Genomic DNA, 70,776 nt, shown 5'->3' with positions numbered 1-70,776 from the left:
GAGAGGGTCGGCAACCTCCAAAAGCGGTAGAAGCAGTGGCAGGACAAAAAGCCCCATTACAACACCTAACAGTTCAGATGTGGTTACCCTTTCTGGAGAAGAGGAAGGGAAATCTGAAACACAGACATGGATACTTTGCAGTTGCTACTCTCTGTGCCTCCAAACGTACCTCCCAATGCTCGGCCTCACCATTTGGATCTCTCTTTCCCCCCCCGCCTTCTCCCCCACTTCCCTGGAGGCTGTTTCTGGCCAAACCACCAACTGTTGAGACCCTGCTTTGGTGTTACCTAGAAAAACATCACCCCGGGCCTTGCACTCGTGGAAAACCAAACCCTGAAAAGCTCTCTCTCTCCCTCTTTCTCTCCCCCTCTCTCCTTTTTTTAACATCTAAAGATGAGCCACCAAACAGTTGAGCATTGTCCATATGATTTATTGCCCATAGCCTCCTTTTTAGGTTCAAGCAGAGTTCACAAGCAGTTGGTATTTCAGAAAAGAAATAAGGCTTTTAACAGCTTAACAGTAATATTCTTTCTTAAGATTCTGTGTATTCTTTTGGGAACTATACTTTACAAGGCACATAAAAGCCTACGCTTAAGGCAGTGCTGTGCTAACAAAAGTTTTCAGTCCAGATCATTCCCGAAAAGGTGGATGTTAGGAAGTGGTAAACGAGTGACAGAAATATTTTGCACAAAAATACTGTCAATGACTCGACAAGATGGTCACAGAATATTAAAACTCATATGAATAGCCATAGTCCATTTCTGTAGACATTTCTTAACTAAAAATTTATGGAAGACGAAAATAGCTGTTTTCTCACTTCAATCAGCTTCGATGATCATCCCAAGCTTTTGTTCAGGGAAGAAAAGAACCCAGGCGGTTTGAGATAGGGAATAAATCTCGAAGAGTGGTCGAGGATGGCAGCTCGCTAAGGTTATTTTGAGTTACACAGATATGTTTCCTGGTGAATTTTAGAAAACAGATCAGCGGCACCTGACAGTACCAACTGTTGAGAGAGAAAGAGCAGTTTTCTGGTAGTATTGCTTCAGTATAGGCTGGAGAAAGCTAATTATCGGACACTGTTCCAAAATGTCTAGCTACTCTTCCCTGGTATGTTAATGGGCTTAAACCTTGAATACATACAACGAACTATTGAGATACGTTGAGTTACAGACTGACGTTGCCAAGCGAAGTATGTACTAATTTACAAAATTACTAAAAATGCCGAAGAGAACTTGTAATCGACAAGAAAAATAAGAACATGGAATATTTAAAAAATCAACAAAATTACAGAGCAGTTTATATTATGCCACAAACGCAGACAAGTTCCAGGAGCAGCAAGGGGAACGGTAACAGCACCCTGCCCCAAAACATCTGCCCTAAGGGAATTGTACGTTTTCATTGTGAGCCGCCTGACCGGGGAATCGGGGAAGGCAGAGAGGGGAGCACCATAAGTCTCCAGGCTGGGAAAATAAGATAACCCCCTAAAAATGATCTCCAGTGGTTCAGGTTCTTTCTACTGGGGACAAATAACAGGGACGAGAAACGTTGAGCGAGAGAATTTAATTCATCACAGAATTAAAATAGGGGAGCTGACCTGAGACTTCCTTTATAGTGCAAAGTGAAGGGAGTGAATGGCGCCAGTTATACTTTAACTCTGGAGGAATCCAGGGCAAGGAGGAGGCCAGGTTTACAAAGGGAACGGGGGTTTTCTGCCTCTGCCCGGCCACAGCCCGGGCTCCATCCATCATGTCAGCCGTGCGTAGCCCTGCGCACGCGTGCCGGGCGGGGAACGAGGGGGCGCGGGGGGCTCCCAGCTGGAACGGGCCGATGGGTCCCTGGGGACAGCAGCCAGCGCTGCCTCACGTTGCTGAAAGCCCTGGCCTGCAACTGGGAGGGCCGATCCAGCGAAACGCGTGAGGGAATGGTCCAAAGACAGAACAAAGACGAAAACGTCTCACAAAACGCGTTAAAAAGTGCCCCCTGGAAAGTCCCGCCAATACGTCCCCATTTTCCCGAGCACTATCTCTCTCGAGTGGCACCCTTCCTTATTGCCCCCCGGTCATACCCTGCTGTGCCCTGCTCTCTCTCTAGTGCGCTTCAGTTTGCCCTAGATCCTGCCTGGTGACCCTGTTATTTTCGGGTGCCCCTTGCTCTCTTCCTGACAACTCTGGTCCTTCTTTGCTGTCACCTACTCCTTCTCTGGTATCTCCTACTCTTTTATTGATATTCCTAGCTCCTTCCTTCTCTGATGTCCCTTCATTATTTTCTTCTGAATGTTCCCTGCTCCTTCTCTGTTATCTCCTGCTCCTTGATGTCTCCCGGTTTTTCCCTGGTGTTTCCGAGTCTCTCCCTGGTGCCACTGTTCCTTCCCCACTGTTCCCTGCACCCGCCCTGCTGCCCCTGGGTCCATCGGCCCAGCCGAAACTTGCGGGTGCCGGGGTGTGGGGCATGCCGGGCCCGGTCCGGCCGCTCAGCCGAAGCTCCAGTACCGAAGGTCTTTTTAGTGTCCTCTCTGTCCCTCTCCTCAGGTGGCTACGAGTGGCCCGGGCCGACGACGTGAGGCGCGGGGCGGCAGTCAATGTTATTTGAGCGGGGGCCGCTGGCCTCGGCGATCGCAGAGAGAAGGATGCAGAAAGCCGCCTACTACGACAACGCGGGGCTCTTCGGGGGCTACTCCTACAGCAAGGCCGACGCCTACCCCTATGGCGCGGCTCACCAGCCCTACGGCCAGGCCGGCCTGGACGGCGAGTACCCTGGCTCCGCCTGCTCCGTCCCGGGCTCGGCGCCCGGTCGCGCCCCAGCCCACAAGGGCAGCGAGCTGAGCGGCAGCTGCATGCGGACGGCCGGGGGCGGCCCCGGGGGCAGCCAGCCCCCAGGCATCGGCGAGCAGCAGCCCCCGGCGCTGCCGCCCTCCTCTCCGCCCAACCCCCCTCCCAGCGCGCCCCCTCCGAAAAAAAACAAAGGGGGCCCCAACTCCGCGGGCTCGGCCACCGCCACACTCAGCAAGCAGATATTCCCCTGGATGAAGGAGTCCCGGCAGAACTCCAAGCAGAAAAGCACCTGCGCCCCCTCAGGTAGCCCAACACCGCCGCACCGGGCCCTTGCCCGCCCGGGCAGCCGGGCTGAACCTCTTGGGCTGAACTCCGCAGCCCTGCGCCTTGTTCCCTGCTCCTCCAGCTGTCATCGCCCCCATCCCACGCTCGGAGGTCTCAGCCCTGCCGGGCGCTGCAGGTGGGGCTGGCCAGGGCCTTCTGCCCTCATTCTCTGACAGACAGCCCAGCGGCGTCGGGCTTTGCTCCGACGGGTCCCGGCAGAGCCTGGACGGGCGGCCGCTGGGGATCCCTGAGGGAAGGCAGCTGCGGGGAGTGTGTACGCCGGGCAGGGATGGATGGATGGGAGGCCACCCCGGGCTTCCTGCGCCCCCTCCCCGCACGCCAACACAGCGAGAGGGGGTGGCGAGACTTCGGACGACCCTGGGGGGAAGGGGGTTTTCGGGGGGAACCAACGACTTTTTGTGCCTCTTCCCTGCAGGAGAGAGCTGCGAGGACAAGAGCCCTCCCGGGCCGGCCTCCAAGCGGGTGCGCACAGCCTACACTAGCGCGCAGCTGGTGGAGCTAGAGAAGGAGTTTCACTTCAACCGCTACCTGTGCCGGCCACGCCGGGTGGAGATGGCCAACCTGCTCAACCTAACTGAGCGGCAGATCAAGATCTGGTTCCAGAACAGGCGGATGAAGTACAAGAAGGACCAGAAAGCCAAAGGCATCATGCACTCCCCCGTCGGACAGTCCCCGGATCGAAGTCCCCCGCTGAGCGGCCCAAACCACGTCGGCTACTCCAGCCAGCTCCCCAGCGTCAACAGCCTCGGCTACGACGCGCCCTCGCCCACTTCTTTCGCCAAGTCCCAGCAGAGCATGTACGGGCTGGCCGCCTACACGGCGCCGCTAAGCAGCTGCCTGCCGCAGCAGAAGCGCTACACGGGCGCGGAGTATGACCCCCACCCCATGCAGAGCGGCGGCGGGGGTTTCGCTAACCCCAGCCTGCAGGGCAGCCCCGTCTACGTCGGGGGCAACTTCGTGGACTCGATGCCGGCCTCGGGCCCCATGTTCAACCTGGGGCACCTGCAACACCCCTCCTCCGCCAGCGTGGACTACAGCTGTGCTGCGCAGATCCCCGGCGGCCACCACCACGGACCTTGCGACCCCCACCCCACCTACACGGACCTCTCCTCTCACCACTCCTCTCAGGGACGGATGCAAGAGGCACCCAAGCTTACGCATCTGTAGCGGGGCGGCGGCCGGCGGGGCCCGGTCTCCTCTCCATTACCTCACTTTTCTGAATGGACAGTGTGACTGTGCTCTCGAGTGCCAACAGTATTAGTGGATTTGTCTCCCCTAGCAGCTCCTTTCCTTCTTCCGCAGCCCCGAGTAGGTCCGTTAGCAGGAGCCTTTCTCTTAGAGCTGTTCTAAGCATGACAGTGCAATATACTGCAAACCGAGGGACTGATAAGATGGTAATAATGTACTTGAAGGTAAGTCTTAGAGATGCCGTAGTGTTAGCAGCGCGTCATGCTGAGGTGTTTTAGACCAGTCGTGAGCAGTGGGAACTCGCCCGCACGTAAGCTTATTTCAGAGAAGTTAATTTATGAATTCCTCCGTAGCGTAAGGATCGCATCGGACTAAATGATATGTATTTATTATTTTAAGCGAGACATTTTTGTATCACTGATTATTTATCCTCGTCTTAATGTATTTATGTGGGTATTTGTAGAGTTTCTTCACCAATACTTCGGGAGAGCGATTCAGGTCCGTGGTGACTTACATTTCACCTATTTAGTATATTCGGTCTGAGCTAGTTGAGAGAGTAGTCTTGAACAGTTGTAACAGTGGCTGGTGTTTGTAGTTTATGTAAGGATTAACTAAGACAGCAAGTCGTAAGTAATTAATAGAGTAAAACAAACCGTGGCATCACACAAAGAGCCGTTAAACTTCAGAAAAAAAAAAAAAAGAAAACAAAAGCAAGAAAGTATTTTTAAAATATTTATTTCTAACTGGGCTGGCCCTGCTGGCGTGCTTGGGTGCCTTGGCTGGCAGTGGGCTTGGCTGACTGAAGCCACCTTGAGCTGGAAGTGCAGCTGCTTTGAGGAGGTGATCTACAAAGCAGGGCACTTAGCCATCTTGTTTCAGATCAAATCCTGAATACAGAAACCTCGATGAGGTTAACATGTATTTATTGACTGGGTATCTATGGCATATATTACTATTTCGGTGAGCTATTTATTTTCTTTATTTTTTTTTTTCTATCCGAAATAGGAATTTAGAAGCTTAGAACAAAAATCAAAACAAACAAAACCAAAACCAAACCCACAACAACAACAAAACCCCAAAAAACAACAACATAACACAAAAAAAATACCCTCTCTGATAGTGCTAATTTCATTAGGGTCTCCATAGCAATCCATGCAGCAGCTGCCGCCTCCTTTGTTATTTATACTGTTGCCTTTATTCTAACCATAAATCAATTTTTTAGACATCTTTGGAAGCCCGAGCTTTTCCTCTTGTTTTTCATAAAAATAAACTTTGAAAGAAAATTGACAATCAGATGCACATAGCTGAAGGGAGCCGCCGGGACGGGTGCAGGCACTGGCCGGGCGGTGCTGCCTCGCTCTCGCAGCCAGGACGGTAAAAAAAAAAAAGAAAAAGAAAAAGAAAAAAAAAAAAGAAAAAAGGAAAAAAAAAAAAAAAGGAACGATGCTCTGAACCCTCGTCTTTCATCTTCTCTAGTTACACAGCTGTGTGAATCCCTCGCTGGAATTACAGAGACACTTCTTTTGTAAATGTTGTTATTAAAGTCTCTTTTTGAGGGTACATGTTGCTCTGAGAAGACTGTTCTTACCTCTTTTTAAAAGTAGCCAGTTAAAGATTAATCTGAACTTCTGTATCCCACACCAAATCGTCTTGACGAGCCACTTCCCAGACTGACAAACACTGCAGCTCCTACTCCATCCTCGAATGACAAGACCTGGCATACCTATTGTGCAAAATACTTTAAATCCTCCAATTCTGGTCAACACAGACAAGAGAAAACTTCAGTCCCCACATTTTCTTTCTTTCTTTCTTCCTTTCTTCCCCTCCCCCCAACCTTCTTACCCTTCTTATTTTCTTTGTCCTCCCTGCTTTCTTCCTTGCCTTCTGGTGTTTATGTTTGGATGGACAGCAACAATTCAAAATATTACTTAGGATTTTATTTCCCCTCTGTGAGATTTTAACAATGTCGTGCTATATTAAGAAGTGTATCTTTTGTTAAATTTCACTTTTACCCAAGCAAATTTGGATATATGTGTTGTAGATCTGTAAACAAAACCAGAACAGAATAAACTACTTTGTTCGGAGACATATTTTAACCATTTGGAGACCTAAAGTTATTTTCTATGGAAGTTTTCACACAAATTACTTCTTAGAATCTCCATCCAGGAGTAAACAAAACATACAAACAATACAAAAAAATAAGGCTAAGCACTACACATGAATTACACTTTCACAATATTCCATAAATATATGTATCTCCAAAACTTTCTGTAATCAATGTACCCACAACTGACATTGTCTATGTAGGATTTTTTTTGTGTGTGAAACATGATGTATTTCACATCACTGCTTGCATCTGCAAAAGGCACCACTATTTCTGCAAGGTAAAATCCAGTGTGTTTTTCCCCAGGTGTTATCTACCTTCATGCTCTGTGAGCTGCTCCTTAAAAAGTACCTGCTCTGCCTCACACTACGATAGTCTCCATCATGAAATCTGTTAAGAAAAAGAAGACTGTTTATAGATAGCGCTTCTCCAGAGGGCTTCAGAGGAACCCTGACCACAAACATGGTGTTACTGAGGCATATTGCTTTGCATTATTTCGTATTAGAGAAAGACAGTGTTTGGAGACTTGCTTTCCAATGGAGGAGGAGGAGGAGGAACATGTGAAAGGGGAAATCTTCCTGTAAATAAATTCACTTCCTCCTCTGTGGCTGTGGCAGAGATGTCTTGTTTGTAACAAGATCGAAGTCCATGATGATAACCTTATTATTAGAAGTAATGTTACTTTAGTGAGATTGCTGGCATTTTTACAACGTTTGTACAAGCATCAGCAATCTTGAGGAGAGACACTTTGGCACAAGCCAGACTTTTTCTTGGCCCATCATTTAAAACCCATAAATTATAAACAACCCCCTTTCACACTCAACAGGAACTCAGCTCCTTTGCAACAGCATCTGATGTGCTGAACTCTGGTCACCCATTTAAAACACAGCTCATCAGCCAAGGCCAGGCCTGGGGCTGATCTCAGAGCTGCCTTTCTTTACAAATAGGAGCTGTAGTACCCCTTCCTCTCCTTCCCTTCTCCCTCCATCTGCTTCAGACTGATAAAAGGGTCACTGAACCAGTGCTTCTAAATACTGGCAGCACTGTGGCAGTGTTAGGGATAGTGACCTGCCAACAGCAGTTCTCAGGGGTAGACTGAGCCTCATCAAGGCCATGGGGCCACAGCAGTTCCCTGCTGCAAAAAAAGAGATGATGCTTTGTATTAACTTTGTAAGGACAGTGCAGGGCTGAGGTGCCCTTTTGCAGGAGTGCTATCCATGCCCCTCTCTCTAGGGCCTGGTGAGCAGCCTTGGGGCAGGGGGATGTAGGCAGGCACAGACAGGGTCTCCTAGGGATGCTACTGTCCTGCAGGTGCCACTTGTGTGGGGGTAGGAAAACAAAGTCAAATGTTTCCTGCTTTATTAACACTGGGCATTAGCACTCCTGGGTTGAACACTACAGGCTCCAAACCTTGGTCCATTGGTCTCCAGGACACCCCACATGGCTGTCACCTCAGGAACAGGCAGGTTGAAGCTGTCTAAGAAAGATGGAGCCCACCTGCACCAACTAGAAGCACCCTGATGTTCCTGGGGTCATTTGAGCTCCATGGCAAGACACCTGAAGGCAGGATCCACTTAACCTGGAGGGTTCTGCAGCCCTTCAGTCCCATGGGAAGCCCTACAAAACAGCCTGCAGGGAGGTCCAGGGACAGAAGGGACCACTAGGGAAAAAAAGGGTAAAGGGGATAGGGCTGCCAGGCTACTCAATGCTTCATTGACAGCTGTTGGCTGGAAAGGGAAGGGAGAAACTACAGGTTGTGACACCATCGTTCTACATGCCAGCCTGCTGTGTGTACCCATCAGCCACACACAATGGCAGCCCAGTGAAGAGCAGCATGCTGCACATCTGATAGACCCAGGCATCCAGCACTGCTGCTGAGGACCTGCCTGGGAACAAAAGCTGGAGCCAGATGGGCAGCACAAAGGGTCTGGTGCTGCTGGGGCAATTAGAGCAGTGGTGGCTGTCTGGGCACCACGTGGTGTTAAATATTGATGAACTGGCTACCTCTGCTTTTAAAAGTTGGACTGAACTAGAGCTCTGTTGGCTGCAGCCACTTTCTAGGGACATAGCAGCAGGTTGCTCTGTGGATGGGCAATGACTCTCCATTCCCATGTGAGCAGTGGCAGTGAGGATGTTATAGTCCTCACTGGGATTGGGACTGGTAGGGGAGGGAGAAGATTGTCTGTATTAAGCGTTATTAGTCATGTGATGAGCACTTTTCACTTGGCTGTGGTTCTTCCTAGTTCTGCTGAGTCAGCTGGGACTTGACCAGAAACCCTGGCCAGCAGAGGCAGTGTCCAGTTCCAGAGCGCAAGACAGGACAGGACAAGATGGAGCCCCTTCAGTCACAAAGGCTGAGATGCAAAGGGGTCACAGTGAGAACTCCATGCCTGCACATGCGCAGGTCTCTGTAGATACTGTTCAGGAGCACAGATGGGCCTTTGCCTCCACATTTAGAACCCAGGGTCCTGGAATTCTCTTAACTGCTCTGGGATGAACCCCAGAAAGTCTCAGTTGAAATAACCATAAACACCAAGCAGAACATAAGTAGCATGAGATCTATACTCAACAGGATGGAAGTATTCCAAGTAAAAACACTCCTGAATATAAAATTTGAACGCCTGGTTTCATTTCTTCTTTATTTGCTGATGCACCATTTTTCTTGCAAAAGAAATTTTGAGAGGGAGTAAACAACTCCATGCTGAGTGAGGTGTGCAGCCTTGATCTTTCCTCTAAGGAATCTGGGCCACCTTTCAGAATATTTGGGAGAAAGAAGGGTTGGGAGAGGAAGGAATCTTGGATGAAACCCCTTTGATATCCCTGTTCTGCACATGACATTATGGCTTACCGTGATACCTCGGGGTTATCGGTATGTGTAGTTTTTCCTTCCTGTCAAATTCACAGCCACGGGACAGGAATTGGAGATTTACATGGCACAGGTGCCCATGAGGAGTCACTCTTCAGGAGAAATCTATACAGAATGAGAGAAAGACTTTTCTGTGTTCATGCAGAGGATCTCTGTAGTTAATCTCACATACTTGGAGAGCAGAGGCCTGATGAAACTGTTCCAAGGGTCATTTGGGAAAGGGGAGATTGTGCCAGGCAAATATCAGTGGTAGAGGGAAATGCACCTTCCTCAGGAAGAACATGAATGGCCCTGTATGCCTGGAAGGGCTGTGCTTGTGCTGGAGCTGAGCCTGGCTCACTCAGTGTGGCAGGATATTTCCCTTTGCCCTGGCGTCTCTGTATATCCCTGGATTTATTCATGTTGTACAAAATAAATACTCCAGAGCCACTGCTTAAATCATCAGTGTTAGCTTACCTTTCTTCATGATGCACACCCATACCCTGTCTTTCTCCACACCATGGGTGTATATCCCCAAGTACTCTTGCAAACCAGCTCTCCCTGACTGGAAGTGTCCTGGCAGCAGAGGGGCAAGGACAAGGTCATGCTCAAACCAGACCTTTCATATAATTATTTTGAGGACCTGGAAGACATCTATTTATCTCTTGTGTGTTAATACCTGAGAAACACAGAGGGTGGAGGCTTGCTTCAGAGAGGGAAGGGAACGTGCCTCACCTCAAAATGGTCCCTGTGGCTCAGGGTTGTCATTGTCTTCAATGGATGTGCTGCTCCAGCAGCCTCCCCAAGGCACTGCTGGTTAAAGGTTTGCACCCAACATGGCTTAGGGTCTTTTGGCTGGGCTTGTTCCTACATTGTCTTAATTTCACAGTGGCTGTCTCAGGCTTTGCAGTGGTCCACGTTTCCAGAACTGTGGTGGTACAGCAGTTGGTTTGGTCCATTGTTCTCACTGAGGTTTCTGCTGCAGCATTTCCCAACCTCATGCCATTACTGCAGTGCTTGCCCACATGTTCCTAAACCTCCCAGTCATTCTCAAATTGGCTTTGACAGCATCATGTTCCTCCCACTCTTTTAAACAAATTTTTCTTCATCCTTTGACTTCCAGGGGCTCTTTCCTTATTAGACTTCTTGATAAAAACAAACCATGGTGGCTCAGCTTCTTAGCACTAGAACATAGCTATTTAAATCTCAACACTGAAATTCAGGAGCATAGAGAATTGCATCTCCCTCAAAGGCCACAACAGCAAGAGATGTTTTGCCTGTGTTTAGCTATTGATTTCTGCTTTTCTCATCCTTGAACAGTCCTGCAAAAGCAAATAGGTAAAGAACAAGAAACTCAGTAACAGAATCCAGCTGGGTGAATGGAAAGGTGGTATGTTGGTGTGAACGTGCTCTTCTAGAGTGACAGCTCTTCTAGTGTTTAAAACACAGCTTTAGGTGTAATTAAACCAGTTGTGTTCTGCAAACAGAAGAACCAAGTAAGCAGCAGCCCTCCTCTAGAGCCACGGCTGTTTGCTTCACTGTGGGCAAGAGTTTTCACAGCAGGGGATACTGAACAGCACAGATGCTTTCCTGCATGGACAGTGTTCCTCTGCTAAAGAGAAAGCCCGCTGGTTTCTGTTTTGTCCAAAGACGACATTTTCCAAACTGATATGATTGCCATGGGTGTGCTGAGCAAGTTTAACCCCTCCCTCAAAATGTAGGTTTTCTGACAAACTGTATTTGATTTAAACTGTTCTTATATATGCATACTTTGCAAATGGAAATGTGATACTCATACATCAGCACCTACCGCTGCACCCCCTATTAATGAAATATGGTAGTGTAGCCCAGAACAGTGAGCAAGTCTGTGTCTGGAGAACACCTAACTTTGGGTCTCTGGGCTTACAGTAAGTGATCTGTCTGTAGACTGAGTCCCAAGTACATTAAAGCAGACTATAGCCAGACTTTGCTCTGCAAGAGTTGCGTTATGGTCTGGAGCTGGGGAGAAATGGGGGCTGAGAGGCCACATTGCTGGTCAGAATCCATATGCAGAAAAGTGCTCCTGTGTCCTTACAGGCATGTCTGCCTGTCCCAGGCATGAGTCCTCCTCATGGCCCCTGCAGGAATGAAAATCAGTCCTGTGCTAAATTGTTGGCTGGGTGTAACAGTGGGGCAGCTGGGGCTGAGCTGCAGAGCACAAGTCTCCATGGGAAAGACTTGAGGCTGAGTCAGTTAAATGGTCTGACTGTATCTCCCCACAATGCTCCTTCTCTGCCACCACCTCAGCCTTCAGAAATCTGCAAAAGACACAGTGGAATTTTTCCTTCTCTGGGTACCCTGCTTACCCTCGAGTGGTTAGCACCATGTCTGGGCCTCACAAAATTTGAGGCCTCCTCCTAATCACAGCAAGCAGCATTCTGAATAAGAGCTTGTAGAGCTCTTTGGGCTGTTGAGTGGAAGGCACTGTACAATGGATGAAGGCATTTAAATTTCACACTTTTATTTAGAAATAAAGTATTTTTCGATAGGGCACCACCTTCGCATTTCCCAGCTAAGTCCACATCTACCTTTTAAGACTTGGAAGGTTACATTGAATTCAAAACAGCATAATGTAGCCTTTCTTCATGTTCCTTATCTGTGCAGTCCCAAGATGCCAAAGCCCAATGAAGTTTTGCTGTTCTGAAATGCACTGACACATCGTTATCAATTGAGGAACTGGATGAAACTAATCATCACCCAAATCAAGCACAAGTGTAACTCACACTGGATGGCAAAGTATCTCCTGAAGCCGTCGAGGAAAGAGGTTAACTTTTGCATTCCAGGCTTCACATTCTCCTTGTTTCTGGTCCCTGCCATGCCGGGAGGGTGAAAAGTAAGAGACAGTTGGGGGGGGGTGGGTGGGGGTTGGCTGGGCAGTGCAACTCACAGCACTTTCTGCCAGCTGCAAATGCGCAGCAAACAGTGCCGAATCGTCAAGGGAAAAATGAAAGCACATTAGCAGGATGAGCCAGGGGATTCGCGTTTGAGAGGCTGCAGAGCACTTATCTGATGGATCGAGACCATCAAGAGCCGCAAGGTGCAGCAACCCACCCCCTCGCCCCAAGTGCGGACAGCCCGGGGGTGTCTGCCCAGCCCGCCGCGCACCCAGCTGCTCCGCTGGTCTGCGGGGGCTCCTGTGGGAACCTCCGGGGGCCTGGCTGGCAGCAGGGCAAGAGGAGGGGGCTGAGCTACTCTCGGACGGGAGCCCTGGCAGCGGGAAAACGCCGGCCCACCCGCCCTCCAAACTCTTGGCAAGCGACTCCGGCGAGCTCAGAACGAGTGATCTGTCCTGGGGAGTTCCGGCAGCGCCTGCCCACCCGCAAGCCCGCACCGGCCCTGGGCAGCCAGGCGTGGGCAGGGGAACCGGCGGCACCCGGGATCCCGGGTGCGGGCTGCCCACTCCGGGCTCCCACTGGCTGCGGGGCGGGACCTGCCGCCCAACTCTCGGCCCTACATTAAGGGAATACTGCCCCGTCGGGAAGGGCGGCAGGTGTGGGGCGCGGTGCTGCTCCGCGGGCTATGGACCTGGGGTACTTTTCCCTCGCCCTTCCGCAGGGGCTATGTCGTGGGGCCCGGCTGCCTCCCTACCGGCGGGGGGACAGCGCCTTCCCGGCGCTGGGTACCGCGGCCAGCGCCGCGCCTTTCCCGCCGCCTGCCTGCGCGGAGGCGGTGGGGTACACTGCCGCTCCCGCCGCGGCGTCGGGCTCCGGCTACTGGCCGTCTCGAGGAGCCGGATCACGGGGCTACGCCACGTCCATTTTCCCTCTGCCGCCGCCGGAGTCCGGCAGTCCCTGCCCCTGCTCTGGCGCGAGGGGCACGGAACTAGGACGATTCTGTTCCTGCCCCGGGCCCGCCCCAGCTCCCGGCCCCTCGGCCCCCTCAGCGGCCCCGGCGGCTCCCCGCACCTTCGAGTGGATGCGAGCGAAGCGGAGCCTGCCCGGAAGAAGTGAGTTGGGGAGGTGAGGTATGGGCGGGGGCTGCTCTCATCCTGGGTACCGCTCTCATCCCGATTCCCCTCATCCCAGCTCCCCTCTGCGTCAGTCCTGTCCTGGCCCTGGCCCCGGCCCCGACCCCCGCCCCGCTCCCTTCCCTTGCCCCCGCTGAAGCGCGGTGTTTTTCTGCGTTGCAGGCGGCGCTGCACCGTGCAAGGGAGACCCTCCTGCCTGTCCCGCGCGCACCAGCTTCAGCACCCGGCAGCTGACGGAGCTGGAGAAAGAGTTTCACTTCAGCCGGTACCTGTCGCGGGCCCGCCGCCTGGAGGTGGCCCGCTCGTTGCGGCTCCGCGACGCCCAGGTGAAGGTCTGGTTCCAGAACCGCCGCATGAAGCAGAAGAAGCGGGAGCGGGAGGCGCAGGCCACCCCCGCCACGGAACCCACAAGTGTTCCGGGATGCCCCGTATAAGGCCCGGGCGCCCCCCACGGAGGGATCTGCCGGGGACGTCGGGGCCAGGCTGGAAGCTACAGACAGCAGGGCCCGGGGTGTCCTTTCACGAGGGACCGCGGCGACACAGCTCCGCTGTTTCTCCTGTCGCAATTTATCTCCGGTTTTATTGATGAGGATTTAGAGAAAGGCGCCAGCCCCAAACGCTGCTGTTCGCTTTCGGGGCGTCTGAGGCTGTGGGAGCTGACAGGTGCTGTCGCCAGCGCAGGGCAGAGCAGAAAGCAGCTTTACCAGCTCTCCTGGATCCACGGGGCAGTGGGTGTGCGAGGGGGGATTACCTCAAGCTCCCGATCCCTTCTTCGTTTAGCATTTAAAAAGACAGATCCGCAGCCTCAGCGGAGTTGATGCCTGGATAAAAGAGGGAGAAATGCCGACAAGGTAGAGAAGAGGCAAGCTAGGAAAACTTCCTGTCATGGGAAGGGGCAGGCATGGTCCCCCCTAATAGTGAGTCCAAGATTCCCTTTTGAAAAAAGTACCCTTGTCCTCTGCCTTACTCTTTGTAAAATTAGAAGAAAAAAAAAAAAAAGGCTGGTTATGCTTGCATTTATTGCTCATTTATTCTCATCCATTTTCCTGCTGTGAGGAAAGGTTTTTAAAGAAAAAGTCTTAAGAGAAGCATATCTTCCCATTCCAACTGCAGAGGTGCTGAATTTTTCCTTGCAGAAGCTCTGGGCTATGTGGGACAGGTCAGAGTAGCTGCTGAGTAGTGTCTGAGCAAGGACAAAACAATATAAAGTCTTCCAGTGTCCAGGGCCAGACTCTCAGATCATGCAGCTCTCTCAGGCTTGATTGTATCTTACGGTTAAAGAAATGCGCCACATTAAATCACTTTGCAACAAATCCTACCACCTACAGAACCTCAGGACCTGTTAAGCACAGAAAGATGCTTGGGTTTGATGACAGATCTCTGCTAGCAAAAGATCAAGAAGATTCCTGTTTTTTTTTTACCTGAGGTACCTTTTAAAAAAAGATGACAATAACTGATTGCCTCATACTGGATTTACAGGATGGTGGTTTTATTTGTGGAACAAAATGATTTTGAATAACTCTCTCTGCTCCAAATTTCTGTGGGCTGTTGGACTCTGAGGTGAAGAACAATTTGTAGAATCAGGGAATGTGGTTCTCAGGGGACTTGTAAGCATGAGGTCCTGCCTGGGAGCCTAGACACCAACAAATGGTCTTTTTTGAATTCTTGCTGAGCTAAAGAAGCATAGAGAGAAGATGAAGATGGAGCTCTCAAGTCAGAAAATCCGCAATGCAGAGAATACTTACTCTCCATACTACTTTCCATTTCCCAAAGAGCTTACAGGCCTTCTTGTGAAGACTTCTGTTCTGCTGAGGGACTGGGAAGCCCCTGCCTATGGCAGCTTCAGCAGAGATTGGTGGAAGCCCTGGGAAACAGTGTGCTCCCAAAAGCTGGGTAGAAATGTTGGGATGATGCCACAGCAGCAGGTCCATGGATGAGAAGGAATGGGAGGCCTCCTAAGCAAGCAGATGGACCCCTGCAGTGAGCGCCTAAGGGAGGGGACTTCCCAAGAGAGAAGCATTTGGTTACACATCATATCCTGAGTGTACCTGGAAAGTACAGTAAAGCTGGAGGTTTGCAGTTGTGCATGTACACAGGAACATTTTTGTTCTGATTGTGGTGTTACGGTTCATATCTCACTGGCTTGTTCACTTTGTGGCTTATCACTGGACACTTCTCAGGACCAAAGTACTTACGTGAAACCAGTTGCAACAAAAAAATGTGGTTTGCAGTTTTTTAGTAAATTAATGACACCAACTGTGCATTTATACTTCAGGCTGATCATTCATTAAAAAAGAGCAAACAGTATTCCTGCCACCTGTTTTTGAGAAGATAATATTTAAAGCAAAGGAAAACAAAATCTGGTAAAATTAATGAAAATTTAAGTAAATCAAATCTATTTTGCAAATGGAATATTGAAGGTAAGTCAGAGTCTAACCAACCCTTTTCAGATATTTTTAAGGTACTCTTTAAACAAGTCTCCTGCTAGTATTCCTTCTTCTTTTTTTTTTTAATCAAGCAATAAGCACAGACATGTAGCCAGAATAACTCATCTCTCCAAAAGCATATGGCTCACCCACTAACTTTAGAAAACAGCTGTGTTTATAGTTGCCTCCAAATTTGTCACATGTCTGTGGGGTTGCCAGTTTGCCAGCCTTTTATTTTCCTAATGATTTTGACATTTGTACTAGGCACGTCAAGCCAGAGGAATGTTCTCCACACTGTTGACATGCTCTTGCGCCACCAACATGGAAAGAAAGATTCCCATTGATTTCAGTTGGGCTGGATCAGGCCATTAGAGTACACAGAGTGTTTTACAAGGAATGTTTTCATGCTGTATTTTTTCCTGAATAAATAAATGCATGTGCCGGCCTTGTAGCAGTGCACAGTTTTGTATCCATCAAAATGACACATCCTGAATATACAGAAATTTTCTTGCAAATTAAGATAAAACCTTGCAACTCTTTTATGTCAGTCTGAATCGATCTGCTGGTATGAACACAACTATATTCTAAGAACTGGTATTAAGTATTAAGTGTAATTTCTGCTCACATGACATGGCCATTTTAATAAGAGCTTTTTTTCCCCACAGTTTTAGCTGTATGAGGATTAGATATCTCTCCTTTGCACCATTCATTCAGCAAGGTACCCAAAGGAAGGAGCTAATGCAAGTTGTGTGCCAGTTTCCTGAATAATTAAATAAAAATGCCTGTGATATACATGGATTCACACATGAGTCAAATAAATGATAGATAAGGTCTAAGGTTCACTCATAGAACATTAATCCCAAGACTTGTGTCTCGCATGTTCAAACTGATGCCTCGCAGTTGGAAACAGATTCTAGGTTACCCACATAGAGGAAAGAGCACAAGCTACACTTCTTATTGCAGTCCAAACAAATATTCCAGAGTTGCCTCAGTAGATAGCCACCACCATACCATTTATCACAAATTATTATGAAAATACTATTTCCTGGTTTTATTTTCCCTCAAGCATCATTAGCAAACACAAAAAACCCATTCTATTTCAGTCATATATTAATCTTTGCCTTCTGACTGTTGCTCAAAAAGCCATGGGCTACAAAAGGACATGAACAATTTTTTTTTAATGTATTCCCATCAGAAAACAGAAGCATTGAATCAGAACAAAAGTATTGGTTTGTAAGGATTCCAGTGAGAAAAATGTTGTAAAATTACTGTTTCTAGGCAGTATGAATGTGAGTATAGAGGTTTCATATCCTTTGCATAGGTAAGTGATAACAGTAAGTTACAACTCTGAAAGCCAAGCTTAGGCAAGAACCCAGGCTTGCTTCTGCGTGGGTGTTTGGCTTCCCGTGCAGAACTGAGTGTGTTTTCCCTTGCAAGTACAGCACAGGGATTGCTTTAATGAGAGTCAAACCAATGACTCCAGTTTATGATATAAGCTGCATATACAGGTTTATTTTGAGCATGAAAGAACACAGAAGTTAGCCAGAAAACAAAAATACGCAACTCAATGACCACATTACAATCTCCTTCTAAAAGTGTGCTGTTTCCTCTATTTATTGGTAAAACCTGGAATGGTGGCTTATGCATAAAACAGTAAACCTGATTAGTAGAGAAGAACAGACTGCTACCAGAGGAGAACAGACTACTACTTCTTAAGAAAAACTTTTGCAAGCAAAATTACAAAATGGAAAGACCTCCTTGCAGTTTCAAGCACTTGTCTCTAACAGCTAATAAATCACACTCATGATTTGTCCTGCACCACTATGTTAGCCTAAATTCCAAGGAAATGCTGAGAACATTTGCAAATCCTTGATGACCAAGGAGAAAGAGGTATGGAGAGAAACTCCAAACAAATCATAGTTGTTACAAGTTTAAGAGGTGACTGAAGTTTTGGGGAAATGCATTCTTTGGTTTGGAGATAAATAGCTATATAGAGCTAGATGTCTATGTGACTCATTTGATCTCAACCATCATTGAGAAAAGTCATACGACTTTTCCTAATGTCAGTGATCCTTAGGAGCCTTTGGGCAGGAAAAGATACCCTGTTGAAAGAAAGAAAAATAGGTGAACCAAATGACAAATAATTCTGCTATCAGAACTATGACTGTTATTCACCCCCCTCCCCCACTGTATCTCTAAAATGCCCCCAAAATAATTGTTGGCAATATATAGGAAAAGATAATTCCCAGAGCCAGTGTCGTATTTATTTTAGTTTTCTCCAGAAATCATTTGCTGTCCTTGAGCGCCAGCCAAGTGAACAAAGTAATCCTCAGCTGTGCGACATGGCTTAAGCTTAAGCCTGCATAGAGTGCTAAAATCTCAGACAGAGATAATGTCTTGAGAACTATTTGTAAGCAAGACAAGGCTTCCTTTATACTGAGAAAATTTAGACCACTGGTCCACAAAAGAGCTTTTCAAAAACAATTTTGTTTATCTTGTGGTTTTGTTTCCTCAAAAGTCAATAGGCCTTGGTGATTAGCAGATTGAAAACCACGAGTTTAAGTAAACAAAACAGTATAGGAATAAATACAGTCAGTTCCTTCTCTACCAGCCTATCAGACTTCCCACTACCTAGAAAACAGATCTTTTGTTACAACACTTCATCAGAAAGCATAGTGTTACAAATAATAAGCCACAAGAAATTTAACTTTGTTCTGGAAACCAAGGATTTTTTTTACCAGGAGTCATATCATGCTTTATGAAAATGTTTAACAGATCTGACTCAAGCAGTCTGGCCCATGGCCCTGGCCTTAGACCAAGACCCCTACGCTCACCATCATGGGGAACATACCTAAACTGGCTGCTTGTGCCCTTAAACAGAGAACAAAGACCTTTGCAATGCATCAATCCCTGCTGATGTGAGTGTGCATAAAATTACACCCATGTGTGAATTCAGTGGCTAAGGAGACTTGCTTTTGCTTGGCAGGAAGAATGGTTCCTTTTGCCCATACAGCCTGTGAAAAAACCCTGCTTCACAGTAACATGTTTTTGATGACATTAGTACAACCTGTGCATTAAGGCTTCCCAACCATTACTTTTCATCTTAACGGTTGTGATACACTAAATTTACATTCCCAATGCCCCTTTTATGTTCTTTTAACAAGTAAGCTAGATTAAACACGATGGAGTTTAGAGTGGTATTTGAAAATGGATAAAAATCCCACTAAATTTTTTAATGACTATTCAAATCAGATTTTGTCCAGTTACTGTTCAGATAATGGAAACAGCTCCTAGTCCCATTAATCTCTAGTATCAGATCTGTATGTTAAGCATGGGTATTGGAATGATTATTTTTAAACTCTGCAAATGTATAGGTTTATACATTTTATCCTTTGTGCGGGGTGACATTTTCTTCAACATCTGATTGTATCAAATCCAAGGATAATTACCAAACATTGTTAAAAGCCTATCAATAAAACTGATCCTTCCCTTTAGAGATTCTGTCAAGTAAAATTGGGGTAGGTACATGACACTGATGGGTTATCAAACATGTTTTTGCATGCTCGAGAGACTAGACCCCAAAGCACAGTGCATGCAACAAGGTGGTGTCTTATAATAGGTCGAATTGTGATGAACACTGTGACTTTCATTTTAATGTAACCAAGCAGATAGTTAAATAAAAAAAGGGGGGACTGGACCATTGAACATTCTTAATGTCACGTCTCACCTTAAAAATGGACCAACTGGTGCTTCTGGTTGCTTTTCAAACGTAGTACCAAATCAAATAGACTGGATAATCTAATTTGGGATTTCACAGGTGTGAACTGTTACATCATGAGCCATGCAAGAAAAGGACTGTTACAACATCACAACTCAGGGGCTAATAATAAATAATAAATAAATAAATACCCCCCCACACCATCCTGCCTGCATGTTGTCACTGTCATCTGTGATGCTGTTATATCTGTCACCTGTGATCTAAGGCCTGCAACAGAGCTCTCTCACTCCAGAGACAGATGGTGGTGCTTAGGATAACTGGAAGAGCATGGCTTTGGCTTGTTCTTCTGAAGATTCCTCCTAAATTTAAAATCCATTTTACTTAATAAGAAGGAGATGGCATGCATGGATGTTGTCAGCAGTGGTCACAATCAGACAGGGATACTGAGACCTGCAGTCACTGCCACCCTGCAATGTTTGTTTCCTTAATCCTTCATAGTTTCAGCTTATCCTGAGCCTCACTGGTGGCTACAAGAAGTACAAACAGTGCCGCCAACTGCTCATATTTGTTTTTCAGTCTCAGGGCTTGTTCCATACTGGTCCTGTTTGCATTCTATTGTGCTGACACTTCAGACTGACCAGACATCTGATTCATCAGTGTAAGTCCTCTGTACCAGAGCTAAGATATATTGGCAAGCCCAGGCTTCGTTTTACTAAACACATTTAATTCTAAACATCTGACTAAGAAGGCTTCAGATCCTAACAACATTACACTTATAATTTTTGCCAGCCTTCAGAGAACTGAGAGAGGTAAAATGGATCAGGGATGTCACACTTACACATGGCTGATAGCTGGACTAGGATGGAAGTTAGCTAGCCTGTGCTCTCTGCACACTCAGGGAAACTGAATCTGGCTCATGTGATTACAAATATTTCTCAACCAGGCATTTCTTTTCCATGTCCCAGTGTTCAAAAAGCTCCAAAGTGCATATTCTTTGCAAAATGTTCTGAAATCATTGTTGCACTACTTTTTACTTCTGGATTCTGGGTCTTAAAAAAGGCTAAAGGAGACACCCAGTATTCTCATATCCTTCTACTGATGCCAAGAAAAGAATCAATCTGATCTGCCAAATCTCACAAATCCCAGGAGGTACCCAGCCTAACCAACTCATAGCCACTGCTAAAAAGACCATATGCTTTTAATCTATATACATTCAAGTTATTTCAGTCAGCATAATCTTTTTTCTTTACCACAGCTGTACCCTGGGGAGAAACTATGTCAAGTATGAACATCTATAGCTGTAATGAAAATATAGCAAAGCTTTTCTTCTTTCTGTTATGGAAGAAGACAATGATATTGAGGGAGTAGATTCAAATTCTGAAGTTTCTGCTATGTCACATCTAGTGAGTCAGTTCTCAGACTCTTAAAAATATAGCAAGGCATTCCTGTATAGTCAGGCTAAGTGTTTAAACTGGAAGTGTTGACAAACATAACCTAGAAAAAAGCTTCTTATTTATGAGACGTGGGGAGAAATGAATTAGAAAATGAAGGCATTTCCATGTAAGCTTCTTAAAAAATATTTCCCATCTGGAGGCAAAATGTTTATAAAAGCTCATTCAGCTCTGCAGCATTTAGCTGTAAAAACAGAACAGTCTTCTCTGAGGACCAAGTAATCAGGTAGAACCAGTTATGACTTCTCTGCTGAAGAGAGATGGACAGTGCAAAAAGCCAGGAGCTAAGCCCCATTGTGGCTCAGCAGAAACAGCATTCACATGAGATCAGCAAGGTTCATGTCCCTGCTCCAGCATGTTGGTTTCCTTCCTAGAACAATCCTGAAGGACATGGAGGTCGAATGAGGTGGTTTAGATCCCATAAATCCTCTATCAAACTTTCTTCTTAGGTGTTAAAATTTTGTTGGGATTTCACATTGCAAGAGAGTCCTACACAAACGAGTGGTGAGGTGTTGGCTTTTTTTTTGGTTTTGTTTTGTTTGTAGATGGATCTTGCTCTCTATTTCTAAGACCTTTTAAGAAGGTTTTTATTTTACCCCAGTGTGGAATAGCAACATACTTTAATCTAAAAAATATTTTGGGCAAGTAAACCATTTCCTGACCAGCTCTACAATCAATCAAAGCACATCTTTTTTACAGCATGCTACAGATAAATAATTTATTACAGCTGGCTCTTCCCCCTGTGCAGGGTAGGCAATTGTGATCATTCCTACAGGAAGAGGGAGAAAGTTAATTCTCTCTATGCTTGCCTACAGAGAAGTATTTAGATTCTCTCACAAAGAGCTTTGATGAATTAATAAACCTCCTCAATATTTACCAGAGTTGTCCAGAAACCGAGTTCAACTGCAGCTCCTTAATTTTCCAGATAGCACCTTTAGAGTTTGAGAAGGCTTGCCTAACCAGTGACTAGAGTCAAACTGTGAACAAACATTCCCACTTTTATTAGCAAGATCAAGATTTTTCTGCAGTATGAGCTGTACAAATGTTGGGATGAACCTTTACAGCCATCATTACTGCAAGTTTGAGTCATGATTGCCTCTTTGACATTCCTATTATTTTGACAATGTGCCCCTAATTCATCCTTTAAAAAAAGATTTGTTGGTGTCTGGCAAATTAGGGATTAAAGAAAGATAAACAAGTGTGGAAGGACTCTGTTAACAGAGGTTGGATCCCAGGGAGCCAAAGGCAGAGTTAGTTTGGCAAAGTGGGTAGAGGAAGGCAGTGTTGACCTGTGTGGTAGTAAGGGTAGGGAAATCAGGGCAAAGTCACACTGAAGCTATTGTCTCCCTTGTGGTAGCTCAGGCTTGCAGCCCCCTCTGATCTGAAATTTTGTTTATAAGAAAAATCCTGCTCCCAAACAGCATAATTTATGTGAAACCCATTACTCCGAATCCACCACCTGCTTGGAAAAACATACTCCATATACAACTGAGACATGGCCAGGGCATTGGGGACGCTGATGGACCTGACTAGTCCTACCCGAGACCCCTACCACACCCTGCCCATCAGCCTAGGGGATCTATTTAAAGCCATTCCTATCCCCATGGAGTTGTCTGATACTCTGAGCTGAGAGCAGTGGCTGTAGAGGCCTTGTCCTGTCCTGCCCTGCTCTGACAATGAAAGTTTAGGTAAAGCTAAGAAGATCAATGTCTGACTTCAAGTCCTTAGCTGTCTCAGAGCATGGGGAAAGCTTCCACAGCAGCTGCTGTGAATGACAGGGATATGCAATAGCCTGGGGGTTGGTAACACCTCCAGTTCAGTGAAACAGCGAATTTGGGATTTCTGCACAATTGCTTTGATGCCTACTCAGTGCAAAGATGACAGATGTGCTAAAATAAACTTGGCACCCCTGAAAATCTGGCCCTGCTGAATAAAGGAAGGCAAGAAAGGAGGTGAGAAAGGGAGAAAATGATTCATGTTTAATACACAGTTTGAGATCCCATGTTTCTTTTCAGAAATACTATTTTTGTGCCTCTTAAAACTCTATGAAAAATCTTTCTATCCTCATGTGGGTTGTTGGAAATGCATCAGCATTAATTTATTCATCAATTAAGTATGCAATATCTTCCATAAGTGCAAAGTGGTTAATGTTAACACTCTGTCTATTGCATTTTTATAGAAGCATGTTTCTAGAAATTAGGCTTTATCTTGTTTACACAACTATTAGACTGTAATTTGTACCTGCCTGGTTATGAAAATAAGGAAATATTGTCAGCAACATGCAATTCATTTTAACATAGTGTGAAAATCTATTCTAAACTGACATAAATGCAACTTAATTTCTTACTCCAACATGGATTCTATCTACAAGGCACACATGCCAACCTCCCAGTCAAGTGCACAGGAGCTGCAGTTGTTGAAGTCTGGCCTCAGTTTTGAGATCAAGTTCTCATTAATACCTCCTTAGTAAACTCATAGGAATGTCTGTGTAACTTGGCTCACGCTTGGGCAATTTTGGCACCATTCCTCAGACTGAAGAACAATGGATTGCATTAAAAGGCTGTTAGGCTGATTTGCATTAAAGATTTACCAAATGCCTTGAGATCCACTTGATCACACTAGTTCAGATCCATCAGTTTAAGTTTGCTCTGTGTACTTTGCCAGACTGTTTAGCATACAGGGAACCTCTGGCATGAAGTCATGCTAAAAGTACCCTCCTGCTGCTGCCTGGCACTGGATGTATTGGCAGAGAAGGACACTTAAGTCTTCCTTCATTGCAGAGAATCCCAGCATCCATAACAGCTTTTTAAAGGCACTGACAAGCAGCATAATGCAGAGCAGCCCCCAGGATATCCAAAGTTACATCAGAGGGGCAACCTGGCTGTGGGCCAGGCAAGACGAAGGCATTTCATTGCTGGTTTGTTTGCTGTCTCTTGCTACTGTTTTTCTTAAACACCAGCCGTACCACACAGTATTCAGAGGTTTCACTCATCAGTGAAAATTCTGCATAGTTCTCTTCCAAAAAGAGCCATTCCTAATTGAATCTATGAATGTCAGTACTCTTCCTGTGTTTTGGAAAGGCCTAACTTGTTGGAGACCTGCTCCATGGAAATGGAGAGCAGCAGTTTGGGCAGAGGTCCCCAGCTGTGTGCTGAGAAAGTGCTCTGATGAAGTCTGCTGAGCAGCATGTGTCCCCAGCCAGTTGCTTGGGATGAAGGAAGTTTCTACTTCTACAGAACAATTCTGCAGTGTCCTAAATCACATTAACAGTGCCCCAAAGAGGAATATTTGCTATCAATATTTGGCAGACAATACTATTTTATCCACCTTAACTTGGACTTAGACTACAATGTGCTTCATGAACCTGAGAACTGCAGGTGACACCTAGCAGAACTCAAACTTGAAGAAACTCATTCAAATGTCTCCGCCTTCTGGTGATTTGTTTAATCTTGTGTCCTGTCATACGCTTAGCCATCTTGACTGTAATCTGAATGGCCAGCAATAGTGAATGTGTTAAAAAGCAAATAGCTTAAAAATTGCAGGAGACTGAAAGCCTTTCATTGCTATCTCTCAGTTCTCTTGTGATAATATTCTTAGCAATTCTATCTGTGAAGGATTTATATTACTGGTATAGGTATGCACTTGTGAAAGCCATACATTTCACTGAATACTAATATGGAACAAAAGAGCAATACAAATTAAACACACATGCTAAAAGCTGTCTAAAGAATATTAAGGGAACTAATAGGAGCTGGTGGTTTTTTTGTTTGTTTGTTTGTTTGTTTTCTGTCTAGGTTGCAGATTAATCCTATTGAAATTCCATTCTATTTAAAATGTTTCCCCAGCAGACAGTTTGATCCTAGCAATTAATAACTTACCTGGTAAAGGTAGCCAGTGTGAAGAGACAGGCTTGGAGAGAACTGTACTCCATCTTTTGGCCATGCCTGTGTAAAGTGAGACCCTTATTAAGGGTTCTGTTAGATCTACTCTAGTTGACTTTTGGAAATGCAAATCTGATGGGACACCGTAATTCTGCCTTTTGGTTTCCCTTGAAATTCTATTTGAAAGTGTATCCTCCTCTCTGCACTGAAATCAGAGGGACAGCACCTTGCTGTCTGCTGTTACGTGTTTAAAATCTGTGAAAGCTGCGGAGCTTTCCACAGTGTGGATCAAGAATTACCAGAAAAGAAATTTGTTAACAGTGTGGTCAGCTGAAGAAATGATTTGCATGCAGGTCCTGCAGGAAGCCAGGCTCACAAGTGTGATGCCTTTCCTCAAAAAGCTGGGGGAGAAAACAGGGATATTGAATAAAGGTGAAGGTGGTGACGAAGACAGTTTTATTGCTACTACCTATCATCACTGGAGATCTCCCTGCAGAATTTCCTATGAAATACTCTGCCAAAACAGTCCTTTCAGTGGGAGCAGGGAGGAGGACTGGGAATGCAGAAACAAAAGGGCGGCAAGGTTGGTGAGGGGCTTGGAGCACAAGCCCTATGAGGAGAGACTGAGGGAGCTGGGGTTGCTTAGCCTGGAGAGGAGGAGACTCAGGGGTGACCTTATTGCTCTCTACAACTACCTGAAGAGGGGTTGTAGTCAGGCAGAGGTTGGTCTCTTCTCCCAGGCAACCAATACCAGAACTAGAGGACACAGTCTCAGGCTGCGCCAGGGGAGGTTTAGGCTGGAGGTTAGGAGGAAGTTTTACACAGAGAGAGTGATTGCCCATTGGAATGGGCTGCCTGAGGAGGGGCTGGGGTCGCCGTCGCCGGGGGTGTTCAGGGCGAGGCTTGACAGGATGCTTGGTTGCATGGTTTAGTTGATTAGGTGGTGTTGGATGATAGGTTGGACACGATGATCTTGAAGGTCTCTTCCAGCCTGGTTTATTCTATGTATTCTATGTATTCTAAATGAGGATTGAGAAGTCCTGTAGAATGGTAGAACAAGTTTTTCACATATCCTCTATCACAGAACCACAGAATGTTAGGGATTGGAAAGGACCTCTAGAGATTGAGTCCAATCCCCCTGTCAAAGCAAGGTCACCTAGGGCAGCTCACACAGGAATGCATCCAGAATGGTTTTGAGTTTCCAGAGGAGACTCCACAACCTCCCTCTATCACATTCACTGTAAAGAAGAGTCTCCTCATGTTGAGATGGAACCTGCTGTGTTCTAGCTTGTACCCATTGTTCCTTATCATATCACTGGGCACCACTGAAAAGAGACTGCAAGCTCTGTCTTGACACACACCCCTCAGATATTTATAGACTTTGATAAGATTCCCTTTCTGCTGTCTCTTCTCAAGACTAAACAGCCACAAGTCTCTCAGCCATTCTTCATAGGAGAAATCCCTGCAATCTAAATATTGGATATTTAATTTTATGTCATTTTCCAAACTTTGGATAGTCTTTATATTACAGAACCAAGGCTAAGAAAATAATGGTTGTTTAAAGATGAGGTATACATCTCAAAATGCAGCGCTTGTCTTCTGGATTCTTAACAAAGTCCCCAGGACACTTCATGAAGCATTCTGGTACGAGGATGTTGAAAAGAAGATATTCAGTAAGGTCAATAAAGAAAGCACCTCTAATTCTCAAAACAGTCTCCTGCTAGATTAAAATAATTTTATGCTCAAGTCCTCTCCTCCTCCTCCATAATTTGTGTTTTAAAGTTCAGAAAGATAATGGCCCAACTCATATATTATCCTGAAACCACCCAGGAAAGCAATATATTCCAAAGTTGTATAGCTGGAACTAACACTTTTGCTCCTGATTATATCAGAAAAGAAATCTCACCTGCAGTAAGTGAGGCACTTTCAGGCAGTTACAGGTTGGCCTTTTTACTGCTTCAGGCTCTAAACCATATCTAGCCATTTCTGTTACTTTTGCAGAACAAATGAGATTAGTTCACGTTTGTCAGTGCTCCACATGGAGTGGCAGATGAACTGAAGATATCCTGAGTCACCTTTCTTGGGAGACTTTAGAGCTGGTTACAGCATTCCAAATAATTCTTTCTACACTGAATTAAAACAAAAGAGAACAATCAAAAAGCCCCCAAACCCAAACACCAACACAAACCCAACAAACCCACAAAAAGAACAAGCAACTCATAAAAATCCTTGTTAGCATTACTTCACAAAAAGGAAATGTAAAATAGTCTGAACTGGCATCTTTCAGCTCTTCAAGATATTGCTTTTAAGTGTCATATGGAACATATTAAACTAACTTTACATCAAAAGCAGATATTCCCTGTGACTGGAAAGTTTGTCTGAATAACAGTTTGATTTTTTTTTTTTTTTGATGTTGCTATAGTGATCCAGTGCAGCCTTGCCCCTGAACTCCTGTCCTTTAGTACCACAGCCTATGTTGAAAAGCATGTTAACACCTACAAAGAGCTGCAAAAATGTCTGCAATTATTCTTCTGTACATATTTAATTCTGCTACTAGAATAAAGGTGAAGTGTCTGCAAGATTTCAGAAGCCAGCCGTATTTATACTGCTGAAGGGTTTTGCATCTGCTGAGTTCAGTAAAGTGTGCCACAGCTCCTGAGCCCAGGCTTCCCTACAGCTCATTGAGGTAGAGCCGTGGCTGACATGCACCCCAAGAACCCATTGCAGCGACAGGACTCTGATCATTGCCCTCCATTAGAATATTGACTGTGTTTCTTTCTACTATTTGCCAGGCTGGAATTTTGTTTTCACTCCCTTTGTGATTATGTTTCCAAGTTAAGCGAATTACAGCATCCTGGCTGAAAGCGTGGTTTGCCCCTCAGTAACGCTGGCACGGGATATCAACTCAGGGGGGCTGTTCCTCAAGCCGGAATGACTGAAGAGACCGAGAGCATCTCCCCAGCACCAACTCATTCCTACAAGCGTTTAACACCTTCACTCCCGCAGCCACTGCACGCCGCCCGATGCATAGCACCCCAGTCTCCTCCACGGGCAGCACAGACAGGCTCACACCGCGCGACCGCGGGGCCCCGCCCCGGGCGGCGGGGGCGGGGCGGGCCCCGGATGCAGTTGCTGCCCCGGCGGTGCGGCGCCCAGTTCCTGTGCGTGTCCTCGGCCTGTCGCCGCTCGTCCTCCGCGACATGTCGCTTGTGGCGGAGGCCTTCGTGACTCAACTGGCCGGTGAGGGCGGGCGGGTGACGGCGCAGGGAACGGTGGGCGGGACGCCGCGGGCCGGGCCGAGTCCCGGTCCCGCCGCATGTCAGGAGCTACCCTGGGGACTACGGCCTGGGGGTGGTGGCGAAGCAGGAGCCGCCCCGTTGGGGCACGAGCCAAACACTCGCGGTCTCGATCCCCTGGGTGACCCCTCAGGACCGGCCTGGGGCACCGCGGGAACGAGCCGGGGACGCCGGCCTCGGGGAGGGCGGGCGAGGAAGGCTGACGGCAGCCGTGGAAGGTTGCCGGCGGCCGTGGAAGGTTGCCGGCGGCCGCGGTGTGAGAGGTGTTAGCGCTGTGCGCAGGGCTCGGCCTCGCGCGTTTTCTCCCGCGTCGTCCGCCTGGCGCTCTGAGGCAAGGACAGGTCACCCTGCGCAGCTCCCATGGGGCACAGCCGTGCAGGCTTGCTGGGTCCTCTCCTTTATGTGGTCCCTAGTCTCCAGCAATGCATGGTTACTTTCATTTAGTAACTGACTTCAAAGTGGCTTATTTTTCTTCAGTGACCCAAAAACTTGTGAAGTTGAGAAATGTAACTGTGCCTTTGCCACTTGTTGGTGTTCTTGTGATCTACTGCAGCTAGGCCAGGTAGACTGGATGTGAGCCTTGTCCTGTTTATCACTCTGGAGTTACTTAGCAAAAAACCCACCATACTAACCTACTCTGAAGGGGTTAAAAAAAAAATCCCAACCAACAAACCTAGCTTGTACCTCAGGCTGAAGTTCAAAATGTATTTAATGGGTTGCACACTGAAACTCAGTGCATTGGCCAGTGTCTCCTTACTTGTTATTCTCTGTTCCTGATTTCTTGCTGCTGCATAAGCTCACAAGCAGCAAATACTGCAAGGACACCATATTTTAGTTGCTACTGACTTGTTGAGGAGGAAGCTGGTGTAGGAGATAGGGAGTCCTGAGAGTTGAGTCTTCTGCCACTCAGTAGAGGCCACAGTGTAAGAGTCTGAGCAGGATTCTGTACTATGAGTATACAGTTTACAGAGCAAATTTGCTTCTAACTGGTAGGTGAAGTGAAAGTGATGGATCTTGCATCTGGTGTGTGGAGGTGCACATTGACAGGCTTGAAAGTTGCAATGGGCTTTTGGGTTGGCATTCATTAATTCATAGATGTTAGCACAAGCCATGCTTAGCGTTCTAAGGGCCAGAGCCCTCGTTCCTCAGGATGTAGAGAATATGGTCACAGTCAGCATTGCTTCCTGTCACTTACTAGCCTTTATTATCTCTTCTGTATATTTATATTATGAAATACAGTGATAATGATGTATGTGAGTTGGTGTTGATTGTGCTGCTTTCCTTTGCTCTGTGACCTTTATGAATATTTTAGAGCGCCAGTTTACTGATACTTACTTCTTTTTCCTGGGATTGCAAATACAGGCTCAAAACTATACTGCATGTAGGCAACTCCTTGCTTTCTTATTGAAAGTGCTCTTGATTATTGCAAGAAATTCTGGCTTGTCAGCAAATTGTTGTAGAATACAGCAGTGACAGATTCAAATTTAGTATAAGGAAAATGTGTGTTTGAAAAACTGTAAACAAGAAGACATGACTTTCACTCCTTACTTGAAGTGTTCTTCCTCTGTTCCTGAAGAGATACTTGCCTCCCCCTCAGAGTAGTTACACACTGCTTATACTAGTCTCAGATTCTTGTATTAACAGATGTACTGTTGAGGTGATGCTTTGACAGTATCAGAGCTGCTCAAGCACTTCTGGACTCTCTTACAATTTAATAAGCTTAAGCCAGTAGCACTTCATCTTTTACTTTTCAGTCACAGGTTAAGTGATGCTCATGTCCTTTTTATAGGTAGAGTAATATGTAGGCATTGAATAGAAAAATACTGGCAATACTAATTTGTTTTTAAAGGGAAGAAATGGTACTTACTTTATTAATCTTGTACTTCTGCTGGGTATGCAGCTACTTACCGTGACTTAAGGAACAGTGCAAATCTGCTGCGGACCTGTCCACTGAATCATTTTCTAAAACAGAATTATGTTTTGCTTTCCCAAATGCAGTGTCAAAAGCTTTTTCCTTGAAAATAGAAAATACCTTTGTCAGTGGGTCATATCCTTCCTAGCTTGTCTGAAGGTAAATAATTACAAAATCACTCAATTTGTTCATATGGAAGAAACTTCTCCCTACTGTGGGGATCTTAGCGCAATTGTGGAGTCTTCATCCTTGGAGATGCTTAATACCAAACTGGAAATGGCCTGAGGCAACCTGATGCAGCTGACCTTGTATCTCCAGAAGTGCCTTCCAACCTCAGTTGTTCTATGATCATTGGTTGCCAGCTTGCGCTGCTGCAGTAATTCAGCAGCCTCTCTGTGCAATGTGCATTTACCTGAACATGCTGAGGGTAGCCTGCTGCTGTAGTTCATTCATGAGTAGATACAAAATGATGACTAAATTGTTTATGTGGAGTAAAACACTTGTTTTAGTGCCATTCAGTTGTTTGCTTATTCAGAAATACAGAGGGGTTGAAACTGTGTCTAAGAGAACAAACCCTAAATATTTCCATAGTTTCATGAATTGCAAGCATTTATATCATGTTTTAAGTCATCTATTTCTCAACTGTGGAAAATATTAATTGGACAATATGGTAGGAAATTTGTTTAGAGTAGCTAGCTCAGCATCAATCACATATTAACGGGATAGGAAATGAGTGTTTATACTGCAAGAAGAATTAGAGTGCCAGATCTCAAGTGGTCCAGAATATTAATCTTTCTAACTGTAGTAGTTTTGAGAGCCTGACTGCTCAAATCATCTATAAAAAATTGTGGAAAAAGATGTTTAATTGATCACTAAATTACTGAATATGCTTTACTTTTTTTCCTTTTTTTTTTTCCCCCTTTATTTTCCCAAACATTAATTTTAGATAAGTAATTGAGAGAGAAAGTAATATTTTTGTTTATCCTTTGATCTCTGGAAAATTACTTCTGTTTATTGCTGTTGAGTTATGTCCAAGAGTCTTAAGACTAGTTTTAATAGTAAGGGAAATGAGTGAATGGAGTTTGAAAACCAGATGCCCTTCTGTCTGTATATATTTTGCATTCTTTGTGAGGCTACCTCCAATGTGACATTGCCAGAGCAAAAATAAATCTGACATGCATGTTTTATGTATTGAGACAAGCTGCTATTCAGCTGAGAGCAAATACACAGGGAATAAAACCTGACCACCTAAATTGTTCCTGCACATACAAACTTCAAATTGAAACTGAGTACATATTTTGTGCATCAGAGTGTTCATGGGTAAATGGTAACATTTCCTGCATATGTAAGGTGGAAAAAAACACACGTTATTCTTGCTTAGTAATAGATTGTCTGCAGCACAGATTGTTTAAGCCTGTGGCAGAGGTGCTTGTGGTCAAAAAGAGATGGTCTGAAAATTCATATTTGTCATGCTGTCTGATTTTTATCTTAGAGTGATCTTTTACTTACTTTGGTAGTCAAACTAAAAGGAATCCTTCTAACTCACGTTTAGTTTCAGTGAGTCCCTTACAATACTCTTGCTAATTTGTGCTCAGACACAGGTTTTTATGACTTGATTTGAAGCAATCCTTTGATTGGATTGCCTATCTAACTTTATTTTCTGGTCAGAGAAAAAATAATATTCACAATTATTATAGTACAGTACATTGTGTAGTTTTGAGATATTGTTTCTAAGAAGCAATACAATTACAGTTGATAGTAGAATGTACTGCTGTAGTTGGTTCTGACTTCATTAAGATTAAGCAGTCTTTCTCTAATCAGCATTTTATTGTTACATGTTTTCTGCTTAAGTAGTGTCTTCTTTTCTCATGCCAGAAATGATGCTCTAGAAATAATGGTAACAAAATCAGTAAACCAAAAGCAACACATAATGTGACTGTGTCCCGTATGCTTTGCAGTTGAGCTCCCATCAGTTGTAGGGGGTTCAAATCTGAATGCTGTTTAGGAGCCTAGGGTCCTCCTTGTGTTCAACTCAAAGTGGTCATAGAAGAGCAACTTTGGAGAGGCACCAGATTTTTCTTCTCTTTCTCTTTGGATGCTCTCTTCTTTGACTGCCCAGACACTAACCTGGACTCTTCATGTAAGTTTGGACCCTATGGGCTACTTTGTTTTCTAAACAAGAACTAACAAAAGAGTTTGTCTGTTGCTCTTTGCTCTAGTTGAACAGGTGTCACATGTTGCTGTGCTGCTGGGCATTTTCACATGTCTCTTTGAAAGTGAGTGAGAAACTGCAGGTGCCTGCAAGCCATGGGGAGGACAGAGAGAAAGTCCACTGCAGGTTCTGAAACTATTATTGTTTTAAAATTCTGGTCTTCAGTTAAGATGACACAGATGTCACATGAACATGGATATTTTAATACAAACTGGAAGAAGTTACATGTAGTAGTAAAACCAGGAAGAAGATGTCGATGAAGCATTCTGTAGGCAGCTTAAGGCTGTCTCAAGATCTCCTGACCTTGTTCTCTTGGGCGACTTCAACCTGCCCGACATCTGCTGGGATCTCAACACAGCAGAGAGGAGACAGTCTAGGAGGTTCTTAGAGTGCATGGAGGACAGCTTCTTATCCCAGGTACTCCGAGAGCCTACCAGGGGTAAGGCTGTGCTTGACCTCCTCTTCACCAACAGGGAAAGGCTGGTGGGTGATATGGTGGTCGGAGGCTGTTTAGGGGCCAGCAACCATGAGATAATTGAATTTTCGGTATTCAGTCAACCTAAGAGGGGCAGCAAGAAGACTTCCAGAGGGCAGACTTCAGGTTGCTCAAGGAACTAATTCAGAGGGTTCCTTGGGAAAAAGCCCTTAAAAATAAAGGGGTCCAGGAGGGCTGGACCTGCTTCAAGGAAGAGCTGTTGAAGGCGCAGGAACAGGCTGTGCCAATGTACCAGAAGATGAGCCGCCGGGGCAGACGGCCAGCCTGGATGGGTAATGAACTTTTAATAGAACTAAGGGAAAAAAAAAAGGGTGTATCACCTTTGGAAGAAAGGTGAGGCAACCCATGGAATGTTTAAGGATGTAGCCAAATCATGCAGTAAGAAAATTAGGGAGGCAAAAGCACATTTGGAGCTTAAACTGGCCTCTGCTGTGAAGGACAACAAAAAGTCCTTCTATAAATATATTAATAGCAAGAGGAAGGGTAAGGACAACCTCCACTCCTTGGTTGACATGGAGGGAAATGTGTGAAAGGATGAGGAAAAGGCTGAGGTACTTAACACCTTCTTTGCCTCAATTTTTACTAGCAGGACAGAACGTCTTCCAGACAGCTGGCAGATGTGCTGGCCAAGCTGCTCTCCGTAATTTTTCATCAGTCCTGGCTCACTGGAGACATCCCAGAGGAATGGAAGCTGGCCAATGTGGTGCCCATCCACAAGAAGGGCCGGTTGGGTGAGCCAGGGAATTACAGACCTGTCAGCCTGACCTCAGTGCCAGGCAAGATTATGGAACAGGTCATCCTGAGTGCAATCACACAACACTTACAGGATGGCCAAGGGATCAGGCCCAGCCAGCATGGGTTTAGGAAGGGCAGGTCCTGCCTGACCACCCTGATCTCCTTCTATGATCAGGTGACCCGCCTGGTGGATGCAGGGCAGGCTGTGGATGTAGTCTACCTGGACCTCAGCAAGGCCTTTGACACTGTCCCCCACAGTAAACTCCTGGCCAATCTATCAGCCCATGGCTTGGACAGGAGCACACTGCACTGGGTTAGGAACTGGCTGGAGGGCCGAGCCCAGAGAGTGGTGGTGAATGGTGCCACATCCAGCTGGCAGCCAGTCATTAGTGGTGTGCCACAGGGATCAGTGCTGGGCCCTGTGCTCTTTAACATCTTTATTGATGATCTGGATGAGGGCATTGAGTCCATCATCAGTAAATTTGCTGATGACACCAAGCTGGGGGCAGGAGTTGATCTGCTGGAGGGTAGAGAGGCTCTGCAGAGGGACCTCAACAGGCTGGACAGATGGGCAGAGTCCAAGGGCATGAGATTTAACACATCCAAGTGCCGGGTTCTGCACATTGGCCACAACAACCCCATGCAGAGCTACAGGCTGGGGTCAGAGTGGCTGGAGAGTGGCCAGGTAGAGAGGGACCTGGGGGTGCTGGTTGATGATAGGCTGACCATGAGCCTGCAGTGTGCTCAGGCAGCCAAGAGGGTCAATGGCATCCTGGCCTGCATCAGGAACAGTGTGGCCAGCAGGAGCAGGGAGGTCATTCTGCCCCTGTACACTGCACTGGTTAGGCCGCACCTTGAGTCCGGTGTCCAGTTCTGGGCCCCTCAGTTTAGGAAGGATGTTGACTTGCTGGAGTGTGTCCAGAGAAGGGCAACAAAGTTGGTGAGGGGTTTGGAACATAAGCCCTACGAGGAGAGGCTGAGGGAGCTGGGGTTGCTTAGCCTGGAGAAGAGGAGACTCAGGGGTGACCTTATTGCTGTCTACAACTACCTGAAGGGAGGTTGTAGACAGGTGGATGTTGGTCTCTTCTCCCAGGCAGCCAGTACCAGAACAAGAGGACACAGTCTCAGGCTGCACCAGGGGAGGTTTAGGTTGGATGTTAGGAAGAAGTTCTATACAGAGAGAGTGATTGCCCATTGGAATGGGCTGCCGGGGGAGGTGGTGGAGTCGCCATCATTGGAGGTGTTCAGGAGGAGACTTGATGGGGTGCTTGGTGCCATGGGTTAGTTGTTTAGGTGGGTTGGATTGGTTGATGGGTTGGACACGATGATCTTGAAGGTTTCTTCCAACCTGGTTTATTCTATGTATTAAAACCTACACAATGTGTAGGAAGAATTGGAAACATTAAAGAAAAAAATTACAATGGTGCTGCAACAAAAGCAGGAAAAGTTGTTACCAATCTAATTTTTTGGGAAAAAGCCCAAGGGAAAAACTGGAATGTGCATGCTGAATTGGAAGGTAAAAATACTGAGAGATGGGAATTTTTAACAGCTCTGCCTTCTAGCTGTTGTATAATGAAATTGAAGCTAATGTAATGCTTGCATGCCTGGCAAGAACTTTCAAAGTCTAACTGCATGTGTTGGGTTTTTTTAATATGGCATTTGAATGCCGTATTGGAAATAGTCTGGATACACTGGAATTTGTTCACTGAAAGCCTTGGAAAAGAAATGAGGAAGACTGTGATGATATGATTAAGAGAACAGGATAAATGTTTTCAGATGTTGAAACAGGGAGTCTGCAGTGTTTCCCAGAGGTGAGGACGCGCACAGGAGATGCTGTTGCCATTACCATTGTCTGCTTTGGGCTGACTTAAAGGACTGTGAGCCCTAAGGCAACATCTGCCCACTTGCTAGCAAGTGGCCATGCTTGGCTGGCTGACTGCACCTGTGCTGTTTGCATTTCTACCCTGCAGAGCTTTCCTGCCTAGGAATCTCAGCTCTTCTTGCCCCTTTGGAAGACTGTGGCACAGAGTCTGTATTGTCATCGCTTTGTATCTCCTGGCACTGCTGTGCTCAGGGCTGTGGGCAAGAGCACTGTGACTGAAGATGAGGAAAAGGCTGAGGTCCTGAACACCTTCTTTGCCTCAATTTTTTAACAACAAGGCAGGAGTTCAGGATGAGTGGCCTCCTGAGCTGGGCAGTGGGGTCGGCGAGTGGTGTAATGTCCATGAGGAATTAGTTTGGGACCTGCTGAGCCACTTGGACACTCACAAGTCCATGGGACCGGAGGGGATCCATCCTAGGGTGCTGAGAGAGCTGGCAGATGAGCTGGCCAAGCCGCTCTCCATCATTTTCCTCCAGTCCTGGCTCACTGGAGAGGTCCCAGATGACTGGAAACTGGCCAGTGTGGTCCCCATCCACAAGAAGGGTCGGATGGAGGAACCTGGAAACTACAGGCCAGTCAGCCTGACCTCAGTGCCAGGGAAAGTGATGGAGCAGATTATCCTGGCAGCAATAACTGCACACCTGAAGGATGGCCAAGGGCTCAGGTCCAGCCAACATGGGTTTAGGAAGGGCAGGTCCTGCCTCTCCAACCTGATCTCCTTATATGATCAGGTGACTGCCTGGTGGACGTGGGGAGGCCTGTGGATGTGGTCTACCTGGACTTCAGCAAGGCCTTTGATACTGTCTCCCACAGCAAACTGCTGGCTAAGCTGTCAGCTCATGGCTTGGACTGCAACACTCTGTGCTGGGTTAGGAACTGGCTGGAGGGCCGAGCCCAGAGAGTGGTGGTGAATGGTGCCACATCCAGCTGGCGGCCAGTCACCAGTGGCATCCCCCAGGCCTCAGTGCTGGGCCCCATCCTCTTTAATATCTTCATTGATGATCTGGATGAGGGGATTGAGACAGTCATCAGCAAATTTGCAGATGCCACCAAGTTGGGAGGAGATGTTGGTCAGTTAGAGGGCAGAAGGGCTCTGCAGAGGGACCTTGTATGACTGGACAGATGGGTGGAGTCCAATGGCATGGCATTTAACAAGTCCAATTGCCGGGTGCTGCACTTTGGCCACAGAAACCCCATGCAGAGCTACAGGCTGGGGTCAGAGTGGCTGGAGAGCTCCCAAACAGAGAGGGACCTGGGGGTGCTGATTGACAGCTAAACATGACCCAGCAGTGTGCCCAGGTGGCCAAGAAGGCCAATGGCATCCTGGCCTGCATTAGGAATAGTGTGGCCAGCAGGAGCAGGGAGGTCATTGTGCCCCTGTACTCTGCATTGGTTAGGCCACACCTTGACTCCTGTGTCCAGTTCTGGGCCCCTCAGTTTAGGAAGGACATTGAGACACTTGAACGTGTCCAGAGAAGGGCAACAAGGCTGGGGAGAGGCCTTGAGCACAGCCCTGTGAGGAGAGGCTGAGGGAGCTGGGATTGTTTAGCCTGGAGAAGAGGAGGCTCAGGGGTCACCTCATTGCCCTCTCCAACTACCTGAAAGGTGGTTGTAGCCAGGAAGGGGTTGGTCTCTTCTCCCAGGCAACCAGCACCAGAACAAGGGGACACAGTCTCAAGCTGTGCCAGGGGAGGTTTAGACTCGAAGTGAGGAGAAAGTTCTTCACTGAGCGAGTCGTTCGTCATTGGAATGGGCTGCCCAGGGAGGTGGTGGAGTCACCGTCCCTGGAGGTGTTCAGGAGGAGATTGGACGTGGCACTTGGTGCCATGGTCTAGTCATGAGGTCTGTGGTCACAGGTTGGACCCAATGATCTTTGAGGTCTCGTCCAACCTTGGTTATACTGTGATACTGTAAAGAGAGAATAAAGGAGAGTCTTAATGAAAAGACAGAGGCGCCAGGGCTGGGTGAGCAGCAGTTGTGTCTGTGGGGGGAGCAGGTTTTGGAGCAAGTACAGAATACTGAGGTCCTGTCTGGTGGGACAGGTGTGTAGGGTCTCTGTTGTGGATCAGAGGTAGGGGTGCTGTGGATGAGAAAATGGAGTTCTGTGGGGCACTGGCAAATTGGTGTTCAGACTGCCAGACATCAAGGGAGGGAGTTTGGAGTACCACAGGGAAGAGAGGATCTAAATATAAGCAAGCTTTCAAAGAACAGATTTAAAGTATACAAATGTAGATAACATGGCTAAGAAATTTCTTAGTCCATTAAGGCACTTAAGGCATGCATGAGTATCATACCTTCCCTGTTCTACTCTTCAAAGCTCCTATGTTTGAAGTTTCACCTCTTGAGAGAAGGCCAAAGAGGGACAAAGGACTTAAGTAGCACAATGGGAAGGAATTGATTTGGAGTTCTATACAAAGTTGTAATTAAGAATTGCAGAGCTGCTTTGAGATGGTGCATATATGCTGAATATCAGGAAGAAGTAAAATAGCTCTGGCTTGTCAAGACTTTATAAATAAATCTGTTGAGATAATTTATCTGGCATACCCTGATCTTTCTGAAGAAATACAGATGTTGATTTAGGAACAACTTTTATTTATGGATTTGATTTTGTTGAGATTTTTGCCCTCCTTTCCTGCTGGCAAGCATGATTCTGCAACTGGGGAGATGCTGAGCAATCTCTCCCTCGTGTGGGCAGCCCCAGCAGTGAGAGCAGTGAGCACCCTGGAGGAGTAAACAGCAGATGTGTATGCTCTGGAAAGTCAACTCAAAGACAGTAACAGAATTAGACTGGGGCTTAAAACCATGCAATTATCAGCCTTCTTGGAGTACGAAGCAGCAGATTGTGTCGTGCTAAATGGCTGCTGCAGTAACGTCACATGCTGACTTTCTTAGTGCTGCAGCCACAGGAAGCTAAGTTTGAGAACTGCTGCTGTGATCGAGTCTTCCGTTTAGTCTGCTTGATCAATAATTACTGAACAGTCATGATTTATCTGAATCTCAAAGCACAGGAACAGGCTGTGCCCATGTGCAGAAAGATGAGCCACTGGGGAAGGTGAGCGGCCTCCTGAAGGAATTAAGGGAAAAAAAGAGGAAAGCAGGGGGAGCAACTCATGATACGTTTAAGGATATTGTTAGATCACCTAGGAGAAAGAGAGGCAAATGCCCAGTTAGAACTTAAGCTGGCCACTTCTGTGAAAGACAATAAAAAGCATTTTTATAAATATATTAATGCTAAAAAGAGGGGCAAGAAGAACCTCCACTCTTTATTGGACCTGGAGGAGAACATTGTACCTAAAGATGAGGAAAAGGCTGAGGTACTCAATACCTTCTTTGCCTCCATTTTCAACATGTTGTAAGGCAGGAGGACTCCAGGGTAACTGGCCTCCTGAACTGGTAGATGGGGTCAGGGAGCAGTATAATTCCTGTGAAATCCTTGAGGAAGTAGTTAGGGACTTGCTGAGCCACTTGGATTCTCACAAGTTCATGGGCTCAGATGGGATCCATCCTAGGGTGCTGAGAGAGCTGGCAGATGAGCTGGCCAAGCTGCTCTCCACCATTTTCCACCAGTCCTGGCTCACTGGAGAGGTCCCAGATGACTGGAAGCTGGCCAATGTGATGCCCATCCACAAGAAGGGCCAGATGGAGGAACCTGCAAACTACAGGCCTGTCAGCCTGGCCTCAGTGCCAGGAAAGAGTATGGAGCAGATCATCTTGGGGGCAATCACAGTGCACCTGCAGGAGAGCCAAGGGGTCAGGCCCAGCCAACATGAATTTAGGAAGGGCAGGTCCTGCCTCACCAACTTGAGCTCCTTCTATGATCAGGTGACCCGTCTGGTGGATGTGGGGCAGGCTGTGGATGTAGTCTACCTGGACTTCAGCAAGGCCTTTGACACTGTCCCCTACAGCAAACTCCCAGCCAAGCTGTCAGCCTGTGGCTTGGACAGGAGCACTCTGCACTGGGTTAGGAAGTGGCTGGAGGGCTGAGCCCAGAGAGTGGTGGTGAATGGTGCCACATCCAGCTGGCAGCCAGTCACTAGTGGTGTCCCCCAGGGATCCGTGCTGGGCCAAATCCTATTCAATATCTTTATTGATGATCTAGATGAGGGGATTGAGTCCACCATTATTAAGTTTACAGACGACACCAAGTTGCTGGCAGGTGTTGTTCCAAGTGCTGGGTCCTACACATTGGCCATAACAGCCCCATGCAGTGCTACAGGCTGGGGTCAGAGTGGCTAGAGAGCGGCCAGGTAGAAAGGAACCTGGGGATACTGGTTGATAGTAGGCTGAACATGAGCCAGCAGTGTGGCCAAGAAGGCCAATGGCATCCTGGCCAGCATCAGAAATAGTGTGGCCATCAGGAGCAGGGAAGTCATTGTGCCCCTTTACTCAGCACCGGCTAGGCCACACCTTGAGTCCAGTGTCCAGTTCTGGGTCCCTCAATTTAAGAAGGACATTGAGACACTTGGAATGTGTCCAGAGAAGGGCAACAAGGCTGGAGAGATGTCTTGAGCACAAGCCCTATAAAGAGAAGCTGAGGGAGCTGGAGTTACTTAGCCTGGAGAAGAGGAGGCTCAGGGGAGACCTTATTGCTGTCTACAACTACCTGAAAGGAGGTGGTAGCCAGGAGGGAGTTGGTCTCTTCTCCCAGGCAACCAGCAGCAGAACAAGAGGACACCTTGTCAAGCTGTGCTGGGGAAGTTTAGGCTTGAGGTGAGGAGAAAGCTCTTCACAGAAACAGTTATTGGCTATTGGAAGGGAGGTGGTGGAGTCACCATCCCTGGAGGTGTTCAAAAGAGAATTGGATGTGGCACTTGAAGCCATGGTTTTGTTAGTCATGAGGTGTTGGGTGATAGGTTGGAATGGATGATCTCAGAGGTCTTTTCCAACCTTATTGATTCTATGATCTTTACAAAGGTGGCCTGGGAAGGATTTAAGCAAATGATGTAATTATTTGATACAAGATTTAATGCATACTGTTTAACTTGTGTGAAAGTTGGCTTTCGTTTGGCAAGGCTCTATGGTCCTTTGTCAGCAGAGCCAGGGAGCTGCTGATGCTTTCATTTTTATCTTGGCCCTTGTTAGTTTACAGAATCAGGCCAATTACATGAAATGGATCTGTACTCAGTGTGGGTGGGTTGAACTGTTGGGTCTTAAAGTAGCTAATTCACAACTTTCTGGTACTTCCATTATTGATTACCGCTAATGTGCAAGATAGGTATTTTTAACTGCTTTGGTTCCAGCTGCAGCTTCACTGTATTCATTAAAGTACACCCTTCCACTTATTTTATAGAACAAGAATGTAGAAACACATATTTCATGGCATTTTCTTTTTAAGCAATGCATTGCTGCTTGAAAATCTAACCAGTTTGTATCACGAAAGGAGAATGAAGTGATCATCTGCGTCTGGAGTCTGTGGGATAGATTTCCCTGTGGTTTTCTTTGGGTTGCTACATTTAGAATATAGTGAGCAGCAAGTCCTCCCATAGCATCGGTCTTGGGAAGCCAAAAAGGGTAATTTTTCCTGCTGATGGTTATGTTTGGTGCATAATATTTGGAGACTTGTAATTAATGCTGGATGTGGATGTTGCTCAGATGTGAGACTAGATTTCTTTTTAGTGTTTACTCTTGTGAGAAAAGTGTTTGGAGGTATCTCATAATTTAATCAAATTTGTATCTAGGGAGAGGCTGAAGGAAGCTGTGTGGAAATAATGTGTAAGTTAATCTCTCCAGCTATAATACTGCAATACTATGATTCAAATTAATGCCAACTTTTTTTTTAGTAGAGGGTATCTTGCCTCTTGGCTGTTTTAACAGGTCTTTAATGCCATGTGAACCAAACTGGTAAATACACATGTTTTAGCTTTCCTACTTTTTATGCAAGTTTAATATCAAAGTGTTTAAGAAGAATATAACAGAAAGGAAACTGATCCATGCAAATTTGGTGACTTGAGAAAGGCAATAGACTTTATATGAACTGTAAACTTCTTAATTAACATTTCAGGAAATTGCACTGTTTGAGGTCATACACTTCCTGGCCAGGTCTTAGCCTCCCCTACATAACAGCACACAGTCAATTGCATGGAAGAGATTGTTAGTGAATCGAGTACTTCTATCTGCAGAAGCGGAAAGAAGATACCAAAGGATAAATTGGTGGTTTACCGAGAATTCAGTACATTTTAGTTTATAGGTGATTGAGGCAGAAATTGTCTTGATTTACTTCTCACTGTATAGTTTCAGTACTTGAGAAATAATCAGCAGGATCGTAACTTTGTTGTTCATTCTTTAGCCATGATTCTGATTAGGCTAGTTTTGTAACAGCAAATTATTCCTTGGCTGCATTGCCTTTCAAAAACGTTCTTGCCTCCCCAAACATTATGGTATTACTAAGAGCAGGCAAAAGCCCAATTTCAAGTTGAGTGTTCTCCTTAAAAAAACAACAAACCAACCACCACTTTTAACCCGTTGATAGCTTCATTTCCCATGCAGGGGAGAACATCTTCATGCCTGATTTAGAGGTCTCTTGCGTCTGTCTGTGGTATTCAAGAAGGCTGCATGGACAGAATTGTGCTAAATGAGTGAGAAACTAACAGGGCAAACCACATCACACCACATACCCTACTGCTTGAAACTGGCTGTTCATACTAGACTGCTGAAATCATGAAATTGTTGATTAGCATATTCCACAATTTCACATGCAAAGTATTTCATGCCTTCTCATTTTCACAAAGTCTTATTTTTTTCAATAACAGGATTAAAGGCATAACTGTAAACCATTTTTTTTCATTACACCTCTTTCATCATTGAGAAGCTGCTTGGGGAAGGTGGGTGAAGATGTCTCTTTCCCCCATCCATCCAGGCTGCACCAACACAGGATGAATAGTTTCCCAGTAATTTGGAGTGTAGGAGTTGAAACTGAGTTTTGGACATTCATAAAGATACTGAACAGCTTGGACAAAGAATTGGTGGGTTGAGGCACTGTAGAACGTCTTGGGAATGTGGTGTTTCCTCTTGCACTGACTTAACTGGGGGAATGTTATTGCAGCCTCTCATTCTTTGAATTAAGATTCACCTCTCCTTTACTCTGTGCAAGTATAGTATGTCCTGGTTTGAGAGTGTTACTTGGATCCGAGATGTGCAGAGGCCTCAGGTATGCTGCTGATCCCCTGCTGATAGTGGGGTCCAGTGCTCCTGAGTATCTCTTAGTACATACATACAGTCTCCGTTGCTGTCCCAAAAGTATTTGGGTGGGTAAAGTTGTCTTACTGAAATAGTCTGAAACATCTGGAAACATTGAAATCAAAATGCCATTTTACTCTGTCTTGGGCTTTAATGTTGCTCAAGTAAAACCTTTTACCACAAGATCTGGAAAACGCACCTAATGCAATACATTTTTAGTGGGGAAGGATTTGACGTGACTGTCTCAGGACTCGTTTTGTGTTTTGGAAATTATTTTGTAAGAGCAGAAATGATGTATTTCCTAAGGTATTCTTTGACATCACAAGTGAAGAGTCTAGGAATCTGTTTTAATAGATACTTGCAACTCTGAGTAATTAAAACTCTGCTGGGAACATGCAGCATACCAGTTCACAGAATTTTCTTCTGAAACGCTGATTTGACACCTCAGAACCATATTAGCACCTTAAACCCATGTATTTTCTATGCTAAACTGTTAATAACAAAGATACTTTGACTAACAAACATATTGAGCTTAGTGAAATTTTAATGCATTTTTAGTCATCCACAAAACCAACAGTTTTATGTAGGTTGGTCTGTTTGCTGTTTGACTTCTTCAGTTGTGAAGCTGCATCTGCCTAATTCTCAGCTCCTAGGATAATAAAGTTTACACAGTTGTGCTTTCTGTGTCCATCAGGCTTTAATCCTCACTTTTCAATAATTTTGGAACTCAAGTTCATTTCAGACAAACTTAGCAGGGAGAACTGATCAGGCAGATGCTTCTTTACTACAACTAGTATTAAAACTGGAAGAGAAGAAGTAGGTTTACTTGTTACGAGGTTTACTTGTCCTGAACAAACAGGAGACAATCCACATGAAAGACCAAATAATCTGAATTTGTTAAGCATGGGAAAAGCTTCAGTAGGGTGGGAAAGCAATGTTTACTAAAGACCACAAGCCTGAGAGACCAGACCCATTGAAAACCACACAAGAGTAATTCCTCTGATTATGGAGGCAGAAGGAAGAACCAAATAGTTCCTTATTCTTAAGATATGTAGAGAAGCTATTCCTGTAAGGCATACTTCCAGGCAGCTATTTCATCCTGTGAGCAGCAGCTAATGATTAAAATGTCTGTTGCGTAGGATCTAATGCATGAATGTGATTCTGTGTTGAAAGCTGCTGAAACTGAATTGACGTCGCGTTTGTTAATTTTCTCTTTGTATACCTAGTGCCACCATAGCCCTGGTTAGCAGGGAAACGAATGTCTACAGACCAGAAGATTATAGTTTGCCAAAGGATAAACTGGATTTGACTTCATTAGTGCACAAATGATAAGTTTGTGAGGAGTTATTATAGCATTAATCAACTCGATGGATTGGAAATATGACAGAACTGAAGCAGTGTGTAATATTAGTGCCTATTATTCTACAAATTATGTCTTCACCTACATTCATAAGGCAGGAGTCAGTGCCGTACATTAGAGATGTTACATGCTTTCTCCTCTCGAGGAGGCATGTGATATTCCTTCAGTGATTCCTCCTCTTCTCTTACCCCAGTGGGGGTCTAGTCTCCCTTAGCTGCATGTTTTCACCTGACTGCTTATTGAGGGTGGCTTGGGAGGTGGTACTTGAATTTAGTTTGCGCCTTACAAACTTGGACCTCTTATTATGTAGCAGGATGTATTTAAACTTCTTGCTCCATCAGAACAATGGTTTCATACTCTAAACATTTCAGAAGAAAGAGAGTAGAAATTGGAAGATGTGGGACAGATTGTGAGTGGATATTTAATTTCCAAAAGATTGCACAGGCTTTGTGTATGCACCTCTGATAGTGTTGAACATGACCTGCAGTATGCAGTTCTGAATGCGTGCTGCAGAATATTTCTTTTCTGGGATAATTACATGGATCTTAATGGGAAGTTGATGGTTTTAAAATAGTGACTGTACACTGATAGCAAAAGCCACGATCTTTTATCTGGCCTCTTTAAAAAGAACTGAAAGCTTTGGTTCAAGGCTCATAAGCATATGTCCACCTTGTCCAAACATGAGTGGGATTGTGACCTCCCTCTGAAAACTGCCAGGTCCCAAGTACAAGGGGTAATAATTTTCTTGCAAGTGCTGAAATTTGGGGGTTAAGGTGCCCTAATAATGAAGGCTGAGAGTTTCATGTGGCTATTTGTCCTCTTTTCATAGTGTGGATATGCCATGCCTTAGCAGGGGTGTACTTTTGGATAGTGTGTGCCAAGAAGCTGATACACAAATACATGCAAAAATTACGTATACATCTATATCTCCATGGCTGTATATAGCTTAATGCCAAGATTTGGCTGGAATTAATATTTGAATTTCTTGAAATATACTTGGATTTTTGGTTGGAAAATGAAAACTTCACTCAATTTTTGTGGGACTGAAATATTGTAAAAATAGGCAATTTCCAGTTTGGGATGGAATCCAGGAATTAGGCACAAATACAGCATTGCAGCCTGAAGATGGTCAGGTAAAAATTTTTAGTAGAAATGGACCTATGCAATTTGAAGTTCTCTGTACCATTTTGGGCATGTAAAAAGAATGTTTTCATTGGTTGGCTGGAGTACTTACAAGAACAATGTACTTTCATGACCTAGTTACTTCTGTAAGTACCTCACAGTCCAACACTGAATTTGCTAAATTTCCTCATGCCGTTTGCTCTTGCAAGACTTCAGTGGACCAGAAGGAACGTATGTTGTATAAATTATTTTAAACAGTTAAGGCTGGAGTACTGTAGTATCTTAGCCTCTTTTCATTTAAAGAAGTAAATGTACCTCAACATCAAGAATTTTTACTCCAGGGCAAAACTTTAATGGAGGGGTGTAAAACCAAATAACTGCTGCAATAAAATGTAAAACATTTTTTCATGACACTTAAATGTGATTAGTTGCTTTCTCATGCCCATACTAGTATTGCTTTGGTAGGCTCTGTGCCTTAATGTTAGAGGCAGTGATCTCTGCAAAACTCTGTACACTGTTAAAAGCTTTATGGTTCTTTGTGACTTCCATAACAGTTAATCCAAGTATCCAAGAAGAGTGATAGTCAGAAAATGGTAAATTTTTTTCCTTTGAGTTTTAAGGATAAAGATGCAAAGAATAACCTTACTGAATCCAGTGGCATATGTCTGTTTGAACCACACATAGTTATTTAAAACCAGATTTTTGATCAGACATCAACAAGGAATGTAACAGATACAAAAGACTGTGATGACCTGCTCATCTCAATGCGCCCATGAGCAGTAAATCAGTACTGATTATTATTTTTGCCTGCCCATAAATTCAAGTGGTGTATGTTCTCAAACAGAGCATGTGATTGTCTTTTATTTCCTTGCTTTTTATTTTATTTTAAAAACAACTGTTCATCTGTTTTGAACAAATAATCATGCAGGGTTTTTTTAATGCATATTGACATTCCCATTTTAGGATATGACCAATACATCATTTAAAGCAGCAGACAATCCCAGTCATCCTGGTGGGTGGTTTTCTGGTGTGTCTAAGCACCTGGCTTTGTGGATGTTAATATAGGACCATCGAGGACAAGGCCATTCTGTTACATAGCTTGAATTTTAGCTTTGCTTGCAACATTAAGTTTTGGGGCTTCGTTCTCTGTTCTGTGTTGTCCCTCTGTAAGCAGGAGAAGGGAGTGGTGGTGGGACATCAACATTTTTGCAGTTAGAGTTCTTGCTCTATATTTGTGTTCAGTTAGCATCTGCAAGCCCATTGTTGTTTGGCTTGCTTAACTAATTCCGCTTCTTTCCACAGCTGCAGAGCCTTGGCCTGAAAATGCTGCATTGTATCAGCAACTGAAGGGTGAGTACACTGTTGTTTGCAATAAATAATTATTTTTAGAAGACATGTTAAAAATGCACTAAAATAATTAACTGCAAGGGAGCATAGAAATTGTCAAGAGTCCTTTTTGTGTTTGTCTGGTCAGAGGTTTTAGCTACACTCGCATCTGCCAATATAAACCAGCTATTCATGGCCTATAAGGTCCTTGGTTTATTATTGACTCATTATATTGGCTGCTGCAGGCAGTGTAAAATTATGTGGTTGCAGGCACAGTTGGCAGATTTACTGCACCAATAGCTGAGGCAGCAGATTTTTGAAGTCTTGTGGTAAAGTGGGCTCTCAGTAAAAAGGAACTGTTAAAATGTATAGGCTAGGATGGTTCAGGCTCCCTTTAGCAGCTCTTCATATATCATCAGATCACATTATGGCCCCCATTTGGGGCTCAGCAGCCTGCTACAGTTGTCAGAAGACTGCAAAGTAATGAAGACTAATAGGTAGCAGCCCTAGTCTTCTAAGCATGGAATTTTTATTGCAGTGAACTTGTCATCTTTCTTTTGTGTGACAGACCTAGACACAGTGTGCAATATTAACTGCAAGCTGCTTTTATAGGTTTCTGAATGCTTTTACTTTTTAGCTAGAGGAGTTGTGAAGATGTGGTTTTATTTAACTTTGATTAGAAGAGGAGTAATTGGCATAAAACTCGAGCATTTGGGTTTGAGTGTTTATTTTATTACATGTTGGTAGTAATGTATGATAAATGCAATTACCTCTGGAGGAATACCTGGTATTCTCTCTCGCTCTCTTTTTTTTCCCCTTTTTTAAAATATTTGTATCACAGGTTTTCTGGTCCAGATATAAAAATTATGTATGGATTCTTTTGTTTTATGCATAAGAAATGCAACCCAGAGCGGCTTACAGTTACAGATCAGTAGCTAAATGGGCACAGTTTTTTGTAATTGTGTTTTTTCTTTTATTCTTTCAACAGAGGAACAAATTTTGCTTTCTGATAATGCATCTTCCCTTGCTGTTCAGGTAAAATGTCATCTTTTCTAAGCTAAAGATGTTGATTTAGTTTTATTTATTATTTTTTTTAACCCAGCTGAAGTGTTTACCTAAATGACTAATTTAAGAATTATTTCTGTCAAAATCAATGCCTTATTTCGTGCATCTGATGTGCTTTACAGTTTTATTGAAGTGCCAGAGCCTAAAGGACGGGAGGATTTTCAGAGTTCTATATAAATTGCCTCTGCTTGTGCTCATATTTATATTGGTCTATGTTGGTACTGTATCTGCTTGTCTATCTACTCTGGGAACTGTGCATGGTTCCCGTCTTTTGTCACTTGGTATGCTTCTTTGTATCCTATCTTGCATGATGTTTGCTGGTTATTATATTCTCAACACTAATACTGCCCCAAATTCGAGGTGTATTTGCTTGGTGCTGTGGGCATCGAATCTCTACATATCTGATAGGCTTTCTTAACTTTGTCCTAGATACAGAGCTGAGATCCAGTGTGGTTTTTAGAAATAGGCCATAATTGACAGACTTGCATCTCTAACTGACTTAAAAGCAGTATGTGACTTTGAAGTTTGATTGTACTCTGAACCTATTAGGTTCATAATCCTGAATCTGAGGGGGATGTTTTCCCCATTAGCAGAGAAGGCCTTGCTGTCAGGAGTGGTGGTGAGTGGGATGTCTATGTGGTTCCTGTTCATCAAAGCAACTTTGCTGCTGCTTTGCGTAGTACAGAGTTGGACTGTTCCCCTGCTTCTTGCTTTTGGTATGTGGTCTAGCTCTGAGCAGCTAGGGCAAGCAGTCTTTGGGGCCTATCCAAATGGGTCACAACTCCTTTAGCCAAAATGGAACTCTTGGAGTCTGTAACTGATGTTACCGGTAAAAAGGTTAGGATCATGGTAGTTACTTCCAGGATCTTTTAACTTTTCTCTCTCCCAGTCTGGCAATATTGGAAATACCTCTAAGAGTAAATTTTGCTACAGGAAGAAGATTCCTTTATTCTTTGCTGGAAAGAGGAGTCATCTTTGATACACCAAACAAATGGGGCAGTGTTTGTTTATTTGATGTGTTTTATATCGTGCCTCACAGTAATACAAATAAGTGTTTTTGTTGCCCACTTGATCTCAGTGTTCCTTTTTACTCCAGCAGCTGTGTTTTTTTGTCGGTTCTCGTGAATTTTCTTACCATCTAACAATACCTATAGGTGTGACTCGTATTTAAAACATCAAAAAAAGAGCATAACCCTAAAATTTCCTTTTCTAATGCATCATTTTGGTTTACTGTTTCCATTGCATTGTTATCCTATGCATGTCACTTAGATGATAGATTAACTATAATATATTAAAAATGCTTGTTTTTCTTCAATATTCTGTAGCTGGACAGCTGATAGTAGCCATGACTATAAATATGGTTCTGGTAGATATCTGATCTTAAACTTTATGGAACAATTTTATATTGGGGAGTCATATCTATTTTGAAGAATCTGTGTAACATGGTTGCCACTGCAAAAGAATAGCTATCCATGGTGTCTTTGATCCATTTTGAAATGATATTAGGATCTGTAGTTACGTATTATTAGCTTAGTAATAAAGAAGCCTTAGAATATATTGATGTGTTTTGCATAAGGAAATTGCTGAGATCTGTTGTTTTAAATTTACATTCTGATGAGAGTCTGTTTATCTTTTTACTGAGTATATTTTTGCTGGGTGGTATGTTTGTGGTTTGCTGGTGTAGTGGTTTGGGTTTTTTGTTTTGGTTGGTTGGGTTTTTTTTGGGGAGGAGGGTATATGTGTGTTCTTTTCCTGAGGAAGAAATGGGAATGGGGGATAGTAGAAGAAATACCTGGAACAGGCTGCCCGGAGAGGTTGTTGAGTCTCCTCCTCTGGAGACTTTGAAATCCCACCTGGATGCATTCCTGTGTGTCTTTCCCTTGGTGGCCCTGCTTTTCAGGGGGGTTGGACTTGATAGTGTCTAGAAGTCTCTTCCAACCCTTAACATTCTGTGATTCTGACTTATTCCCACACTATTCTCATTCCTTTTAGCCCTGTTAACTGCTTTGGGACACATGAATATTACCAGAACAGATGCATAGCTCATTCATGTCTTGTTGAACAGCACATCAGAATTTTGAGTCCTTCTGAGCATGTGCAGTCAACTGCTATCAAAGCTTTAAGGAACATTATATACAAGAAACTCTGAGTGTGCCTGGTCCTTCAGATCTTTCATAAAATCTTGCAGCACCTTTTCATACTGCTGCTCTAGGATAGCTCTCAGAGGACATGCATACAGATAGCTACATATAAAATAATACTATCCAATGCCATAGTCAGTAATTAGAATAAAAATTAACTGGAAATTGATGATCCTGTAATGTAGATGGCATTTCATGTAACTTGTCAAAAGGGCAGATCAAGCAGACAGCAGAGCATGCTACTCGAAGTGTAGGTGTAACAGTACGTTGCAGGCCTTCTGTTTGATTTAATGAGTATCGAGGGCTGCAGACTCAACAGGGGAAGTTGGTTGAGTCTTGCCCTCATAATGACTGGACTTACGACTTCTCGTTGTGCAGTGAAATCTGGATTCCTGACTGCATGTCAAGTAAGAGAGGGGGAGGACAGAGAGTTCTGGGAATTGTTAAGGAACTGTAAAAACTCAACAAACCTAATTTAAAAAAACCCCTCACCTTGTGGAGTGTCTCTGCTGACTCCGAAGTTCTTCTTTGTTGTTGTTCCTTCTTTACTAATTTTTCTTGGAAACAGACTCAATTGGCAATTCCTTTATCTTTCACTGAGTTCAGATTCTTTGTTGAAAGTGCAACATAACTTCAATGCTAGTGCATTTTTTCTGGTACATCTTAGTCCTTCTGCCCCTTGTTTGTTAACTTGAAGTAGTGCATTATACAGCCCTGTTGAAAGTGAAGCCCGTCTGATCTGAGGCTGCAAAATCTTGATGCTGAATGAAGTATTATTTTCATTGCAAATGAATTAAAATCAAGAGAAAATACTAATCAGTAATGATTATTAAAAAAGAAGTTGTGCATACAGTGAAGGCTCTGTTCTTGTGAGGTGTTCAGCCCTCTTTCCATTGAAGTTAATGCAGACTCATGCACCTCCTGGTAGCATGACTCATGGTTAGAACCATTATTGGTTTATTTATTGTACAGCTTTTATTATACAGCATTCCTGCTTATCAGCCTTATCATAGTAAAAACACCCACCAAAACTCAGAAAGGAATACACCACTGTATTTCAATAACAAAACAACTCCACAACTTTATGGAGGGGAAAATGAAGTTTTAAATGGATTAAACCTGAATTACCACGAGCGAGTATGTTTCAGTCTGAAGCAGGGAGCATCATAAGGCCCCGTCTCCCTCTTGATGCCCAGTGGAGGTAAAGCCTCTTTGGTGCCTGGGTGTAGTGTGGCTGAGTAGGAGGGAGGGGGTTAATACAGCTGTGCTCCTCCTGCCTCTAATGGTAGCTACTGTTCCAACTTGCTGGGAGGAGGAATGTGGATGTTGAGACTGCCTCTGTTGTTACAGGTTCTTCAAATCTTTATGTAGGTAGTCTCAGAATCTTGCTTAAACGGCTGTCTAAATTGTTGAGGATTTTGGAAATTGTCTTATCTATCCTGAGGTTACAGAGCCTACAGCTCATTACGTTAAGATATGTATTAATTGCCTGTGCAATTGATGTCCTTGTAAATGGTCTAAATATATTCCAGGAAAGTGCATTTAGAATTGTCTGTTCTTAGTCCTGAATGACAGAAGGATGTTTGGGCAATTGAAAATTGTGTTACACAGACCAACTGCTTATTTACTTCAACAAGTAATCAAATAAATGTGTAAATCATGCATGATTAATTGCCCTTGACAGATTTATAGTGATGGTTTTTGTGTGTGTGTATGGATTGGGGTTTGTTTTTTCTCTAGATAAAACATTAGCAGAAATTCAAACTTGTTGCTGAGGCTTGAACAAAGGCTTAGTACTGAAATGAAAATCTGACAGGGTCTTTTTTTTAAAGAGAATAAAAGCTGGAATTCCTCATGATGAGAAATGCAGTATCGACACAATCAATCTAGCAGTGTTGCATTGTAGCTAAAGACATGCTTAAATCCCAAGCCATACAGGTACTGTTTGTGAATGAAACGTCTTTCATATAGTTCTAAGATGAAATTACCCCTGAATGAATAACATCTTCATTTATCTTCAAAACCTCTGTGCTACCAGTGAATCTACTCTCTCTGTTTTCTACAACAAGAATTGCATTATACCATTAGAGCAGTGTTGTGCTGCAGTGTAAAATAGATTGTTTTGAAGAATGAACGTGGCTTTGCTATAAATTAGGTTCTCAGGTACAAAGGAATTTGTAATTTTGTTTAAAATAGTCACAAATATAATTAAGCTCTTAATTTATGTTAAACTACAAATGTGGCCATTACCATAACGGAATTAGGAATTTAATCTGTCACTCAAAGAATGATACTGAACAGTTTTCATTTATAACCTTATACACACTGTTTCAGTTACAGGATCTGCAGCTGTTTGATATGAAAACTGAATTATTCTGTAGATCTGTTGCTGGTTTTTAATTTTAAAGTGTGTTCTTGCAATAAAGTAGAGAATAACTCTTTAGTTGTCATCACATATTGTCCTTTGTATGCTCATGAAATAATGTGAAAATGAAAACAGAAAATGCCTTTCACTCTTTCTCCACAACATTATTGTGTGAGTGCTTTTAGAAGTACTGGTGAATAAGATGGTTTGGAATGGCTTGTTCTTCATTAAAAACTAATCATGAATCTGTCTTCTTCAAATGAATCCTGCAGTGTGCCATCTGAAAGTAGTGGTCCTCATGTGGCGACTTAAGTTGTGAACTATTTGAGTCTTGGCCTAAGTAATTTCGTTCTTGCCTCTGATCTTAGAAGCTCTGATCTGGGTATGATTTACATCGGGTTGTAACTCATTTTTAATGAGTATATGTTTACTCATATGTATTATTCTGAGAGGAGATTGTAGAAAAAGAGAGAGACTGGAGAGCATTATAATAGAGCTCTGACAATGTGATACTCTGTCTGATGTGTGTTGTTTCCAACTGGCTGTGTCCAAACAGCCCTTCTTTAGCTGGGGAGGGCAAAGAGCAAAGGAGAGCAGTAGCAGTGGCATCTAAAACACTTAGCTGTAGGAATAATTGTAAAACTACTTCCTCCCTTGCCTTATTCCTTCCCATTGTATTTCATGCAGTCATTTTCTATCCTCATCATCATAGGAAGACACAACAGAGTCCTTTTCTTGCATTGTTTCAAGGGCAGCAGCAGCAGTGGAGATGAGAATGTCAGCCATGTGAGAAGGAAGGGGAGGGTGGAGTGAGTTATTCTGTGGCTGGCTGTGGTTTCTGGGCTTTTGAACTGTGCTAAAACAGCACAAAGGTGATTGCTCTGATTATTCTTTTTAGATAATTGAAACCCAGCACACTATCTACATTTTGAAGTTGGGCAGGCTATAAGGGAAAAAAAACAAGCCTTAAGTTGTGTCCTTTAAGTGATGCTGTTGCTGTAAATGTACTCTGTAATTCTGGCAGGAGGTGTCACCTGCTATGATTGGAATGAATGATAGGCTTAAGATTGTTGATTAATTTTGTAACAAGTGTCACCTCAAAGCTTCCTACCAGCCCTTTTAACATAGCTGCTGATACTTGTCTTGCAGCAAAGATACGAACTGGCTTGTTCTGTGCTGACTTTGAAAACAGAGTGGCTCATGCAGGTGTTGATCAGTTAGAGGGTAGAAGGGCTTTCCAGAGGGACCTCGACTGACTGGACAGATGGGCAGAGTCCAACATGATGGCATTTAACAAGTCCAAGTGCTGGGTGCTGCACTTTGGTCACAACAACCCCATGCAGTGCTACAGGCTGGGGTCGGAGTGGCTGAAGAGCCGCCAAACAGAAAGGGACGTGGGGGTACTGGTTGACAGCTGGCTGAATGTGAGCCAGCAGTGTGCCCAGGTGGCCAAGAAGGCCAATGGCATCCTGGCCTGCATCAGGAATAGCCTGGCCAGCAGGAGCAGGGAAGTCACTGTGCCCCTGTACTCGGCACTGGCTACGCCACACCTTGAGTCCAGTGTCCAGTTCTGGGCCATTCAATTTAAGAAGGACATTGAGACACTTGAACGTGTCCAGAGAAGGGCAACAAGGCTGGTGAGAGGCCTTGAGCACAAGCCCTATGAGGAGAGGCTGAGGGAGCTGGAGTTGTTTAGCCTGGAGAAGAGGAGGCTCAGGGGAGACCTTACTGCTGTCTACAAGTACCTGAAGGGAGGAGAGGGTTTGATCTCTTCTCCCAGGCCTGCACCAGAACAAGAAGGCACAGTCTCAAGCTGTGCCAGGGGAAGTTTAGGCCTGAGGTGAGGAGAAATTTCTTCACAGAGAGAATTGTTAGCTGTTGGAATGTGCTGCCCAGGGAGGTGGTGGAGTTGCCATCCCTGGAGGTATTCAAGAGGGGATTGGATGTGGCACTTGGTGCCATGGTTTAGTAGTCATGATGTCTTGGGTGACAGATTGGACTTGATGATCTTTGAGGTCTTTTCCAACCTTATTGATTCTATGATTCGATTCTATGCTGCTCTCTGGGAGAAGGTAGTTCAATGCAAACTATAATCCTGTGTGGATCACAGGACTATGTAGTAGTGCAAGAAAGGCTCCAAGAGGTTTCTCCATGCTTTTTCCTCAATTTGTTGTCCTCATTCCCATGCTCTTTCTTCCCTAGTCTATAACAGTGGATATTGGCAGGGCAGGGCAGGGTGGACATAATTCATCCATTGGCACCTTTTTTCCTTCCTTTCCTCTTTATCTTTCTGGACTTGGAGCAACTCACCAGTTCCCTGTCTACAGCACGGTCTCCCATTAAAAGCAAGGTGCACAGAGGCAGTAGTAGACTTGGTGTTCTCAGTCTGGAAGAAGAGAGGTAGTGTTGTTAAAAAGAGATTGTTTGCATTTCTCTCTTCCCCTGCAGGTGCTGGTACAGGCAGAAGGGCTGTAAGAGTGCGAGGGGACACTTTGCCTGCAGGGAAGAGAGGCAGCAAGCATGTGTGGGAAAGAAGCAGACAGGCCCTACTAAGCCAGTCTTTAAAAACTGTCTTTATCTGTTCCTCACATAACCTTATGCACAGAAAGGACACATTTTGTTCCAGAAATAACAGAGAAAAATGTTTTAGCAGACATTATAGCTGGTTGCTAAGTGGGACAGTTTTCCAGGCATCTGCTTTAGTCATTGAGCAGTACTGGTACTGCACAAGAAATCAGGCCCTTGCTTTTAAAATGACAGAAATGCAAATAGTCAGTGGGACATTGGGATGAAGGAGGCACTCCTGCTGATGCCAGGGGAATAAGCGTGGTTCTTCCCAATCTGAGATTTCATTACCCTCGTTTTATGCTGCATTAACCTGTATGAGCCATGAAATTGCTCATTCCTTTTAAAAGCGTGAGAGTTCCGGTTTGATGTTCTTCAGTTATAGTGAATTTTATATGTTTGTGCTTGAATGGAGTTTCCTTTATTTGTGTAAAGTCTATTGGGCAGTTATCTGTTGATCTTCTGTAACAAGGGGAAATAAGCATGTCAATCCCTCCTCTGTATGAATTGATCCAAATAGTTAACTCTTTGGGTAGGTGTTAAGCAAAAAAGAATAAGTTTCTTCTTGCCAGCAGGAATTCAGTTCTCCCTTCCCTGGTTAGAGTTTGTTTCAATGAGTTGTGAACACCTTCACAATTACTGTGGACTGGAAAACTGTAGATGAAATAACATATACCAACAGACATCAGAGATAATGATCATTTTCTTAACTAAAGAACTGCAGCTGCTGTAGTATTACTGCATGAGACTTCTGGGTGCTGGAGGAGATCCAACTTGTACTAGTAATTGTTATTTTTTTATTTTTTTTTTCCCCTCTGGAGGAGGAAAAAGCAGGAAACTTAATGCTGTTCTTTGGAATTACAAGCATATTTACGAGGTATGACAGGCTGTGCTCTCTTAAGTGTCTTGTTTCTAGTTTTGCTGTCAATATCTTGCTTACCAGTTTTAGGTGAATTTTCACAAGAGCTTGATTTAACCTTATGTGTCACTTGACATTCAGTTGGCCCCTTTCAGTCTTTTTTTAGGTTCATCAGCCAAATTTATGATGTTCACAGTAGTCTCTGATGTACTAGAATAAGCCTGGGCCCTTGATCTTTCAGATTACTCAGCTTTTGTGCCAGTGTCTTTGAAGGGATGTTGATACCTTCACAGATCTCAGCAGAAGTACACTGGGGTGGTTGCAGCCTTCGATCTGTTGCCCTTCACTCCAAAAGCACTCAGTAGAGCTGAGCTCACCCCCATTTGCTGATGGTTTCTCTTGCAAGAAAAGCAAAGCTTTGCTTGTGTATGTGATGTATCCAAAGGGAAATGAGATGCTTTGAGCTGGGATAAACAGAGTTGGAAGCTGTGGTGTTCTGATACCATCTGCACACCAAATGTGCTGGTTCTTGACATTCTGCATGAGTGGTCAAAAAAGGGAATGAATCCTCCCTTGATCACTGGACTCAAGTGTTAAAGACTTTATTCTTGCTCCAGGGTTACTTTTATCTGTGCCTATTTTGATCTTGATCAACTTTTTTTGGTAATAATTCATGCCATGTACTGTCTGACATCAGTTATTGCCTGAAATGTAATTTATATGTTTGAATGCATCAGGAAAAAAAAAGAGATTTTTCTGACAGTGGATATTGATAAGAATGCAATGGTCATGATCCTTGTTCATATCTTTTCCTAAAAGAAACCATAATTTCCCTAAACAGGGAATCTATTCACTGTGCTGGTGAAGTCAAAACCACCTGTGTTGTCAATGCTAATGATTTCCAAAGCCTGTCAGTTACATCAATGAAAGAATGTAAGTACTCTTACAGCAATGCAAATTGTAACGCTTGTTTCTCAGGCTCAGCCCTCATGGTTTGGGATAGTACTGTCTCCATTCATCAGCTGATATGTGTTTTTTCAGTCATCTTGAAAGCTATCCAGTGGGTCATTAGTTAGGCTGAATCAAAAAATGATTTCTAGGTAATGATTAGTTCAGCAGTGTAGATCCAATAAAGATTAAACTTCTCTGACGTCGTGGAGCTTGCCTTCATCTTTCCTGCAGAACAATATTTAAGGAGCACTCAAGGTTGAGTAGGTCATGCTTTGGGTGCAAATTGTGGCTCAACACACTGGTCTCTTAGTTCCAGGTGCTGCTATCTTCCAGGTGCTGCTATCTTTTAAAAAAAGTGGGGTTTTCTTTCTTCCGTTATTTTTTTATTTTAGATTTATTGTATGGCATGAAATGATTTTTGCCTTCAACCTTTTCACTGGTCTGTTCTCTCTCTCTCTCTCTCTCTCTTTGGTATTTCATTACTATTTCTCACTCATCTTAAACCCAGTCCTAAATATAGAGGAAGATTGAAGTGGCGTAGGTGTTGGCACTTGATACCAAAGGAGGTTTCTGGGACAGGCCTTGTAAGGTTGTTTGAGAGGCACCTCCAGTGGTCAGTGTTTCTGAACCTTGCAGGAACACTTTGAACCGGATTGATTTGCCCTGTTTTAATCTTGAATCACTCTTCTATCTGTTGAGCTCAGTCCTGGTCTCCAGTCTATGAAAAGTTCACCAGACCTTAAAATGATTATTTCAGGGAAGTTTTTACAAGTTTATGACTTGGTGATTACTTTAGGTTTACTTTTGGTTTTGTTAGTTAATTTTTTTTTGACCTCACTGAGAGTAGACTGATTTATTTCTAAGCTTACTAGAGTCTGTGCTTTATTATGCAGAGCAGCAAATATTATTTCGTAAATAACTGTTCCCACATTAGAGCTCAATTCTAGAACTGCCGCCTCTTTTCTTTACAAAGTGCAAAAAAGGCAGAGGGACCCAGCATGTCAGCATTTCTGAGATGCCCAAATGGCAATGTATTCTCAATCCCCTTTGCACCAGGACAGAGTCTGAGGTAGAATTTCCCTGCCAAATATAATTAAGGTTGATATTCCTTGGTCCGTGGATATTTATTGAAGAGAAGGGGAGAGAAAGGTCAGAATCAGATTTGTGGTGGAAACATAGCTGAACTCTTTACAATGAAAAGATTTTGTTTATAGTTTAGCCTCTATACCGAAGACTGTTTTTCATAGTCACAAACTCGGATTTTGGTAAAAACATACGGTGTAGGAGCCAATGTACAGTGTGATGTACAGTAGGCAATAATTTGCTGAAGCAGCTCATGTAACCTAAGTGTCCTGTGCCAAAGTGTCTCATTTTTGACACACTGATCTGAAAGAGTGAAACCAGTCATGGTTCACCTCCTTTTGCTTAAATGTCTCTGTATTCACAGGCTTTCCAGTTATTCATGTGTTGTCTTAACTCCAGTGCAGTTCAGACTTCTCTTCTTCTAACTTGGAATGAGAATAGTACATGGCACTTAAAAAAGTTAATCTCTAGGTTAATGTAGAATTGCAGAGTTAATTTAGTGCCTTACTGAAGTAAAAAAAATCATTTGGTTAGCCTGGACCAAATGAAACTTCAGATACTCTTGAGACTGAATCCAACAGCTAAGGATTAAGTGGAATGGTAGAAGCTCCCTTGCACTTCAGCCATCCAAAGGTGAAAATCTTCAGAGCTGTTGTCTCACACAATCAGGTTCCACTGCAGCAGAAAACTGTTGAGATGATGTAGAATGTATGTTTTTGGTGGGTTAGATAGTGTCCAGCCATGGCATAGCAATGTGTATGTAATCTAAACCACAGTCTCTACATTCTTGCCTCTTAACTATTTCCAGAGAAGTTGCATATGAAGCTCCAGATTGGGCAGAAGACATCATGCATATAGCAGTAGCTGGAACAGCCTGGTCACTGCTAGATCCTGCAGAGCCAGCAGATGAAGGAAGGGATCTAACACCAAGACAGACCAATTCCTTAAATTCGTGTTTAAGAATTAATGCTTTGGGTATTCTTACTGTTTGCATAGGGTTGAGGGATGCCAAGATGGCAAACCCCTTGATTTTTGGTGAACTCTGATAGATGCATAGACTTAGAAAATGGGATGATGTCAAATGTGGCCAGTGTCTTGTGTTTTCTTTGCACCTCTTCATCAGTAATCGAGTTTCTAGTTGAGATGAACCTCTCTATAGAACACTGTTGCTAAATAGTGCAGGGTCTGCAGTATTTGGCTTATGCTGACCATGACTGGTACCATTTCTTTATTTATGTCTCTGTCTGCATGTCTGCTTACAGTAGTTGGCTTTCAAGCAGTGCTTTTAAGTCAGAGTTAGACCATGGAAACCAAAAGATGTAGAAACTCATGGATTTTGCAGAGCCCCTACAGCTCTGAGGTGGGCTTTTGTCAGCTGTAATCAATGCCTTGCATGGCAGCTTGTGACCATAGTTCCTTGCTTTAAATTGGATTTGAGTTAGGTCATCTAAACTTGCAGGAGCCAGATGTTGTAATGAACTGTGCAGATCGTGAATTTGGTTGGAAAGCCACAGTTAGGAACAGGGCCTATGCCAGTATTAGTTCATACCTTATGGTCTCATTATGTTCAGTGGAGCAATCTCAAGGTTAATGTTTAGGTTACTTTGTTGTCTGTGATTAGGAGCATTTAAAGCTGTGAGAGTGCAGTTTACTGCTAGATCCTGCAATCTGAAGAGCTAGGAGGAGGCTTATGTAGAAAGTGCTGTTTTGCAATGGCTTTTTTCCTCATGGTGGTAGCCTTCTTGGTGTAGGCTTTTTTTGCCTCAAGCTACTGTGGTAAAATAGGTATAATTATGGAATCTGGAATTGTGACCTAATTGCAAAACCAAAATAAATGATAGGACTTATCTGAGTTGTGAGAGACTCTAGAGATTAAGAGGTTCCTTATTTGCTGAATTCTGTCCAAATGGTAAATGTTTTTCCTGATGTTTAGGTATTTCAACATAGTGATGGCACGTGCTGACAAAAATCAGTATCCTACTGAGAATGCTTTGAGTCTGAGGTTACAGATAAAAAGAAACATTAAATCAATCACTTATGCTCTCCATGATTCACATAAATTCAGGATAATAAATACTTCCTCCCAAAGCAGACTTGTGCTCTGACAGTATCATAGAGTAAAACTTCTGGCAACTATGGTAAATAATGTGGGGAGGTGCTATGTGTGTTTGTGATGTTACACAATGTGGTTAGCTAGCTTTGGCCAGAAGTAAGTACTATGTTTTTCAAGAGGGACAAAGTGTCACTTAATTTTGTACATCTGCAGCACTAATTGGTTTGCCAGATACTGCATCTTTGCCTGTCTTGAAGAAAAGGAGTAAAAATAGATGAAACTTAATTAAAAGAATTCCAGTCAATGACTGGATAATAAACAGCTGTGTAAGGAAATTGAACAAACTCTTTGTTTCTATTACCCAGTCTTCTTTATTCCTGAAAGCAGTATGTAAGGAGCTGTACTTCATAAACGTGTGCTGGGAGCTAGCTAGAGCATAGTCAGATGTGCTGAGAAAAACACATTTGTTTGTCACTGGTGTATTAATGCATTTTAAATGCAACTCTTTGTTTCCAGGCCTTTTTGCAAATGTGCAATCTGCCAATCCGGGTGGTTTGCAGGGCAAATGCTGAGTACATGTCCCCATCTGGTAAGTGTGGCCTTCATTTAGATTACTACGTTATACCTCCATTTTGATACCATGGCAACTATGCCTTGTCTTGCTGATAAGTCGGTCAGTGCTGCTGTGTGTGGGTTGCCTTCCCTCCTCCTCTCCAACCTAGTCTCTCCTCTGCAAACAATTAAAATGGTCAAATGCAAAATAACATCGTCACAGTGCGTAACCCTGCCTGTGAGCGCAGCGCCTATGGAAAGCACTCTGACGCTTCAGATGCCTGATGGGTAGCCCTGTCTCCAAGGCCTCACAGTGGTTGTGTCCTGAAGCTGACTTGCTTTATTCTGCATCCAGGGACTATTCCAGTGAATGTTGTTATGGTTTTTTCCATTGCTGGAGCGTGACAACACTGGAGAGAGATTATTTTCTTAGCCTGTCTGGGAGATGATTGCCAGGATGATGATATAGAAGACCGAAGAGTGCATTGTCACTGTTCAGGGTGACTGGTGATTTTAAATCTTCCTCTGATCCATGAGACTGTCTAAAAATGTCCAGAGGACAGCTTCAGAAGGTTGCCTAAAAATCAGAGAATTGCTGAGTGGATGGCACAAAAGTCTGGCAGTCCTCACGCTCTCCCACATTTTTGTTGTGTGAGGAGGTACTTACTTACTGAGTACCTGGCTCTGACTGATGACTGCCACATGGAAGTGCCTCTCAGTACATGTCTGCCAGCGATATGGGGTCTGCTGCTCCTATGAGTATTTTAGTTAAAGCAGTGGAATTACACTGTTGAAATAAAAACAAAACACATTTGCTTGGCAGCAGAGAAACAATGACAAGATTTGGAAGCATGTGAATTATTTATTAGTAAATAAAGGTAGTTTTGGAATGTGGAATCTATGCACAGAGGAGCAATCTTCCCTGCATGGAGGAGAATTTTGCATGTGCAGGAGCAGGACTAGGGATAGCTGCATGCTCTCACTTCTCTGCTACTCACACCCTGTGTCCATGCTCAGTGGCATCTGAGGTTGTAATTTTTGTCTGAACATTTCCTTCTGTTGAAAACAAAGAGCACAAGAGGACAAATGACACTGCTGCAGCTGTAAATTTTTGCCCTTATTCTTGAAGTCATTATTTTTATTCACTTGCCCCATTTACTTTGTTTATATTTGTTCTTTAATGGTAATTAAGACAAGGTTTTCATTTGTTCTTTTCCCTCCCCACCACCCTCTGTCTTACAGTATTCTGGGGGAAGGTTATTTACCTCCTGGTTGTAATGATGAAACCCCTTCTGAGGAAGTCTAAAGCATGATACCAAATGATTATCTTGGTCTGTGAAGTAGAGTATGACCAAAACCACTGAATTCTGCAGCACTGAGAGACTTGTGCTTTCTTCCACAACATGCTGTGTGTGGATGCAGATGAAGCCTTTGTTGGTGTGATGCACTTCATTTATTACCCTGAGGCTGATTGAGCCAGTGAGAAGCTAGTCTCATGATAAAAGCCACGACTGAATCTGCTGTTAGCATGAACAGTATTTGAGCCAGGCCAACAGTAACTTTTGAGTGTTTCAGTGAGAAGAGTAAATGTGTTGCTAATAACATATTTGGAGTCAGGCAGGTACTGGTCTTTGTCTTTGGGCTGTCTGTTGAGAGCAGAAATTGCCCACAGTAAGAAGCAGGAAGGTAAAAGGGTGTTGTGCCCCACTGCACTGGGCAGACTTATTTACTGCCTTTAGGCTTGAGGATGTTTTCATTAATTCACAGAATCACAGAATATATCTGATTGGAAGAGACCTCATCTAGCATTTTACCTGCATTTTATAAATTATTTAAGCCATGTGAATAATCCTGAAAGATTTTGTCTTAAATACAAGGTTAATGTTTATCAGTTGCACCTGGATGGAGATTTGCAGGATGAGCAATCTGGAGAAGGAGCTTTCAGCTTCACATGTTGAGAACTGAGAAAAGGGACAGACATAAAACAACTTCTCTCATGCTTCATGCCTTATTGTAACAGGACTTCCTTTTGTATTTCTGCCTGCCTTAAAGATTTGTCTTGGTTCTGTGTGTAAGAAAAGTTACCAAGCAGGGAATGTGGTAGAGTAGAGCTCATTGTACCCTGACAAGTTCTACCAGTGACACAGTTATTTCCCAGTCTTCTTTTGAGAACTAGCTGTTTATAGCCCTGCTCCATGCCAGACCCTCAGGGCTCAGCCTCATAGACTGAGTGTTGAGCCTTTCTAGTATTAAGTTTTAACCCCATTTTGCTTTCATGATGAAGAAGCTCCTTCTTCCTCCCAATCCCTACAGATTGTGAAGCTGTGGGTCTCATAATGAGGACTTCTTCCTTGACCCCAGGGCTACACAGGCTTGAAAATGCCAGCTTGGAGCTGGAGAGTGAAGACTGGGGCAGCCAGCAGGAACTGGCTGGCCCATTTGTTGGAAATCTGAAGGACCAGAGGAGGGAGAGTTGAAACCCTGCCTTGCTGAGTGTGCATTTGCACTTACCTCTGTGTGCTTTCCTGGGCACAGTGCCACATCTCCCATCGTTGTTTCAGCAGCCTTTCCCTGCCAGTGGGTTAGAAGTAAGGGTGGGAACGTGTTGTGTTGTAAAACTAGCCAAGGGCTGTGTCTGCTTTCCTGGGATTTCCCAGCTGTACTTCAGAGAAACACTGAATTAAGTCTTTCCAGAAAAGCAAAATCCATTAATAAAATACAAGTCTATAGATCTCCCTCAATAGTGTTGAAATACACAGCTGCAAGTGCTGCATGTGTAAGAGGTTCTGGAGGTGGAAGATCAGGAGGAAGATGTTTATTATTACAAACATTTGCTGGGTGAACTATGTATGCTAGAGCTTCATCTGCTCTCATTTGAAAAAAACAAATCCACTGATGTTCAGCTGTACCTGCAATATCAAATTGCTTTGAAATGGTAAATGAAGTTTTACAGGTATAAAACTGCCTTACTAAAGTATGTTTCTTGTTTTCCAGGCAAAGTGCCCTTTATTCACGTGGGAAATCAAGTAGTATCTGAACTTGGTCCCATAGTCCAGTTTGTAAAAGCTAAGGTAATAGCACATTGCTTTCATCAGTTAGTGAACAGCATGTTAATCCTCTTTAACATTGTGCTGATTTGGTGTGCTTCTTCTCACTTAGTTTGTTAGAACCGTGTAGAAATCCAGTGCCATTTTAAAAGGAAGATACCCTGGAATGGGAGTTTGTTGAAGTGGAGATGTTTTTCTTTGTCACTGACTCAAATTCTGGGAGTACATTCTATGTAGGATAGCTGCATACCACTTCCAGTTTCTGGGACTGTTTTCATGTGTGCCCTGTCTGTGGGCCTCAGAGCTCTTAAACAACTGACTGGTTTAAGCCCTGAAGCATCACATACTGTTCAAATTTGCCTGTGCTACACCCTCTTATATTTAAAAAGCACTTTTCACTAAGCAGTTGATAAAGCTGTATGACAGATGTAATTTGTGTCTCTCTTTTGTTGTAGAGATACACTAACCAGGAGGCTGTGTGCTGAAACTATATTCATCTACAACCGATAATAGTCTACATTTCTTGTAGATTAGCTATGTTACATTACCATGATTTATTTTTAATTCTAAAGGGTACTGTATGTAAAAATTGCTTATGTAATTTGTTACAGAATGATGTAAGAGATCAGGATCTGAGCCAAACCTCATTGACTTAGAGGTCCTTGGGTCAGGAATTGCTGAGTATTCCAATATCCTTTCTTACACGTGTGTCTTTTTTTCCCATTAGGGCCATTCTCTCAGTGATGGGTTGGATGAAGTCCAAAAAGCTGAGATGAAAGCCTACATGGAATTAGTCAATAATATGCTCTTGACAGCAGAGGTACAGCAAGTCATAGTAACTCCACACGTTTACATAAGTGACTATAGGCAAGAAAGCTTTACGATTTTTCCCTGTATTGGAAATACTGCTTGTTCTTAGATTAGAGTGTGACATTTTCAGGTGAAAGGAGGCAGGAATAAGTGTTCTGTACCCTGTGGACTGCTTGCTGAATTAGTCCTGTAGGCAAAAGCCTGTGTATGATTCCTCTCACTTAACTGAAGTGTGTCATGTAGCTGTAGAAATAATGGAATGGAAAATGCCAGTGGTTCCTGGAATCTTAGCTCAACCCACGGCTGGCCAGGCACCCTGTTTTCACCTACAGTGTACGTGCTTACACGCCTGGTAGGAGGCTGGGATCCCTGAAGTTTGTGTTGGTGGCTGGTTAACATGACACAGCCCCAGCATGAGAACCATGATGGAAACACTGGCACAATGCAGGTGCTGAGGAGCTGAGGGTTGGTAACCTGTGCCCTGAGTTGTGTGCAGTGTGGGCAGTGGGAGCAGGCCTTTGGTCTTGGCTTGGTCCTGGTACTGGTGGAAGTAAGGACCAGCACCTGGGCTTTTGCCTTACAGTTTTAATTTCTTTTCTACATTCAGAAGCCTTAACAGAAGGAATGTAGAAAAGAAAAGTCTAGTAGGGAGAAATAATTGTCTCTGTATTCTCCTTTATTAGGAAGTTTTAGTAAGTGTTCTTTCTGTTCCCAGCTCTATCTCCAGTGGTGTGATGATGTTACAGTAGAGGAGGTGAGTGGTTCTGCAGCATTTATTTTAATTAAAATTTAATGAGAAAACACTTCTGCTTGCAATTGCAAGTCCCTACTCATAAATGAAACATTGGGTTTTATACCATTAATGATGCAGTCTTTTCACTGTAATTTCACTTGCCTGTACATTTTAGGAAGCTGCATCATTACTGGTGGTGGCTGACTGCAGAAGGGGTATGGGTTCGGTGCCTCTGAAGTGGCAGTTTTCAGTGGTTGTGCTGCAAATCATGCACACTGCACAAACTGAACTAGTGATAGAAATAGTTGCATATTAGCTACTTGTGTGCGGAGGTATCTGTATTTTCCAGTGTGGTAACAGTGTCTTTCTGTGTGTAAACAAAGATTACTCACCCGAGGTATGGCTCCCCTTACCCCTGGCCTCTGAACCGCATTTTGTCCTATCAGAAGCAGTGGGAGGTAAGGCGAAAGATGAAAGCCATTGGATGGGCTGGAAAGACACTTGAACAGGTCAGTATGAATAGTGAAGCTTATTTATTTACCCTGGTTTATTTTATGTATTTATTTTTAAAGGCTCTGGAGAATAACACTGTCTTGAGACAGATTTTGGAAAAATTGTATATCCTGTACTTAAAACATTATCTGGAGTCACTTGGGGGTGTCAGCTGATGAAAAACTGAACATGAGCTGGCAATCTTCACTTGTAGCCCAGAAGGCCAGCCTTGCCCTGGGCTGCATCAAAAGAAGTGTGACTGGCAGGATGAGGGAGGTGATTCCGCCCCTCTACTCTGCTCTTGTGAGACTCTACCTGTAGCACTGTGTCCAGTTCTGGTGCCCCTGGCATAAGAAGGGCATCAAACTGCTGGAGCAGGTCCAGAGGAGGGCCATTTACACAAACAGGCTGTGTGACTTGGGGCTGTTCAGCCTGGAGAAAAGAAGATTCTGAGGAGACTTTATAGCAGCTTTCCCGTACCTGAAAAGGGCCGACAAGAAAGCCATGAATGGATGTTTTACAAAGGATTGTAGTGATAAGACAAGAGGGAATGGATTGAAGCTTGAGGAAGGTAGATTTAGACTAAGTATTAGGAAGAAATTCTTTACAGTAGAGGTGGTGAGACACTGGAACAGGTTGCCCAGGGAGGTCATCGATGCCTCCTACTTGGAGGTGTTCAAGACCACAGAGGGTGAGGCCTTGAGCAACCTGGTCTAGGGGAAGGTGCCTCTCTCTGTGGAAGGCAGGTTTGAAACCAGATGATCTTTAAGGTCTCTTCTAACCCAAACCATCCTATGAATCTATGAAAATTAAGTGCAACCTCATGGGGTGGGAGGAAGGATGTTTTACCTTGTGTATCTCTAGTGATGTAGGCTGTAGTCCTGAAAATAGGTTGTTAGGCTTTGCAGGGTTGCAGTTTCCCTCATCAGAGGTCCTAAAAAAAAAGCAATGGAGTTTTGAGGTATAAGTTAGTGCCTCTCGTGAAACTAAGTTATAAATGTTATGGGAAGCACTTTATGAGAATAGCCTTCTATAAAATGTTTGATGAAGTAAGACTTAGCAACCTGCCTACTGAGTAGTCTGACTTTTAACAGCTTCCAACATCATCTGCTCCTTGTTCCCACCATCAGCACAACTAGAATAAGAAAGTTGTTTTTTTCAGTGTGGGTATTTCCTGACATTATGGATCTTCTGTCTCTTGTGTGTTTTTGATAGGTGCTTGAAGATGTCGACCAGTGTTGTAATGCTCTCTCCCAGAGATTAGGAACACAACCATATTTCTTCAATAAGCAGTAAGTTACTCCTTACTGAAATACTACATCCAGGAATGTGAGAGAGAGAGAGATGTATGGAAAACTTCTGGTTTAATGCTGCATGATTAGTTGTGGAAATAACAAATGAGTGACTGGAATAGAAACAGGACATTTCAGAAATAAATAATTAAAGGTTTAAAAAGTAATATGTCTGTAAGTTTATGTAACTTTTTTCTGCTTATGATCTAGTTTTATTCCTGCTTGCCTTTTCTACACAGTCTACCACAACTTAAGCAGGCTACAAATGTACAACTTTATGCAGTTAGTTTCTTCTTAAAAATGATATATTTAAAGCTTTACTTGTATTTCTTGGGTAACATTCTCTACTAGGTACAGGGAAGTCAATGCATATCACACTGTCCTCACCAGGACAGCTCATCTTGCCCTCAGCACCAGGGGCAGTTCTGAACTAGCATGAGGGTGCCTGTGCGTTGAGAGCTAGGTGAGAAGCTAGCTTTGTTTTAACAAAGGATGAGTTGCAAAGTGAAAACTAAGATTCACATTCCTAGGGGAGAAAAAAGGAACAACTTGACCTTCATGGGATAATCCTCTTGCTTTCACCAGTTTCTTCCAGTTGCAAAACACCTTTTTTTTCTCTCCTCCTTTTAAGCTTATTTTTCATGCTTTAAGCTTTTCAGCTGTCTGAAATACTGCTAATAAAGTATGTGTTCTTAGTCCAGTGTTTGTCAACCTGTGACTTCTGTGAGTCTGTAGGAGGTAAATAAGAAAACCAGCTTGTTGTTGACAGCTATGAGTTATACAAGGGTCCACATCTCCACTGGAGAGTTCTTAGTGATCCACAAATAGAAAGGCAAAAAGTTGATCAGCTATAAAACCCTCATGCTGCTTACATTGAATACTGCTAAAGAAGGATTTTAAAGTTATTAATGTATTTGGAAAAAAATTACTTTTATTTGCACTTTGGCTATTCATCTGCGGAGGTCAAAGATGACAATTCAGAAGGCTGGTAGCTAAAATAAGGAAAAAATTCAGTAGCCCACTGTTTCCCAAAACACTTGTTTTGTTCTGTGTAGTTGCCTTTTAAAAAAGAGATGTGTCCTGCTGCTCCCATCCTGGAGCTCCTTTTCTTACTGGTTGAATAGTTCCTGACTGTCACAAAGCACAGAGGGAATAAAGGGTGTTATGCTTCATGTCCCCCCGCCTTGCCCCCCCATTTGTGATATAATAGCTGTATTTTAAATATACATCCACAGAGAAAAGAAGAATCACAGAAGGACCTGGTAAGCATTTGACTTTGTTACAGAACTAATAGTTTGATATTGGATGAGTAACTCCACTGCTTCTAAGAAGTAATTCTACATTTGCAAGCCATTGAAAGCAAAGGAGGCTGCCATACTGAGAACTAGCAGTATGCTTATATATCGTATACACAGTTTTCATGCATTTGCTAAATTCAGTGTTGCTTTGATTTCTTCCCAATTCTTAGATTGCCTGGCTCTCTAAATGTTAGGTAGCTTTTATTTTTTACCTTGATGAGGACTTGCCTTTCAAAATATCTGTTCTTTTTCCCCCTGTTTTTACAGACCAACTGAATTAGATGCTCTGGTATTTGGACATCTGTTCACAATCCTTACTACTCAACTGATCACTGATGAACTCTCTGAAAAAGTGAAGAACTACAGTAATCTCACAGCCTTTTGTCGTCGAATAGAGCAGCAGTACTTTGAGGGTCATGATAAAGACAGCTCTACAACTGTTGCAGCCCGATCTGCTAAGAGGTCCTTACTGAGATAAGGGTGGTGTTTGGTGGTTGCTGTGGATTGCATTTCAGTTTTGGATTTTGTTGTTCCACGAACTGATTTTGAGAACTGAAATGTGTGTTAGCTTTTTGAAGCTGCCAAATCATTCTCATTTTCAGCAAGAAAAAACTCTTAAATGCAGTTCTTGTGTTGTAGAATATAGAATGCACATTTAATCTCAGATGACTGTATGGGCACTTCCATTTTAGTAGCCTGTATGCTGCTTACTGTAAAGTGACCTTGGATAAATATTGTATCTGTATTAAAAGAAAAACCCCAAAACCGCAGAAGTTTCTCCGATCATTCTCGTCACAAGTGGTGTTGCTCAGTGTTCAGTACTGCGGCCAGTTCTCTTTAATATTTTTATCAATGATCTGGATGAGAGGATTGAGTGCTCCCTCAGTAAGGTTGCAGATGACTCTAAGCTGGGAGGGACTGTTGATCTGCTTGAGGGTAGGAAGGCTCTGCAGAGGGACCTGGACAGACTGGGTGGGTGGGTTGAGGCCAGCTGTATGAGGTTTAACAAGGGCAAGTACCAGGTGCTACCCTGGGGTCACAACAACCTCATGCAATTCTATAGGCTTGGGGAAGAGTGGCTGAAAAGCTGCCTAATAGGGAAAGACTGGGGAGTGCTGGTTGACAACCATCTGAACATGAACCAGCAGTGTGCCCAGGTGGCCAAGAAGGCCAACAGTGTCCTGGCCTGCATCAGGAATAGTGTGGCTAGCAGGAGTAGGGAAGTGATTGTGTCCCTGCACTTGGCACTGATGAGGGGACACCTTGACTACTGTGTGAAGTTTTGGGCCCTTCACTACAAAAAAGACCTTGAGGTCCTGGAGAGAGTCCATAGAAGGGCAATAAAGCTGGTGAAGGGTCTAGAGCACAAGTCTTATGAGGAGCAGCTGAGGGAACTGGGGTTGTTTACAACTACCTGAAAGGAGGTTGTAGTGAGGTGGGTGTCCATCTCTTCTCTGTAGTAACAAGTGATAGGACAAGAGGAAATGGCCTCAAATTGTACCAGGGAAGGTTTATATTGGATATTAGAAGAGTCTGTTTTAGCAGTAGACTTGGTGGAGTTAGATAATGGTTGGACTTTGTGATCCTAAAGATCCTTTCTAACTCAAATAATTCTATGATTCTAAATGCCTTTCTTACTAAGTTTTATATTTATCTAATTAATGTCTGTGTAGTTAATGAGTAGGATCCTGTTGGCAGGACACCTGGAAGACAGTTGCATGGTAAACTAGTTAGAATTATTAAGATGGGAATGAAAGGACTCATTAGAGAGCTTAAGTTTTCCTGCTTCAGCCAAAATTAATTCAGGCACAATAATCCCACAGTAAGTGAAGAAATATAATTGTGGTGCTCCAAAACTCCAGCACTGTGGAACTTTTCAAGGGTGAGTTCTGGTCTGTAGGCAAGGACTTGGTCTTTCTTCAAACACATTAAATGCCATCACTGTTCTACTGCATCAGTTGTACTTGGCACTTTTCCAAAAGCACCAGCCACTCCAGGAATGTGGTCATGGCACAAACAGTCTGTGTGCACTTGGAAAGTCCTGGACACAACTGGGAACCAGCTCAGGCTGTTTGGCTTGTTAGAACCATTGTGTTTTCTAAGTCTGAAATACATTCTTTTGACTATACTCAGTGTCAAAATACTTAATGGCTTGGACTGGTTACAGTCCTAAGATTTTTGTCTGCCATTCCCTTCTCTCTTAACAGAAAACAGCTGTGTACCTTGGACTGGCTGAGTCTTCCTCAGCTATGTGGCTTACTCATTTCTGTTGTCAGCTTGGCTGGGATGACTGAGCTCAGTTCCTACTGCCTGCTTTTTGATACAGGAGTCATACTGGAGTCAAATCCCCTTACACATTGGTCTTGGCCTTTTATCAAATTACTCTTGCCAGAGAGGAAAATCACTCTTGTCCTTCATTTCAGTCTTGAAGTTTCACATGTGTATATTGAATACCTTCTCTAAACCCCATCAGCTCTTGACTGCACGGTGACAGTTTCTGCTATTGATGTGGTTGGTAGCTGAGAACCCAGATACTTCTTTCAAACTTGCTTTTCTGTATTCATACAACTTCTGGAGAAAATGGAAAAGAATTATTTGTGTTTTTTTTTCTTAATTTGCATTTATTCAAGGCCAAGTAAAGGGGACTTTCTATTGGTCTGAGTGGCCCTCTAGTAGACAAGGCTGTGTAAGTGCAGTCTGTGGGAGTTTTACTCCTGGGTTCTGTTTTTTTCCTAGAAGATCTCCCATGACTGAAGCACAACAGCTGCACTAGATACAGGAATCAGGCCAGGGAGGCCCATGGCCTGTTTCATGTATAGCAGAGCAGTGTAGATGATAATTTTTATTTTTTCCTAGCTTTGAAGCTTAAAAATCCCAAGATCCCAGAGGTTATTTTGGGTGGAAGTTTGGGTGGAGTTTCCTGAAATTAATACAAACATTACATTTCTAATAAAGAGTGTCAGGAGCAGCTGCACCATGGCTGAAGCTATGTGCTCTGAATATGTCCCACCAGGAACTGCAGGAGTCACTCAACCAAACCTATATATTAAGTTATAAAAGCACTCACAACGACAAGCAAATAGACATTAACGAGTCTGAACAATGTACTTGCCCATGGTGGTTTGCTTCTTGCAGTTGTTTTGTTCCACAAATGAATAGCTTCAAGAGGAGGTGCTCAAGGTGACCTAAATGCTAGCTGGAAAGCAGCAGATGCATTC

At 43.9% G+C, this 70,776-nt stretch overlaps 3 protein-coding genes across 3 annotated transcripts in view; all 3 read left to right on the top strand.

The window, feature by feature from the left end:
• Window positions 1-5,261, top strand: part of HOXD3 (homeobox D3) — a 6,263-nt gene extending 1,002 nt beyond the window's left edge. The window contains exons 2-3 of the mRNA XM_054174206.1: window positions 2,529-3,074; window positions 3,532-5,261. Coding sequence (XP_054030181.1) covers window positions 2,579-3,074; window positions 3,532-4,283 — 1,248 coding nt within the window. The 5' untranslated portion in view covers window positions 2,529-2,578 and the 3' untranslated portion in view covers window positions 4,284-5,261. The remainder of the gene's footprint in view (window positions 1-2,528; window positions 3,075-3,531) is intronic.
• Window positions 5,262-12,811: 7,550 nt separating this feature from the next.
• On the top strand, window positions 12,812-14,077 carry HOXD1 (homeobox D1). Its single transcript, XM_054173078.1, has 3 exons — window positions 12,812-13,238; window positions 13,422-13,687; window positions 13,850-14,077. The coding sequence occupies exons 1-3, from the start codon at window positions 12,812-12,814 to the stop codon at window positions 14,075-14,077; spliced, it is 921 nt and encodes a 306-aa protein (XP_054029053.1).
• Window positions 14,078-27,848: 13,771 nt separating this feature from the next.
• Window positions 27,849-68,312, top strand: MTX2 (metaxin 2). The gene is made up of 10 exons (XM_054174191.1): window positions 27,849-27,975; window positions 46,229-46,276; window positions 47,241-47,287; window positions 59,851-59,923; window positions 62,881-62,957; window positions 63,661-63,753; window positions 64,459-64,497; window positions 64,860-64,985; window positions 66,184-66,260; window positions 67,826-68,312. Exons 1-10 carry the CDS (start codon window positions 27,936-27,938, stop codon window positions 68,034-68,036), a joined length of 831 nt encoding a protein of 276 aa, XP_054030166.1. The 5' UTR covers window positions 27,849-27,935; the 3' UTR covers window positions 68,037-68,312.
• Window positions 68,313-70,776: the final 2,464 nt, after the last annotated feature.

Source organism: Dryobates pubescens, chromosome 2, assembly GCF_014839835.1.
Source record: "Dryobates pubescens isolate bDryPub1 chromosome 2, bDryPub1.pri, whole genome shotgun sequence".
Taxonomy (NCBI): Eukaryota; Metazoa; Chordata; class Aves; order Piciformes; family Picidae; genus Dryobates; species Dryobates pubescens.
This window is presented reverse-complemented; position numbering and strand designations above follow the sequence as displayed.

Coding starts and splice junctions, on each gene's coding strand:
- MTX2 (XM_054174191.1), top strand. CDS start 27,936: ATGTCGCTTGTGGCGGAGGCCTTCGTGACTCAACTGGCCG. Junction 27,976..46,228: donor CTTCGTGACTCAACTGGCCG/GTGAGGGCGGGC, acceptor TTCTTTCCACAG/CTGCAGAGCCTTGGCCTGAA. Junction 66,261..67,825: donor CCATATTTCTTCAATAAGCA/GTAAGTTACTCC, acceptor CTGTTTTTACAG/ACCAACTGAATTAGATGCTC.
- HOXD1 (XM_054173078.1), top strand. CDS start 12,812: ATGGACCTGGGGTACTTTTCCCTCGCCCTTCCGCAGGGGCTATGTCGT. Junction 13,239..13,421: donor GCGGAGCCTGCCCGGAAGAA/GTGAGTTGGGGA, acceptor TCTGCGTTGCAG/GCGGCGCTGCACCGTGCAAG. Junction 13,688..13,849: donor CAAGTGTTCCGGGATGCCCC/GTATAAGGCCCG, acceptor TTTATTGATGAG/GATTTAGAGAAAGGCGCCAG.